The 71347-nt window shown below is 37.8% G+C and overlaps 5 protein-coding genes across 9 annotated transcripts; 3 read left to right on the forward strand and 2 right to left on the reverse strand.

Annotated features, from left to right (window-relative positions):
• The first annotated feature begins 573 nt into the window (after positions 1–573).
• Positions 574–8886, forward strand: ces3 (carboxylesterase 3). Its single transcript, XM_077568528.1, has 13 exons — positions 574–1080; positions 3429–3630; positions 3723–3861; positions 4535–4668; positions 4873–5026; positions 5191–5295; positions 5691–5792; positions 5869–6009; positions 6125–6205; positions 7025–7166; positions 7362–7511; positions 8026–8098; positions 8448–8886. Exons 1-13 carry the CDS (start codon positions 1014–1016, stop codon positions 8629–8631), a joined length of 1674 nt encoding a protein of 557 aa, XP_077424654.1. The 5' UTR covers positions 574–1013; the 3' UTR covers positions 8632–8886.
• Positions 8887–11372: 2486 nt separating this feature from the next.
• Positions 11373–28438, forward strand: kiaa0513 (KIAA0513 ortholog). Of its 2 annotated transcripts, XM_077568535.1 has the most exons (13): positions 11373–11639; positions 16957–17478; positions 17834–17933; positions 18362–18435; positions 18575–18645; positions 18838–19045; positions 19134–19171; positions 19304–19367; positions 21056–21133; positions 21311–21340; positions 23341–23421; positions 23891–23985; positions 25589–28438. In XM_077568535.1, the coding sequence occupies exons 2-13, from the start codon at positions 17105–17107 to the stop codon at positions 25636–25638; spliced, it is 1263 nt and encodes a 420-aa protein (XP_077424661.1). In that variant the 5' UTR covers positions 11373–11639; positions 16957–17104; the 3' UTR covers positions 25639–28438. The 2 variants fall into 2 exon arrangements, with proteins under 2 accessions (XP_077424661.1, XP_077424662.1); XM_077568536.1 differs by lacking the exon at positions 21311–21340 and having other exon boundaries at positions 11374–11639.
• A 10342-nt stretch (positions 28439–38780) lies between these two features.
• Positions 38781–40264, reverse strand: foxl1 (forkhead box L1). The gene has a single exon (XM_077568537.1). It carries the CDS (start codon positions 40134–40136, stop codon positions 39162–39164), a length of 975 nt encoding a protein of 324 aa, XP_077424663.1. The 5' UTR covers positions 40137–40264; the 3' UTR covers positions 38781–39161.
• A 7615-nt stretch (positions 40265–47879) lies between these two features.
• acd (ACD shelterin complex subunit and telomerase recruitment factor) lies at positions 47880–50200 on the reverse strand. Of its 2 annotated transcripts, none has more exons than XM_077568532.1 (2): positions 50090–50200; positions 47880–49663 (listed from the first exon to the last, which is right to left on the reverse strand). In XM_077568532.1, exon 2 carries the CDS (start codon positions 49583–49585, stop codon positions 48041–48043), a length of 1545 nt encoding a protein of 514 aa, XP_077424658.1. In that variant the 5' UTR covers positions 49586–49663; positions 50090–50200; the 3' UTR covers positions 47880–48040. The 2 variants fall into 2 exon arrangements, with proteins under 2 accessions (XP_077424658.1, XP_077424657.1); XM_077568531.1 differs by lacking the exon at positions 50090–50200 and adding an exon at positions 49910–50034.
• A 267-nt stretch (positions 50201–50467) lies between these two features.
• On the forward strand, positions 50468–70155 carry gan (gigaxonin). 3 transcript variants are annotated; one of them, XR_013294502.1, is made up of 14 exons: positions 50468–50579; positions 51718–51942; positions 52063–52177; positions 52305–52655; positions 54970–55038; positions 55189–55340; positions 56452–56573; positions 57473–57585; positions 59012–59161; positions 61807–61943; positions 63486–63620; positions 63711–63820; positions 63913–68826; positions 68916–70155. XR_013294502.1 is itself a non-coding variant. In XM_077568525.1 (14 exons), the coding sequence occupies exons 2-14, from the start codon at positions 51758–51760 to the stop codon at positions 68924–68926; spliced, it is 1800 nt and encodes a 599-aa protein (XP_077424651.1). In that variant the 5' UTR covers positions 50468–50579; positions 51718–51757; the 3' UTR covers positions 68927–70155. The 3 variants fall into 3 exon arrangements, 2 of the variants coding, with proteins under 2 accessions (XP_077424651.1, XP_077424650.1); XM_077568525.1 differs by having other exon boundaries at positions 63913–64062; XM_077568524.1 differs by having other exon boundaries at positions 63913–70155.
• The last annotated feature ends 1192 nt before the right edge of the window (positions 70156–71347 follow it).

Here is a 71347-nt window from a genome sequence, read left to right on the forward strand (position 1 = left end):
AAACAACTCACACAAAGTTTTTATATTTTCGAGGTACTAGGTTTGTCCTGCATTTCACTCCAAACCCAGGAAAAAATATACTAGACCTAAATTCCCAATCACTTTGTAGTGTAGGTCAATATAAGACCCAGTGTAAGCGCAACTAAAACATATCTGCCATCTAGTGTTTTTTTTATTAAATTACAGTCGACCCCTGCATATTCCCAATTCGGCACCTGCTGATTCACATTCGCAATTATTGTTTTTAAAACAGTTTTTTCATATTTAGGATTTTTTTTTCATGTAAAACGTTTATTGAATATCCATCCACGTTTATTAAAGAATTGTTTGGGTTTGTATTTAAAAACAAAAATCTATTTTTTTTTCCCTGCTTCCTTTTTTAATTAATTAAAGGGCCACTCAGAGTGTGGTTGCCAGTTGCCCAACTTTGCTCTCGGTCAGTGGTGGGTTTCCTGCAGGTTTTGGATGTTTCCCTTTTCCAACACAGCTGATATATGATCAGCTCATCAGCAAGCTCTGTATAAGCCTGATAACGATCCTGCTGATTGGAATCAGCTGCGTTGGAGCAGGGAAACATCTAAAACATAAAGGACCGAGTTTGCCCAACACTGCTCTCGGTGTTGCTGTAAAGCCAAAGGAATACTTGATTAGCACTGTTTGTCATGTCTCTGAAACAGTTTTTTTTTTTTTAGAGCTTTATGCTAATTACGAGATGAAAAAAATGTACAAACAGGCATTTGAAGGTCGCATTTTGCTTGTCTCGTCATCATAACAGACTAGTTTTATTTTACTTGGAGTGGTTAAGGGACGGGGTTTCATTTATGACTCTGCGGTCAGAGTACTGTTTGTTCATTGGAGGTCAAATCAATGGAGAATTTAAACCGGGCAGTGGTTGTAATGTTAATGGTTGACAAGCGTGTGTACGTGTATATGTAAGTTTAAAGGGTGAGACCGCACGACCAGGACGAAAACGGGGCAATCGTTCTAAAAGTTCCTGGTAGGGTACATTCGACATGAAAATAATACTGTTCATTGTCTATCTGCTTTGTCCTGTAGCAGTGAAAGCACAGGAAACACAAGGTAAGGTAATTTACATTACATCATCATCATATATCATCATTATTATCGTTAGTAGTAGTAGTAGTAGTATCTACACATGGTGCTTGTAAAGATACATGTGTGAAGCCTGCCTCTGGAGCCAAGAATATACTTTTCATTTATAGATACAATACATGTTGCAACATGCCAAGAGCAGTCCTGTAAGTCAATTTTCTCAGTGAAATGAAATCTGTAGCCATCTGTAAGTAAACACTGTTAGATTATTGTAAAAAAGAAAAAAAAAAGATTATTGTAAGGCATGGGATCATAAAAAGTTCAGGTGAGATATAGTTTAATAGGTAGCCTATGACATCGCATCGCTCTCTTTTTGTGCCCACTTCAAGTGTAGCACATGTCACGGTCTAAATCTACGCAGAGGTGGGATAGACTGGGTTTTGGTATTTTCGCAGACACAGCTTGGTGCACCACCAACTTGATTTGCTGCCAATTGAATTTGCACAAGTTTCACCAAAATTGCCCTAAACTCTATGTGCCAGTAGTTAGAGGTCAGGTGTCAGGTGTGCGGGCCGCATGTTAAAAGGAAACGTCCTCACTACGCCAGAACGGTGTCTATGAATATAGAGCCAAAAATGTTGAGCTCCTTCTCAGTTCATGCTAAGCTTACGTCACAAAGTGGGAGGTAGTCATCAGATCAGCAACAGTTAATTCTGCCTCGCATTCTAACCGTGTCAGCATACATTGTGTTCACTTGATAACGAGTTTGACCTTTTTATTTATGGAATGTAGCCTTTGTTTAATGCACATTTTCATGCAAAGTTTCAATGACACATTCAACTGGAAATTATATTATTATTAATTATTAGTATTACCTTGCTACTGTCTCTTCTGTATTGTTACAAGCTGAGAGCAACAGACAGTACATGTCTCTGGCATCAGGTTGAAATCTCTTATTTCCGAATTTGGTCAATTTAATAATTTTTCATAAATCCTTGCTATTGGTCAGTCCCTCCCCACCATTTTAATGGCTCAACAAAGATTCTGGGGGGGGGGGTTCTCCAATTTTTGTTGGTGTGTTCTGAAAAAAATATGGTTTTGGAGATACAAAGCTTCTTGACGCCACCTTTTTGCAATGACGTCATAATCCACATCAATTAATTAAACTAATCAAAATTAGTAGCACTTTTTTTTTTTTTTTAAACAAGAAAAAAAATATTTTCACTCTAAATCATTGATTCCCTAGTTGTGGTGCGAGTACCGTAGCACATGAAAGAAGCGCTAAAATTTAAACTGTGCAGATTGCTACGGTGGCTTGAACTTTTTTTTTTTTTGTCCAATACAGTACATTTAAGTACAGTTCACTTGTATTTAACTTTTAAATACAATATCCTTCAATTTAATCTAGTAGAACTGTTTGTTTTTAAACATTCAAGTACAATTTGTATTTATTTTTTGTGTTTCGTAGGCTACAGCTAAACTGAATCCTTCTTTTAAATAGAGTTTTTTTAATTTCTTATATTCAAGCACAGTGTTAAAGTTCAAGCTGTGCATAATGTTTATGTTACAGTGGTTTACTATACTAATCTAATCATACCGTTTAGGAATAAAACCCCTGCCTAGTTTTTGATGAAAATTTATACTTTGAGAATATAGTAGTTGTTTTCTCTTTTTTTTAAAAATATTATTATTATTATTATTATCATTATTTTTCTTGGCGTAAAAGTTTGACAACCGCTGCAGTGAATGATTACAGAGTTGATACGGCATTAAAATATTTTTTCAAAACTTCAAGGTTTTTGTCAGACTTGGTTAGTCTGAATTTATTTGTTTCATGTTCGAAAAGAGTTTTGCATGAATGACATGTCACTGCATTTGGTTAAAAGTTTGGCACCCTGCCAGGTACTATTGCCTTCAGAATAAAAGGCCAAGTCTGACCTCTAGTGGGAACACGAAAACTTATAAATCGTGAACTTTGTCTTTGGCTCAGCAATATCCCCTCTATGATAGTCCTATCAGCCCATGCATTAACCTATCTGCCAAATTTTCACTCTATCCGTCCTCCACTCATAACCAAGAGTCCAATATACTCTAGTACAGTAGAGTATGTTGCAGAATTTGAAGGTGCTGATTTTAACAGCTATTTCAGACTCATGTGCGAACCATCCCAGAATATGTAGAAAGACACAACTTTTTCTGTAAACGGCTAATTACACAGCAGATGGTGATGGCTTTACAGCTCGGATCGCTCTCTGATGTCTGATGATATGATGACAAAGTCAATGGATAGATGGATGAACTGATACATGGATGGGCAGACAGACAGTAATAATATAAATATTTAAAACAAGATTAACTGTCTTTTACATGTTTAGGGGGGAGCATTGACCCTGTGGTTTCACTGACACATGGCCAAATCAGAGGAGAAATTGTGTCTGTGAAAGGGACAGAGATCAAAGTAAGGCAGTTCCTAGGAACACCTTTTGCCCGTCCTCCAGTGGGACACCTCCGACTGGCTTCTCCCCAAGATGCCGAGCCTTGGGAGGGGGTCAGAGATGGCACCCGCCAGCCTCCTATGTAAGATTGAATGACGAATCATGAATGGACAAAGAGCATGATACGATTTCCATATTATAACTCCAATCTCCATGTCTTTTATTTGTTCCCAGGTGCATTCAGGACTCTGATATAATTGTGAATGCTTCCAGGGTGATGTCAGTAGAATACACTCCACCAGAAATTTCAGAGGACTGTCTGTATCTGAATGTATACACTCAAGCTGAGGCAAAAAGAGGTGACAAACTGCCGGTGGGTTTATGACATTCTATATACATTTCAGGTATTTTATCTGAATCTGATATACAACTGGAAACATTACAACTTTCATTAGAGTTCAGTAAATTCATTTTTCATGTGAGCAAAAGCATTATAAGGACATGTGTTATCTCTTTGCCCAGGTATATCCTATTAGAGTATTTATACCAACATTATTATTGAATCATAGTTGAACCATTATTAGCTGGTGGAAAATAGTAGCTAGCCCAACAACAACTATTAGTGACATCAGCAAACGAAAAAAAAAAAAAAAAAAAAGCAAACGACATCCTGAAGGCAGGAGTGAATGCATCGCAATCTAATAAAGATTAATAATAAAAAGGCGTCATTAAAAAAAAAAAAAAAGTGCTAAAGCTACAACAGAAGATGCTAAATACAAATTTGCAAGAATAATCACCCAAGCTCAAATATGTGTAAAAAGTACAGATATAATCATCACAAATTTACTGAGAGAGTTCAAGGGGCCGTGATTTAATTTTTAGTGCAACTTTAGTCATACCTTTATTGGATTACATTTTTCGCATGATCAAGGGACATTCAGCTGTCGACATTACATCGATATAGCAACACTTGTCTTATTTAAAAAAATAAAAAATAAATAAAAAAAATCACCAAAAAAATCAAGTGTCTTCTCTGTGATTGTCAGGTAATGGTGTGGCTCCATGGAGGAGGTCTGGTAATGGGCGCCGCCTCTCAGTATGATGGTACTCCATTGGCTGCTTATGAAAATATAGTGGTGGTTGTCATTCAGTATCGCCTCGGCATTCTGGGATTCCTGGGGTAAGACACCATATTGTTTACCACCTGTGGTCAAAAAAACCTACTTAATAATAACCATTACACACAGATGTTATATCTTTCTATAATTGTGTGTCACGACATAAAAGCAAAAATAACAGTCATTTTTATAAAAGAACATCGAGTTTGTTGGTTATTCCAAGATTTTATGGCGGTGAAATTAAAGGCAACACGGCATTCCAACAGCACTGGAGATGAACATCTTCGGGGGAACTGGGGTTTCTTGGATCAGCTGGCAGCTCTTAGGTGGGTGCAGGAAAATATTGAGGCTTTTGGTGGTGATCCTCAAGCGGTTACCATTGCTGGAGAATCTGCAGGTGCCATCAGTGCATCTATACTGGTAAAATAAATAAATCACTAAACTAACACAGAAAGTCCCTTTTTTTTTTTTTTTACTTTTTTCTTCTTTTTTTTTTTTTTTTTTACAAATACATCGTATACAATGGACATACATTGTTTTACATACCGTGTAAAAATTTAATCCAATATGCTGTACCTCCTCAGACTCTGTCTCCGTTGGCTAAAGGATTGTTCCAAAGGGCAGTTTTTCAAAGTGGAGTTGCAACAGTTGGTGCCTACACTAGCAGAAACTCAGCAGGTCTTGTCAAGGTATGTGTCCTAAAGCAGTTGATTGGGGAAGTCAGTCACTCAATACGTAAGATATTGGTTTGATTAGCATCAAATTGAATGTTTCAATCATGCTGCATACCAAATTCTGAATCGTATTAGAGGGAGACAAAGCAGAAGAGCAGTACTCAAAAACAAAAGGTATTTATTTTCAAAACAAAACAGAATAAAACAAAGAAATGGCTATCAAGACATGTGGAGTCAAAAATACAAAATTAACAGAAGGGCAGATAACAAACTGCATTGGACATGCTTAAAGAAAATGATTTTTTTAAAATGACATTTTACTTATAAAAAATAAAAATAGTATGTGAGTTTTGTGTGTGCACTGGGTCACATCTACTGTAGTTATATTTTTAATCTTTTTTTACAATCAGATTGTAGCCAACCTGACTGGATGTTACGACAGTACATCACAGGAACTGGTTCAGTGCTTGAGAGGAAAGACCAAAGACGAGTTAGTTGATGCAACTAAAAAGGTAAATGGAGCGCATGCAGTATGTAGAAGCAAAAGTTCTAGTAGAATGAACTGGATTTGTTGTTGTTGTTGTTCAGATGAAAATTTACCTGGGAGGTGTGGTTGATGGTGTCTTTCTGACTGACACCGCAGAGGAGCTTCTAAAAAGAAAAGAAGTTATTTCCGTTCCGGTTTTGATGGGAATAACCAACCATGAGTTTGGGTGGATCCTGCCTCAGGTAATTTAATTCTAAACATCATCATATTTCTGTCCTCAATAATAAATGTATTTATCCTAATACTGATGTCAAACAAATCAATTGAAGTTGTATGTATTGTTGATGTGGTTTGCAGAGTTTTGCGCTTCCTGGCTGGGAGAACGGTATGACCAGAGAGTCTGTGCTGGCAATGGTGCAAATGTTCAATCCGGAAGGGGTGAGCGCCATGAATTAGAAAAAAAGAAAGAAAGATAAAAAAGGGAGAAAGAGCAGCCTATATGGAGTCCCGTTCCGTTGCAAAGATTTGTTAGGCCGACTGTAATGTGTGCAATTGTCCAGTTCAGTCATGTTTGGATGCATTGCTTGGCCTTGGTGTGGTGAAGTTGCAGTTGCTGGTTGTAACTACGGTCTTAGTAGAGCAACTGTAGTTAGATACCAGAATGAAGGGAGGAGAATTCAACCTTTTCATCTAAGCAAATCTCCACGCATAGCTCGATTAGTCAAATAGGTCAAATTGAATATTACCTAAACACATTCTACCCCACCAAAGGGAACATTTCCAGAAATAGTTTTGCTTTTGCACAGGCGATAAAGTTGGTTAGTGTAGCGTTTAACTCTTTGACTGCCAGACGTTTTCAGAAAAGGGATGCCGTGGGTGCCAGCCGATTTTAAGCATTTTGACTGATCTTTCAAGGTCCATAAAAAATTATGTGTTTGGACTATGGAAACACACATACTACCAAAAAAAGATTGGACTCTCATCTTTCATCAGAAAAAAAAGTTTGTTTCTACCTTATACCGTTTTTCAGTAATCCACAATAGAAAATGGTTAGTTTCACCTCTGTTTTGAAACAAACGTCTTTTAACGTCTTTGGCACTCCTCCATAGGATTTTACTAAACGTTATTTAACGTTTTTGGCAGTCAAAGAGTTAAAATGAGATAATAACAATCCTTGTACTTTGGTATGAATGTAAAGCTATAATGATCTTTGTGCTTGACGATAAAGCTCTAATGTTTTATGTATTTGTGATTTAGGCCTCTTTAGCCAATGGTCTCATTGTGGACGAATACCTAAAAAATGCCCAAACTTCACATGACATTAGAGACAGATTCACTGAACTCATGGGAGACCTCTTGATGGTGCTACCAGTGGTCAAAGTGGCAGACTACCTCACAGGTCAGAAATACTTGCATGCATATTGTTAATATTATCACACAGTGCCACTTTAGTCTGTTTTCAACCCTATACATATAAGATAAAATTGAAGATCCCATTTTAGACATAGATAAGGCCATCACCAGTATTGACAGATTTGTTAAGCTGCATCCTGAGTGATCCGTCAGCCGTATCTTTATTGTCTTTCATGTTTAGATGCAGGCAATCCAGTTTACATGTATGAATTCGGATATCGTGCTGAGATACACAGAGACTCCAGGCCCATATTTGTGAAGGCAGATCATGGTGATGACGTCGGCTTTGTGTTTGGCGGATGTTTCTGGAGTAAAAATGTACAAATTATCGGTATGTACCTGTAATTCCTAAAATACTGAACAGGCTAAATAAAATGAAAAGTATCATGTAAGGGCATTTTGGTGCCATGGATGAATGAACATATTGTTATGAAGTGCCAAAGAGGCCAAAATAACATTTACCTCTCACATACAGTACAGCCAAAAAAAAACTCTCACAGTCTCTTACCTTTCTGGTGTGTTTGGGGGGGGGGGCTTTTTTGTTGAGGTAAAAATAAAAATCTGCAATTCCACCAACAAAACGTGGAAGGGAGATTTTTTGGGGGGAGAGTGTAAGAGGTGAATTTGTATGAGAAAAGTTTTTTGTTTATTTTTTTGCTGTGAGTTTTGTTTTGTTTTTTGCTCTGCGTTTTGTGTGCGTCAGTGAGTTATTTGATGTACTGCATGTAACAGGTTTTTGTGATGTGTGGGAAATATTGAGTTATTTGGGGCGCATGTGAGAGATAAATGTTGCTATTGGATGGTTGTCCATTTGTCTTATCTGATTCCATTTGATCCATTTTCAGGAAACATTACAAAAGAGGATGAACGACATTGTTTAACCATAATGAAATACTGGGCCAATTTTGTGCGCACTGGGTAAGTAAAAAGGAGAATTCCACCCATCGATTTATTGATATTTCTGCCGTTAGGCTCATGATAACTTTTATGGCGGGATTGTGTATCTATTACCACAGGAGCATCCCCCCAAAAATCGAGCCTAACCCTAACCCATAAAAATTGTCAGTTTCTTCATTTGAACCAACAAACAAATTATATGAGGTTATATAAGATCAAGGTCAGAATGACACCATAGTAACATTTGTTTTTGTTTTTTTTAATCACTTAGATCAATAATGTGGATGCTGCCCGTGTTGAAAAAAATAAAATTAATAAATAAAAATACAATGACCATTGCAATGACAGGCTTTGTCATGTTTCTCCTTAGTTCACCCAGTGGTCCAGGGCTGGTCGCTTGGCCTCAGTATGACAGGCAGAAGCAAGAGTACATGGAGTTCGATGTGAAACAAACTGTAAGACAGAAACTGAAGAAGGACAGAGTCCATTTTGCAACTGTCACTCTCCCTCAGAAAATGGAAATGTTAGCGGCAGCAGCCATATCTCGAAATTGAACCTGAAAAATGTCTCTTTTGTGTCCATTAGGCTACTACTGTTTCAAGGTTAGAGATTGTTTTCCACCTCTGTGCTACTAATGAGTGTCACACCCCCTTATGACCTTTGAGTAATGATTCAACTGTGTCCACATTACTGAATTTTGTATTTAAAAAAAAAATGCATGTTTATTCACTTGATGCATATTTTATAACAATGTATGTAATCAATTGGAATCATTCTTTGCTTTAAAAAAATACAACCGTTATGACCCATTTGAAGGTATACAGTAGTATAATTACTAGGCCTTTAGTGAGTTGTGTGTTTATGGAGTGGTGTTGAATGGCCTGTAGAGGGCAAAAGCGAGTGACTAGAGATTACGTCTGGAATGTGAATGTAGAGATTTGTTTCTAAATACTTTCTATATGCTCAGACAAAAGTGCTGTGCAACTGACTGAGAACAAATATTGAATTGTGGGGCTATAGCGTTAAACTGTTTTTCACCTTTTAATTTTTCCTGACTTATTGGGCATCGCCAAAACAGCATCCGGTAATGCATTTGGGCACACCAGAATTAGTCGCCCCTCCACAAACTTTTTCTTCACAATTATATGTAGTCATAAGAACATTTCCAGTCAAAGCATGTATCCATTTTTCAGGGGAGCGTGGCTGCATAGCGATTTAGAACAGAGACAATGGTTTGATTTTTCATGATTTCGAAGCCTCATTATAAATACTTGAATGTTTTTGGTTTTTTGAATCATTCCAATTTAAGAGCAATCTTCTCTGCGAAGTATCAAAATAGAAATATTTTTACTCTAAAGGGCATATATATATATATATATATATATATATATATATATATATATATATATATATATATATATACAGTGAGGAAAATAAGTATTTCACCCCCTGGTGATTTTGTGAGTTTGACCCTTTACAAAGAAAGGAACGGTCTATAATTTTCATGGTAGGTTCATCTTAACAGTGAGAGACAGAATATTAAAAAAAATCCCAGGAAATCACATTATATTAATTTTAAACATTTATTTGTCTTTTATTGAGGAAAATAAGTATTTCACCCCCTACCAACCAGCAAGAATTCTGGCTCCCACAGACCCAGGGACAAGATTGTAGACCTGCACAAGGCTGGAATGGGCTACAAGACCATTAGCAAGCAGCTGGGTGAAAAGGAGTCAACTGTTGGTGCGATAGTTAGAAAATGGAAGACACACCAATTGACCATCAATCTCCCTCGGTCTGGTGCTCCACGCAAGATCTCACCTCGTGGAGTGAACCGGATCATGAGAAAGGTGAGGAAACAACCCAGAACTACACGGCAGGAGCTTGTTGATGATATCAAGGCAGCTGGGACCACAGTCACCAAGATGACCATACGTAACACACTACGCCGTAATGGATTGAAATCCTGTAGTGCCCGCAAGGTCCCCCTGCTCAAGAAGGCACATGTACAGGCCCGTCTGAAGTTTGCCAATGAGCACCTGGATGATTCAGAGGAGGCTTGGGAGAAAGTGCTGTGGTCAGATGAGACTAAAATCGAGCTCTTTGGCATCAACTCGACTCGCCGTGTTTGGAGGGCGAAAAAAGCTGACTTTGACCCCAAGAACACCATCCCCACCGTCAAGCATGGTGGTGGAAACATTATGTTTTGGGGCTGTTTCTCTGCTAAGGGTACAGGACGACTTCACCGGATCGAGGGGAGGATGAATGGGGCCATGTACCGGGAAATCTTGGGTGAGAACCTCCTTCCCTCAGCCAGGATATTGAAAATGTGTCGTGGATGGGTGTTTCAGCATGACAATGACCCAAAACATACAGCAAAGGCAACAAAGGAGTGGCTCAAGAAGAAGCACATTAAGGTTATGGAGTGGCCTAGTCAGTCTCCAGACCTTAATCCTATAGAGAACTTGTGGAGGGAGCTGAAGCTTCGAGTTGCCAAGCAACAGCCTCGAAATCTTCAGGATTTGGAGAGGATCTGCAAAGAGGAGTGGGCCACAATCCCTCCTGGGATCTGCGCAAACTTGGTGACCAACTACAAGAAACGTCTGACCGCTGTGCTTGCCAACAAGGGTTTCTCCACCAAGTACTGAGTCATGTTTTGCTAGGGGGTGAAATACTTATTTTCCTCAATAAAAGACAAATAAATGTTTAAAATTAATATAATGTGATTTCCTGGGATTTTTTTAAATATTCTGTCTCTCACTGTTAAGATGAACCTACCATGAAAATTATAGACCGTTCCTTTCTTTGTAAAGGGTCAAACTCACAAAATCACCAGGGGGTGAAATACTTATTTTCCTCACTGTATATATATATATATGACTAAGAAGATCAACAACTTATATTGGCAGTCATTGTGTGTCACTGTGTGCCCTGCAATTGGCTGGCAACTAGTTCAGGGTGTACCCCGCCAACTGCCCGAAGCCAGCTGGAATAGGCTCCCGCGACCATTGTGAGGACAAAGCGGTTAAGAAAATGGATGGATGGATGAATATTGAAACAACAAAAATTCTACACACTATCTCTTTAAAAAGAGCCCGAGAGAGTGAGGTACCTCAAGCGAATTTGAGTATAAATTTCCTTCAAGGGCGTATTTCAGCATAAGAACCCAGATCTGTGACCTGGACCTTTACATGAATGAAAGTTTTGGGAGATTTCTGCCGACTGTTTTAGGTTTTCTTCAATTGTTTTTCTTTTTTTCTTCCATGTCTGATGACATTATTAGTAAAATAAATAAATAAATAAATAAAATAACATTTTAAAAGTGTTCCGCAAGTTTTCAACACAAGAGCTGGAGTTTACTTTCCGGAGTTTCATCCTTGATTCCATTCGGCGCCGGTGATTGGCTGCATTGCTGAAAACGTCATGTGGGTTCTCCTCGCGTCATTCCATTCTTGCGCATGCTCACCTGCACACAAGAAAAGAGCCACCAGCAGCACATAAGAAAACATTGGACAGAAGAGAGGAGCCAGCCCCCTTTTCCTGACAGCGAATATCCTTTCTTGTACGTACGCTTCAACTTTCTGTTTCGTATCAGATACGTATATTTACTGCATGTCTCAAGCTTTGTCAGTGTTTAATGTTTGAACGCGTGTTTTAAACGATTATCTGCTTATTTCAACGGTGTCAGAGCTCTGCGTTTCGTCCGCCACTGTCAGGGCTTTTTTGTTTGTTTGTTTTTTGGTAACCGTTATAGATGTTTTACCACAATTGTTTAGCCAGTGTTTGGCCTCTTTACGAAACTAAGTTATCGCCGTATTCCGTAGAAAAATGGCTACGCAGTAACTCTTATCACACTGCAGCGTTCAACCTTCCAGGAAACGCCAGGCAGCCTTTTGCTGTGTTTATTTAGTACTGCTTCCTTTATCAGCAGCTCTGCGTTCAGCTTGAGCTCTTAGGTTCCAAACAGGTCTGCCGTGATGATCAAGAATGATACCTTTTCTTTCTTTAACCTTGCCCACTAAAGGAGACTCATAAAGTACTCTTGTAAAAAAAATGCATTTTGTATTTAATGTATTTGTAAGCTGTTCGTGTTTGATATCTTAATACGCATCCAAATACTGTCGTACTGACAGATTTGGAATAAAAACATAGACCCATCATTTATTTCTGTCTGATAAGTCTTGTCACCATTATGATGGCCTGGTGGTCTTTTCAGAATTGAGCAACAGTGACACTAGCAAATAAATAAATATTAATGAATGTATATGGCCATACTATTGCTTTGGTCGGCCCCGTATTATTGACCCCCCCAGAGAAAGGCCACATTTTCACATTATCAAGTGTGCACAGAAGATAATTTGCACAAATGACAGCCTGTCTTTTAGACTTTTTTTATTTATAGCCACTGTCTCTACTGCAGTCTGCAGACATGGAAAATGAGTTATGTTATGTCATATTGTTGTGACTGATAGGCAGGATTGAGACGGTTACTTTAAAAAAAATGTATTCGATACAGCTAGCTGTTAAAAAAATGTAGTTAATAACATAATTCTAGTAGCTACCATAATATTAAAGAAATGTATCGTTATTACTTCTAATTGCTTTTTGATTACTCCCATACCAAATATATTGAAAAAGACAAATCCAAAGCACAAGATACTGTGAGATAGACAAGCTAACCATTTGTGCATTTTGCTACTGAGTTAAGTTTTGACAGCTCACACGATTCTTTGTGAATGTCATTTAAAATAAATGAATCATTTCTCCACTGAGTACGATACAAAACAGTCCAAATGTGTTCTCTTCAAGTTCATTTTAAACTGACCGCACAATGACCAGCTACCTCTCTCGTTTACTTGCTAGTAAAAAAAAAAAAAAAAAACTTGCATGGGAAAACCAACGGTGGTCCATCAAGCTATATTGTGACCAGATATATTCCACTTGACTTTATGAAAGCTCTGTCTCTCATCTCTGTCCATTAAAATTTAATCCTTAACAATAATCCTCATTCTTAATAAGTGTAACTGTAATCTAATTACATGTTTGTTTGTTTTCTGTACCTCTAGAGATTTTTGCATCCTTACTAGGTTAATGCTACTCCCCAATCCTGGAGTTATATTAGAAGTGAACATACTACACAATCACATATATGTGTCCTTTTTGACCTGTTAGTGGTCTTTTTAATCATTTGTGGCTCCGGTGTGAAGCTAAATAAAATCAGGCAAATTAGGCTTGCAAGCCACAACATTAGGTACACCTGTAGAATCTATTATGGTAAATCAATTAATTATCAGAATTGTATCAAAATTCCCAACTTTTTCAAAGATAATAATGTTTACACTAGCAAAGAGGTATTCGGTTAACAATATGATTGTTTGGATTTGTTTAATTAAAGCTTCACTGGTTCGAACATATCAGTCTACCATATTTCCCTTTCCCATACAGGTACCGTAAATGAAAAAGAAGCATGATGCAGTGTAGGTCAACACAACGTTACAACCATTATATTAAGAGTATGTTGTAAATAAACCAGACGCGGTTGCTCCATGAAATGGCAGATCAAGTAAAATATTATCCTCTCTTTATTGCTCTGTGGTGGTGCTCATTGGCCAACCTCATCTTCACCTTCCGTATCTTCTGTCAGCCACTTCTGCTTGCCACTTGTTTATTTTAGCATGTGATGTTGTTAAGTTGTCACACAGCCTGATTGCCGTGCTTGTTTGAGAGATGAGGAAAGCTGCTGTATATTTGATTAGTCCTGTGTAGGGTGTTTTGATTTTATTTGTTAATAGAACTATATAAATCATCAACTTGTAGGACTTGTAAAAAAATAATGGTATCCATTTTAACCTGAAAGCTATTTAAGGACAAGAATGTGAGTGTTTTCTCTTGACCTTTCAGTGAAGGAAGCCAAAGGGCACGAGAAATTATTGAAAATTATTTGTACACCTCGGGGTAGACAAATGCAAAATAGGAAAAATAGATATTGAATAAGTGAGACATCCCGAGGATATACTGAAGCAATAAACCTCTCAACCTACACACAACGGTCCAATGATTGTCCAAGGAGTCAAATCCCAAGTTGGCTATTTGTTTCATCTGTCAGAAAAGTCCAGAGATGCCAGAGAGCCCTCGGCTGGGAATTTGTCTAGCATTGCTCAGATGTGCCATGGCATCCATCCTTTTCTATACCCCTTATCCTGTTCAGTGTCAGCTCACAGGGATGCATAGGTTGTTCATATTCCTACAGGCTGAATTGAAATGAGATAGTATGTTTACCACAGCCTATAAGACATATCAGTAGATTGATGTTAGTTGACAGAAACATCAAAACCCATAATTTAAAATTGTAATTTAATTTTATATTCCAATAATGATATATATTCCTGTGGAGTATTCTTCCTTACAATTGTTTAAAATGTACTCTTATCTTGTCTCCATTTATTCATGAAACGGAAAACACAATAAAATGGATAAAAGACGTACAAATACTGTACAATAAAAGACAGGTATCCGGTGGAGAAAATACCATTCAAATATCTGGGAGTACAACCAATTTTTAAGGAATGTACACTATTGGTGTGTACATTGTAATGTAGTGCAATGTACAATAGTGTTGGTCGTTTACTGGGGGAAAAAATGATGATCAAGATTGATTAAGTGGTGTGCGATACTGAAAATGTGGGTATTCATCCAATACCAAGTAAATACAGGGCCAGTATCCTCGATACTGATATCGATACACTTTGAAAATTATGCTATATAATTTTGCTATATAATTTTTTTTTTTAATTAAGGTAGCTGTATCATGGAATTGCTTATTCACAATAAATTTTCAACCTTTAAGTGTTTTTGTGTTGTTTCCTTTTTAAACAAAGGACAAAATAAAAACAATTGTTATTGTTATTATTGTTGAATAGAAAATGCTTTATCAATGTTTTTTCCCCGCAGAAACATTACAACCATAACATAATATTTTTGTTAGTTTCCTAATCTTTAAACTACTACTTTAAAGTACAATATTGTATTTGTTCATGCAAACTACTACAAAGATGAGATTCTAAGTCATGTGACTCCACACGATCGAAACACGGAAGGGGAGGAGGGAGAGCGGGAGCAAGTCTGCCTGTGGCTTCTGTGACATGCCTGTTTGGCTAAACCGCAGCAGTGCATAAAAGAGATCAACTGAAACTAAACTACTAGATCGATATTATAGTGCCAGTATCGACCCGATATTGATACTGACTCATTTTAATATTATTAAAATCATGATTAATAAATATGATTATTCATTGTTTCCAAAGCTTATTATTTATTCAATAACCAAAACTCAACTTTAAATGTAATGTGAAAGAACAACCATAAAATAAATTAACAAGTACAAGGCTCGAAATAAGTGGAAGTAACTGATTAGCAAAACTGCTCCTCAAGGGAAAATGTTATTTCAAGCCTTGGGCACCTCTGATAGCAGAGCCAGACATACTTCGGCCAGTAATTTGATTTCAAGTCATCAGGTTTAATGTCCTAGTCGACTTAAAACACATTACAGACAATGTGACTGCAGGAAAAGGACAATTCTTCTGCTCTCAGTCAATTAAAGGGACAGCAACGTGAAAAATCAACTTTTTGGAGCTTTTACCCATGTTAAAATTACGGCTGTCAAAGTTAAGGCATTAACTAATTAATTAATCACAAAAAAATGATCGCATTAATCATGTATTAACTCAGATTAATCACACTAATAATTTTGACCACAAATGATTTTTTTTTGCTTGACAGCGGATAGCTACGTTAAAGTAGCACAGGTTGTGCTTGAGCAATAAACATAACTACATGCATTAAAGTAAAGCATTTAATAAATGTTTGTGTATGTCATTCAGAATATTTGTTCATGTCAAAATATTGGGATCATTTTTTTCCTGATTAGAATAAGACAAGGATGAGCGGGTGCAGTGGCTAAAAAGTTTTCAAGTTGTCCTCAACATTAAATGTCGAAAGAATTAACACAACGGGCGCTCTTCAAATTTGGCAGGCAATTTTTTTTTTGATAAAGAGCCTTTTTAATCAAGCGATTAATCGTGATTAATCAAAATTCTAAGATGTGATTAATTTGATTAAAAAAAAATAATAATAATAATGCTCTAGTAAAATGCTAATTCCTCACCGAGGTGTTTTCCTCCATTCGCCCCTCTTTGAGAAATTTTAGGTCATTCTGCTCTCCAAGCAGCAGCCCCTCCCAGCCTGAGAAAACAAGCTGTTGTCACTGTTTGACGTTATTAGAGGCGGGGTTTTACTGAACCTGGCGTTTTACTTCCGCGCTAGAAAAATTACTAGCAAACACCTAATATTTCATCAAAAATTACATCGCCATGGTGTCAAAGATAAGATTGAATCATTTTATGTCAATAGTTGACTGCGGAAGGGCTTAAAATACCGTGATGTAATCCTTTAATATTTAATGGTACTTTAGAACCTTGATTTAACAGACTTATAGGGGGAGGGGTCATTCATTAGTGCTGATTGCCCGTTAAATTGAAGTACTTTTTTTTTTTCATGACCTTAAAAATTACCCAAGTACAAAATTATTGTTTTGTACTGTTTTTGTGGCCTAAATATGCACTGCAAACGCGATAACTCCGTTACTATTAAAGAAGAGCTGAACAAAAACAAAGACTTTGGGGTGGGGGGCAAGGAAAGCCTGGTGGGCCGCCGGGCTAATAAAAGGCTGGGGGAAAGCCTGTAACTACTAATCCAAAACCTTGTTTTACTAGCAGTGAGTATGACTTTAAATCTGATTAACATTAGCACTCCGAAAGTAGCTTTTAGTTCAAAGCAAAGCACTCTTGTAATACAGTCGTAATGTTTTCTTATGTTCACAGATTTGTGATGTCCGTAACATAACTTACACATCAACACAATCAAGGCAAATGAAACCTCATGCAGCCTCACTTTCAGCAACATTTGTGTTCCTGCACAGCACTTAGCAGCTGAATCTGAAGCCTACGAGGCAGCATAGAATCCATTGCCATGGACAACCTCGTAGACTTTGATCTCCCATCTGAGGCTACAACTCTTACCGTGGTGAGCGACAACAAACAGGGCCATGCAGGCTTTCTGTCCCCAAAGCACCCGTCCTCCAAATTCCCTCAGCAGCCCTCATTGCCCGAGTCGATCGCACCCACCAAGTCCAGTTCACATCGCCGTCACGAAGATGAAGAAGAAAATGAAAGTGACGCAACAGAGTCTGCAGACAGTGAGAATGACATGGATCCGCCCTCGACTATGTGGGAAATGAGACGGTCTTCATCTTCTTCTGTTCTCAGTAGTGAGGAAACTGATACTGAGGCCTTAGAGAAAAGGGAGTTCATGAAGGCGTATGTGGAGAAAGTGTTTCATGGAAGGTAAGGTGCATGTTATTACCTCTGCCAAGCCTTAATCAGGCAAGGTTAAGACATTGAATTGTTTTGCTCTTCTGACTGAAGCTGCAGAGAGCAAGTTATTTTTGTTTATAGTGACTGTGGGGGAGAGACTTCCACATCCAGCAGATGGGGCTGTAACTTTGTGTATTACACATCTTAAGTTTGAGGCTCCTTCATTTGTACATTTTTGTGGATTTCTAAATCTCTTTTATAATAGTTTTTAGATATTTTGTGTCTCGTGTCATATTTTTGCATGGCATTTATCATCCATTGTATGCATGTAACTAAACTGCCGGCTTGTGTTTTCAATTTTGTCTTTCTTTGATTATTTTCTCAGGCAGGACTTGGACCAAGAAGAGAAAGCTCGTTTTGGAGAGCTGTGCACTGGCGAGAATGGCAAAGGCAGGGAATGGTTTGCTAAATATGTCAGTGCACAGGTAAACAGGAAGAAATGATCAGTCTAAAGCAATCTAGTTTGACTAAAACCAGGGGTAGGCAAGTTCTGTCCTAGAGAGCCGTAGTCCTGCATGTTTTTGGTGTCTCCTGCCTTCAACCCAGGTGTTTCAAATCATCAGCTCATAATTACGTTCAGCAGGAGCTTCTCACCTGTGTTCGAGGAGGGAGACATCAAAAACATGCAGGACTGCGGCTCCCTAGGACCAAACTTGCCCACCCCTGGTTTTAGTCTATATTTACCAGATTCCAAATCACAGATGTGTGACTTTTTTTTTTCCCTCAGTGTAATTGATTATTGTGTGTTCTTGACTCACAAATCCTCCCTCTCTATTGAAAATCATTATAGCTGAATACTGTATAGGAGATTCAGAAAATATTTTTGATTTTTAATTTTCTCTTCCCCACTCAGCGTTGCAACTCCAAATGTGTGAGTGAAGCTACCTTCTATCGACTTGTGCAGTCATTTGCAGTCATGCTATTTGAGTAAGTTAGAAAAAGTACGGCTATTAGTACTATTTTTAGTATTACACAATAGATAAAAGAATGAAATGCATGATTACTGCTGTTTGAATGAAGTGTAAGCATAAAAACTTAATTTTTTAATTTTTTTATTTTTTTGCAGATGTTACCAAATGGATGACTACAGCCCAGCCAAAAACCTCATGACTATGTGCTTTACGTACTACTATATTGGTAAATTAATTTTCCCCCCTCACACAAAAATTTAAATATTTGCAACCAACATAGTTGAACGACCAGAGACTTCTACTAATATTTAGAAAAATAACATTGCATGGAGTGGAATGTAATTTAATTATTTGTAATGTATAAATCAGGGTTAAGTGACCCCGAATTGCCTTTCTATTTAATTATTTCCCTGTAAAGGGAAGTCCCAGCCATCTCCTGCAGAGCTCCTTGATCGAGGTGGTCCTCCAGCTGGACTGGACTCATATTTAAACAAGGCCAACTCCTGGCTCTCTGATAAGAAGGACGCTGCCGAGCGCCTGCTGAAGAACTCCTCGAAAACTGACGTCAAAGGCTTTTTTGGTGGCCTGGAAAGCAAACTGAGAAGCTCAACAACTCAAAAGACAGCGTAAGCAAACATAACGTCTTGGTTTGGCTATTCTCAAACACTTAATGTTTACGATTTGATGCACCCATTCCCCTTGTATTCACTACAGGGGTGGTGAAAATCCAGATGAGACAAAACCCAAATCAGGTAAAGGGTATTGAATTTAGATTGTGTTTTGTTTGGTCAATGGAATTTTCTTATTGCATTTGCATGACTTCATACATGTTTAATTTTTTTTGATGACGCTTGACAACATTCAACATAATATTTTCGCCCTAGTGTCAGATGCTCCAGAGCTAAAGAAGGTTTACTTGTACACCCATCTGAAGCAGCAACCCATCTGGTATGTGTTGTCTTGTCCATTTGCACATATAGATAGGTATAGATTTTTTTTTTTAAAAGAAAAGAAATTGAACTTTACCTTCAGCATCTATTTTACAGTATACAGTATTATGTTCAGAACACACTTGCTTCCAACATTGCTCCTCATGAATCTGAGACTTGACTTCCCGACGGCCCCTCCCCTCCAACACTCTTGAAAAGACAGTATGTTGTGGCCTTCCTGGAAGAGTGGAAGATGGACCTCAATTTAAGAACCACTCGCCGTGAATTCTAACATAGCTAGCATTGCTAAAAACAAAAACACAGCCACCTAGCATGGACACACAAGCTGTAGAACAAACTCCACATAGTAATATCACGGTTAGCTATGTTACCAGTAATATCACACCGGCCTGTTGAGAGTTTTATTTAGCTATGTAAGTAGTTTCATTACTGTAGCCTTACCTTTCACAAAGGGATCACTGCATATACGACCGTTGTCCAACTCTGCTCTCTGGATTTCAAACGAAGGTTTTTAATCCAGGTCTGCCGTCATCTTTCGGTAATTATTATTTTATTTTTTTTATTTGCCTTTATGGGTTACTACATTCGGGACACAAAAGTAGCTTCTTCTTTTTTTATTTTTATCAATTAGCCTGGTTGGTACAGCCATAAAAAGCACCCCAAATAATTTCTCAGCTTTTTCCTATGGGCAAATTACTTCCTGTGGGTTTCATGTGACGTCACATGAAACCCACCTATAGTCCCACAGGTGTAACATTATCCTCGTTATTACTACGAAGGAGTTCACCGCCTGTTGGCACCTTGGTCGTTATCTGTTGCGTTATATGTTGTGTGAGCAGCAGGTGCAAATTCATCTATTTGTATTGTGTCAGTAATCTGGGAGGCGTTCCATGCGGATAGGAAGGAAATTGTGTGCCTCGCTCTGGAGAGGCTTCTCTTATGGTTCAGTCAATACATTAATGAATAGGGGTGTTAGAAAAAATGGAATCGATTCGATATGCGGCCGAATCGATTTTTAACCATCAATTTTTAATGGGAATATTCAATAAAACGTCTTACTTAGGGTTAGGATTCGCACATTAAGCATGGAAGAATGTTATATTAATGTAACATTAAGCCTTATTATTTTATTTCAGTGCTGTTCAGACATGAAACAGACGGCAACCTGTTTGTTAAATGCAGTGGCTCAGTTATAAACCTGAATTTTCAGATAAATAAATACATTTTCATACAAATCTTACAGTGTACATGTACAAGTTTACTGATTAGTATTTTCTAAATTTGAGTAAAAAAAATTGCAATAAACAATTTATAGATTCATATCGGGATTAATTGGTATCGAATCGAATCGTGACCTATGAACCGTGATACGAATCGAATCGCCAGGTACTAGGCAATTCACACACCCTATTAATGAACAATTTCTTCCGATTTTATTTTCGAGTAACAGATAAGTGGAAAAAAACATTTTATTCTGGAAATGTAATAGATTAAAGTGAAAGATGCCAGAAATAGAAAGTAAAATGCGGATATGTGAAATTCTACTTAATACACACTTCTGGGCAGTTCAAGTCTGGCGTGTTCTCTTTCAATTATGGTGCATTGCTTTTAAGTATTTAAGTTAAGCAGTTCTCTAGGAGTAGCAAAAAAAATATTCTCCATCTTTTTTTATTTGCTCCCTGACAGGCACACATTACGATTTTGGAACGCTGCATTCTTTGATGCAGTTGATTGTGAGCGTAAAAAGAGGTCACCAACAACAAGGTGAGTCTAAACATCATACGGGACTAATTGAGCAATTCATTTGATTGGTTTTTAAAATAGTAGAAAATGTTCTTTCCTGTGTGTCTGGGCAAAGTTTGCTCCTCTTTCTTCTATACGCTCTCTTTCTGCATGTGGACTTAACCCGTCCGTGTCTTCTTGTGCCTTGCTGCCGAGCAGGGGAATGCAAGATGGAGAGAAAGATAAGAGGTCTGTCTTACCTTTGTCTGCTGCTCTCAAAAAGGCAAATCCAAAAAAGAAGAGCGAGACTTTTTGAAATGTATCCGCAAAATCTGATGCTAGTGGTTGTCCTGTTTGTATGCGCATGGCTTCATGTGATTCAATAGGCTCTTTGTAATGCAACCATTTTTGGTTATGTTAAGCGCTGGTTGTTTGTTTTTAGTTCTTTGCTTTTGAGGTCTGGACTTGAGGCTACCCAAGTTGGACCATCAAAAAAAGGCGGGGCTTGCTCTGCCTCCGACAGTACAAAAGGATAATAGAAATGTACATGTTTAAAGTGTCCCAAAGACATATTTATGTTTTTTATGCTCGAGCATACAAAAGGCTCTGATGCAGCCTCTTAACTGCAGAGAACGGTTGGAGAAATGGTAGTTATTACAAAAACGGCCAGCAGGGGGCAGCAGCGCAAAAGAGATCAACCAGGGCCATGTTGAAAAAAAAAAAACAGATTTGTGCATGATGATGAAACTTAGCTATATTGTAATGCTAATTGCTGCAAAACGGAAACGGATAGATATATACTTTTTTTTCCTGATGAAAGAAGAGACTCTAATCTTTCTTTTGGTAGGTTCCATGATTTTATAGAAATGGAACACATTATTCTGTGGGCCTTGCAAAATCAAACAAAATCCAGTAAAACAGCCAGGAGCGAAGGGGATTGCTTCAATGAAAATGGCTGGGAGTGAATCAATTTTTTAATAACTATGTTCAAAGTTTTTTTTTATCTTAAAATGGCTTACCTTAAAACCAGAATCCTGCGTCGAATTGTAGCCAAAGGTACAATCCTGGTGGATTAATGTGATTTGTTAATCCTCGTGGAAACCAAAACCAAGTTGCCATGACTTCGACTTCTTGTTGTAAGGCATACTTAACCTACATTTTAATTTCATTTTGCCTTTTGTCGCTGTCAAATTGTATTTTTGTTTCAATTTTTTTCCTCAGCCTCTAATGTGCTCATCATACTTTATATTCATCTGTCTTTATTTGGTGTCTGTTGACATGTCATTGTGCTTTGTCTGATAATCTGTGTGATTTATGAAGCATGTCATGATTCTGCTGAACTAATATCTTGCTTCCTGCACATTTATTGAATGAAGCTTACTCGCAAATGACAACATGAATGTGCTGCCGAGACATTGTCTGGCAATACATTTTCTTGAACCAACAGAACAGATCCACTGCTTGCTTTTCACTTCTGCTTCACAAGCTCAATGCTTTTTATTTTAATTTAATTTTGTTTAGCAAGAAGCACAGTCTGCTGCTAATTTGCCATTTTACGTTCACAAAAACACAGCACAACACCAGAAATGTTGAAATATGTCTTGTTATATGTGTTTAATTAATGTTCGGAAATGTTGAAGCGGACTTTCATACTCCATTTCTCCACCTGTGGTGTCTATGGCAAGGACATGATGAACAATACTTACGAGTTTTCTTTCATGGTGTTTGATCCATGAATGACCAATAAGTTTCCCGTTTCACTTATCATTACTCTTTAAACAGTCCTCTCTACATGATGTTCACATTTTAACTTGATGAAACCAGCATTGCAAAAGATAAAGAGACTGGAAGACTCACAGAAAGGAAAATTATATTTATAAACGAAAGTCAATGTTGCATCAAGACAGCAAGTGGCAAAATGGCCGCCCCCTGAGATGGATATAAAATGACTGGATTTTGCTGCAATATTATTAAACAGAATACTGTATTTAGAGTAGCGGGGCTGCACAGAACATTTTTTTTTTTAATGGGGGGGGGGGGGGGTTGTCTTCCGCTTTAAACAATTTATTCATTCCTCACTACACTTATGTTTAATTTCTTTGCAACCAATAATTTGCTGTGTATTGTATACAACAAAAAAAACTGTCATTTTGAAAGTTGATATTGTTTGACATCTATTCTTGGCCTGTTCTTTTTTTTTTTCTTTTCTTTTTTTGGGGGAATTCAAAGCAAACTTTTTCTGTCAACAGGGAAAAGTGGTGTCACATGACTCAAGAGGAAAGAGACGACACCTCCAAAATGGATGAGAACATTGCCTTTGGCCAGCTGGGGTAAGAAGCTACCTTCTGTGTAGTCTTTGTCATCCAGCAAGGCAAATGTGGAAATTGCACCTTTTGGTACTGCGACAGAGCCTTGCTAATCCCGTTTGCATGGCCCAAACAGAAAAAAAAAAAAATCCATGCCACTTTCAACCATCAACGCACCTCCTTGTGCCGTTTGATGATGTACTTGTATTATCACGCGGCTCAGTCAACTAATTCCCATTCATTACTCCTTGCGTCAGCACCCAAATGGACAAACGGATTCAAGAATTCAATCAAATCTTAATTACATCTTCACTGATAATTGAGGGCAAGCCCTTCTTTTCAATGAACTTGAGCAAACGTTGGACAGGAGAAAACCAACAGTAGAGCAAACATAAAAAAAAAACTGTTACAGTACATCCAAAAGCAAAATAGTTTTGTCATCTAAAATGATCGTGTATGATATGATGTTTGTTTTTGTGTGCATGTTTTTCAGGACATTTACTCACAATATGCTGGCATTTGGCCTCAGTAAAAAACTGTGCAACGATTTTCTGAAAAAGCAGGCTGTCATTGGAAACCTGAATAAAGGTAATACATTCAAAACTCATTGTATTTATTAGCTTTTGGCGTTAGTTTAAGTGTGGCACGGACACTTTGCACGCTATTGAGTCCTGAGACATCTTGCACTCTAAAAACAGTTGGGTCAAAAATGGACAGATCCTCTACTCTGGTCAATTTGGCTCAAAAATTGGGTCATATTGTATCAAACAATCCAGAAAGTTGGGTCAGATTTTTTACTTGGGTCAATTTGACCCACCTTTGGGTGAGAAATGGGGTCATTTTCTATTTAGAAAAAACAAAGTTGGGTCAAATCGACCCATGTACAGAATCTCACACGTTTTTTGTTTTTGCAGCAAATAATAATAAAAGGTAATTTTGTATGAAACAACCGATGAAGTTGGGTCAGGTCCTCTACTTGGGTCAATTTGGGCCAACATTGGGTCAGAAATGGGGTCATTTTCTATAAAAAAACAAAACAAAACAAAGTTGGGTCAAATCGACCCAAGTACAGGATCTCACACAACTTTTGTTGTTGTTGTTTTTTCTATTTTTATTTTATTTTTTGCACAGCAAATAATAATAATAAAAGGTAATTTTGTATGAAACAACCCATGAAGTTGGGTCAGGTCCTCTACTTGGGTCAATTTGGGCCAACATTGGGTCAAAAATGGGGTCATTTTCTATTAAAAAAATAAAATAAAAAACAAAGTTGGGTCAAAGCGACCCAAGTACACGATCTCGCACAACTTTTGTTGGTTGTTTTTTTGTTTTGTTTTTTTCTATTTTTTTGTTTTGTTTTTTGCAGCAAATAATAACCAAAGGTAATTTTGTATAAACTGACCCACAAAGTTGGGTCAGGTTCTCAACTTGGGTCAATTTGTCCCAAAATTGGGTCAAAAATGGGGTCATATTGTATAAAACGAGACAGAAAGTTGAGTCAGATTGTCTACTTGAGTCAGTTTGACGCACCTTTGAGTCAAAAAAGGGGACATTTTCTATAAAGCAACGCAGAAAGTAAACTCTTTGACTGCCAAGCGTTTTCAGAAAAGGGATGCCGTGGGTGCCAGCCGATTTAAGCATTTTGACTGATCTTTCAAGGTCCACAGAAAATTATGTGTTTGGACTATGGAAACACACATACTACCAAATAAAAGATTGGACTCTCATTTTTCATCAGAAAAAAAAGTTTGTTTCTACCTTCTTCCGTTTTTCAGTAATCAACAATAGAAAATGGTTAGTTTCACCTCTGTTTTGAAAAAAAAACGTCTTTTAACGTCTTTGGCACTCCTCCATAGGATTTTACTAAACGTTATTTAACGTTTTGGGCAGTCAAAGAGTTAGTTGCAACAAAACCCAGAAACTTGGGTTTACAGGATGTCACACAACTTTTGGTTTTGTTTAATTGACTTTATTTTCACCAACTAACAAAAATAATAGGTCATTTTGTATAAAACAATCCAGAATGTTGGGTCAGCTCCTCTACTAAGTGGATTTTTTGATCCATAATTTGGTTACTTTTTGACACAACTGTTTTTAGAGTGTATAACTATTTTCTTTAAAGCATTATTTTTTTTTGGGGGGGGGGGGGTCTCCCTAGAATGCCAAAATGACCTAATTCAAATCTTTACAGAACAGTACAAGTTGCTAAGTGACCATATTGAGAAAATGGCAGCGGAGTGAGGGACAGACGACATTTTTGGATTTCAAAGTCTCCAGTCTTCGCTTGGCATGAGCCAAGCCTAATCAATGGCAAGTGGAATGGAAAACGCATCACTGTAGTGAACTGTATCATAGTTGTAGCAAAGCCTGTCCGTCCAATTTGGGTGTTGTGCTTCTCCGCTCACCCTTCATCAGCAATAATACAACATCATCAGCTGTTGCTGCTTCACAGTATAAGTATTTGTAACCTGGAAATCTGCCTCTGTGTTGCAACGATACGACCCAACTCACCGTAGGTTTAGTATGCTGTGCAATAACCTCGAGTAACTCTTTTTCATTTGAGTATCTGACTGAGTATCTTTTTTTTCCCTCATGGGCGCTCCATAACACTTTACATTGTCAGAGACTGCTTTAACAAAAAATAATGGATCGAGTAACATTTAAAAAAAAAAAAAAAGAAGAAGAAAAGTTTGAGACTGAATTTATATAGCAGAAAAAGACTGGTACGTTTAATTGCCCATTTGTTACATAATGTCTGACTCCATGTGTGTTACATATGGAGGGTGGTGGGGAATCGATCATCATTCAGAATTGTTTCAAACAAATATTTAATAGTATTACTCGATATTTTAGAAATAGATTGTTCTAGCGATTATCCCATCGATTAATCACATAAATTGTATTTTGTATTATTTTTTTTATTTTTTTTTATTTTTTTTATTTTTATTTTTTATTTTTTTTATTAGAGCTCAGTATTGTTCATTCAATTTGACATCATCATTGCTCTCCTTTTTTTTAAAAATAATAATAAATTAAAAATAAATAAATAAAAATGTTTTTTTTTTTTTTGTTGTTTTTTTTTTTTTGTATTTTGTATTAAAGTGTACAGCAAAACCATTTTCCCCTTTGAAATGGTCCCCTACTTTAACCAATTGCTCTTGTTTATATGGTAATGTTTAGTCATTTAAAAAATCATCTAAACATCACTTAAGCAATATTCTAAGATTCACTTAGCGGTTCGGTCATTAATTTTCCAAAGGAAAAGCAGATGTTTACAAATGTCTTCTTTTGATCAAACACAATCGGAGAATATTTACTGATTTTTGACAAGAATGGATACAAATGATTACGTGAGTATCCAAATATCTGTCAAGGAATTTGATGTATTGGTTGTCAATTACTGGAATTTGATGAATTGATTTTGACACCCTTAATCTTGAGAGAAAGATTTGTGTTGGATTATGTTGTCGGTCGCACTTACAACCGTGTAAGATTATAACATTTACCTGAAAATGTTACACTTGATCCTTGAAACTTTTTTGGGCCTAAAACCCCCTTAAAAAAATATATACTATATAATTCTCTCTTTACTTCCAGTCTTCGTGCTAAATAAAACCTTATGACAATTTTTTATCGTGGAAAAAATGATCCATTTGAAATATCCATATCTAATTACTTGTTTATAGTTTTTTTTTTTTGCCGTTTAATTGGACAAACAAGTCTCTAAGTGTTGATTTAGGAGGAGTGACTGACTAACTTTGTGTGTCGACCTCTCACCTCTGAACTACTGTAGCATTCGTCTTGCTTGTTATGCTTGTTACATTCGAGTGTTGCAAATCATTTCATGTCATTTAAATGAAGATTTTATGAAGTGCTAACGTTGTGTGAATTATGTGTCAACAATAATTGTCCTGGTTGTGATCCATGAGGAATGTTAAATGTCTACGAACCTGCAGTTGAACTGAAAACATCCCGCCTCTGTTATAAATGCTCTTTTTTGAATGTTTGTGTCTTTACAAGATGTTGCACATCCCGTACAGCTGAGCGTAACCGTCAGCTTCTTTGCCAGATTGCACTGTTTTATATTATTTCCAACTGTCACTTATTGTGCTCCAATGTTGGCCACTTTAATTAGAAGCTGGAATATTCATTAGGAAAACTGTTATTTCGTGTTTGTGGGATTTTTCTCTTGTGAGGTTGACCTCAGTATGTGGCAGCTTTATCATGCTTTTTTTTTTTTTAAACACCAATTTTGCTGTTTATTGCACGATGTGCGTTTGAAACATTTATCTGTATACTGTAGTCTTTATCTGTACAGTAGATAATACTCTGCCTTTATTTTTTATACCTGCTTGAAGAATCCATCCAGTTCCCCCTGAATAGTACAGTAATGCCTTTGTTCTGCTCATTGCGGTGCATCTATGCTTCGAACTGGTGTGTATCGTAAATCAAGTAAGCATGTTCAGGGCTGTTTAGCTCTTTGACTGCCAAAAACGTTAAATAACGTTTAGTAAAATCCTATGGAGGAGTGCCAAAGACGTTAAAAGACGTTTGTTTCAAAACTGAGGTGAAACTAACCATTTTCTATTGTTGATTACTGAAAAACGGAATAAGGTAGAAACAAACTTTTTTTTTCTGATGAAAGATGAGAGTCCAATCTTTCATTTGGTAGTATGTGTGTTTCCATAGTCCAAACACATAATTTTCTGTGGACCTTGAAAGATCAGTCAAAATGCTTAAATCGGCTGGCACCCACGGCATCCCTTTTCTGAAAACGTCTGGCAGTCAAAGAGTTAGAATGTTGAGGTCAGAGAAATGTGAACTTAGATATCAAAGTTGGTTTGAAATTCAAATAGTAACAATTGATGAGCAGGGCACTCTGTGAAGAACACAAGGTTAAAATTGACTGACCGTTGCAGCTCCTGAATTCTCCGGAATTTGTTCAGATGTGCATATTGTTTGGTTGCTAAATGTTTTTTTTTAATGTATGGACAAGTCAATGTTAAATCAAGATGCTGTAATAAATGTATTTTTATGGTGAGATTTTGTGAGATTTTCCTTGTTTTGCAAGGTTATCAGTTCAAGTCTGGAAAAAACACCACACGAAAATATAAATTAAGAACTTTTTTTTTTTGCCTGAACTCGGACATTGAAGACTTTTTCTCAAGGTTGGCTGGCAAGCAGTTCGGTCGTATGGTTAAGAATTAGGGGTGTGCCAAAAAATTGATTCTCATAAGAATCGCAATTCTCATTTAGTACGATTCAGAATCGATTTTAAATGTCCCAAAATCGATTTTATTTAAATTATTTTATACTGTCTTCCCTTTGTTTGTGTGTGCCTTTATTAGGAGCGCTGTTCATGTTGTACCTGATTTGGCCTCTTGGGGGCAGTGTGGTTCCACGCGGTCTGATACACTGTTAAATTGTAGCCACATTAGAGAGTAGAAGGAAAAAATCACGATCAAGTTATTCCAATAAAAGTTTTTGGTTTTGTTGCAGCGTGAAGCCGTTCTTTTGAGTGATCAACGTGCCGCGAGTAGAGCACTAATTAGCATTAGCGAGTCAGACTGGAGTAGATCATTACGATTCCTTGAACATCTATGAATTGAAGCAAAAATCGTTGTCAGTCAAATCATTGTGAATCAAAAAGCGTTCTTAATCGAAAATCGATTCTGAATCGAATCGCACACCCAAAAATCGAATCGTGATACATTAAAAGATTCCCACCCCTATTAAGAATCACAAATTCATACATTTCAGGTATGAACATAAGGCCACCCCTATTTGAGTCATGGTTTCACCCTGGCCATGCACCATAATGAAAAATTTGTAGCTGTGGCACTAAATGAAGGGACTACAATAATAAAGAAATCACACGATTTACCTTCAAAACAGTCACAAGTCAACTACTGAGCGCACCCAATTCCTTGCAACACTGATCGGCCAAGTAGCCAATAATGGCCAAGCAGGGAATATCATCACGAATCATATCGATGATATTGATCGAACCCAGGTTAAAAACGACACTTGAATATCTCATAAGAAGCATGCCAAAGGAGATTAAACAGGCAAGGGGATGCCGTAGCCACTCTCATCTACTGAGTTGTCTTCGTATCTTTTACTTTAGTTGAAACTATGAGTTACAATAACCTTGATAGATGATATGTTGAGAGACATTGAAACTAAGCTTATTGTCATTATGAAGCTGTGAGAGTTGTGTGGTGAGCAGTAAAAAAAAAAAAAAATCAAAAAACATGTCAGACTGAGCAAAGAAAAGCTGCTTGAGAAACACTGCACACCAAAGAGTTTCTTGTATACGGCTATGTGTCAATGCAAGTGAGGTGTTGATTAGGACCCTCTCGAGCTGCACAATGTGCTGGAGTGTTCCAGTGTTTGACTTGTAGTTGGATCTGCCTGCACTCAGTGCTGTGTAGAAATAAACAGCCGTCACACTGACTGCACCCTGATTGTCCGTCCTGTAACAAGCTCTGAAAGGCCAGTTTGCAATGTCACAAGCATGATCACCATCTAATTAATACCAGACCTTTACCACAAGGGACAAACGTTTGAGATGAATTCATTTATTGGCATATTTGCTCTCATCGGAACTGATGTCTGAATTAAAAATGGACATCCTGTTAATGCCTTCATCAATATCTTTGCATGTCTTCTGGAACTGCCATGTGAATGAAGCATACCTTCACTGTTCCTATTTGTATTATCATTAAAGGTCTAGGCAGCGTAAAAGATGCAACGTGGATCTGCATTTCAGTCCACAGCAACTTCTCCCGGGACTTTCTTGCAGGAAGCACCCTCCATTAAGAGCGGGTAGGGATGAAAAGCAATCTCCAACAACAACAGTCTATGTTTATGAAACTGGCGTAGAAGGCCAGAGCATCATTTCATGTGGCGAACACAAAAAGCCTTTCACCGATGGCGTCCCAAAGACTTATTTATACGTCTTTTATGGTGTGTGGGGGGGGGGGGTGGTTATGCTAGAGCATACAGAAGGCTTTGATGCAGCCTCTGAACTGCAGAGAACGGTTGAAACAATGGTATTAATTACAAAAACGGCCAGCAGGTGGCAGCAGAGTATAAGAGATCAACCAGGGCCATGTTGAAAACAAACTGATTTCCACACAGTTCTAAACAGATTTGTGAATAATGATGAAACTTAGCTATATTCTAATGCTAATTGCTGCAAAACGGAAAGAGATAGAAATATACTTTCTTTCCTGATGAAAGAAGCGACTCATTTTTTCTTCTTCTGGCAGCTTCCATGTTTTTATAACAATAGAACGCAATATTCTGTGGGACTTTCAAAATCAGTCAAAATCCAGTCAAACAGCCAGGAGCGAAGGGGGTTGCTTCAGTGAAAATGGCTGATGGCGTCCCAAAGACTTATTTATACGTCTTTTATGGGGGGGGGGGTTATGCTAGTGCATACAGAAGGCTTTGATGCAGCCTCTGAACTGCAGAGAACGGTTGAAGCAATGGTATTAATTACAAAAACGGCCAGCAGGTGGCAGCAGAGTACAAGAGATCAACCAGGGCCATGTTGAAAACAAACTGATTTCCACACAGTTCTAAACAGATTTGTGAATAATGATGAAACTTAGCTATATTCTAATGCTAATTGCTGCAAAATGGAAAGAGATAGAAATATACTTTCTTTCCTGATGAAAGAAGCGACTCATTTTTTTTCTTCTGGCAGCTTCCATGTTTTTATAACAATAGAACACAATATTCTGTGGGACTTTCAAAATCAGTCAAAATCCAGTCAAACAGCCAGGAGCGAAGGGGGTTGCTTCAGTGAAAATGGCTGATGGCGTCCCAAAGACTTATTTATACGTCTTTTATGGGGGGGTGTTATGCTAGAGCATACAGAAGGCTTTGATGCAGCCTCTGAACTGCAGAGAATGGTTGAAGCAATGGTATTAATTACAAAAACGGACAGCAGGTGGCAGCAGAGTATAAGAGATCAACCAGGGCCATGTTGAAAACAAACTGATTTCCACACAGTTCTAAACAGATTTGTGAATAATGATGAAACTTAGCTATATTCTAATGCTAATTGCTGCAAAACGGAAAGAGATAGAAATATACTTTCTTTCCTGATGAAAGAAGCGACTCATTTTTTTTTCTTCTGGCAGCTTCCATGTTTTTATAACAATAGAACGCAATATTCTGTGGGACTTTCAAAATCAGTCAAAATCCAGTCAAACAGCCAGGAGCGAAGGGGGTTGCTTCAGTGAAAATGGCTGGGAGTGAATGATGACCACAGTGGCAGAATCGTCATTCTAGGACCATAAAAATGAGACAAGATCTTGTCCGCTATTGTTGATCTCCAATTTGGTGCGTGGAGGGTGCGTGTGCTGTGGATGTGGTGAGACAGATGGACTTGACGGCTGCTTCTGGTTTTCACACATCAGTGCGACAAGTCTGTGGACTGCAGTCTCGTGATATAGCACAGTGGTTGATTTTTCCATCAAGGGCCGGGATTTGATTGGTTTGTTTTGGTTGATTCAAATTTGACTTACACGATAGGGACTTCTTTGTCTCAGTAGTTACAAGTCTAAGTAAACAAAGATGTTTAAAAATGGTCCCACTTTTGTTAACAAGAGCATGAAAACCTAGGGAAAAAAATCTTTTTACATTTAGAACAGATATCAAATTTGTGTGAGTTAACTAGTGAAGTCATGTGATTAATTACAATTACAAATTGTAATCGCCTGACGAGGTGATTATCAAAAATTAGGGGCGTCAGGCGATTACTTTTCTTTATCATAATTAATCGCATGACTTCAATAGTTAACTCACGATTCATCACAAATTTTATATCTGTTCTAAATGTGCAATAAAAAAAATTCTAGGTTTTCATACTCTTCTTAACAAAAGTAGAAAAAAATGCTAAACTAATAGAAATAGTTCAAATGACTTTTTTGACGTTTATAACCGTCAAGGGCAGTGAATGAGTTAATATCTACATGCTTCCCCCTGCTCAGATACCGCAAAATTGCGGGTCATGTTTATGATTCGCAATTTTACATTTCAGTGTCATCACATGACTGCAGTGCAGTCCCTTGCTTTCATGAAGTATTCTTCAAATCATTGAGTTGAAGGATCAGAATTCTCACTAGTCTCATCCAGACAAGACAGAAGTGACTGTTTTTCAAAAACGAAAGGTCAAAGGTCAGTGCTCACCTCGACTCGATGCCATTGAAAACCGTAAAGCAAGCCATATTGGCATCATTTTTGACACGGACCTGATTTCCTGAATTCTCGCGGTATTTGTGAGTTCACAAACTCTCGAGAATATTGTAGAGAATTCCCTTGAGTGAATCACAATTATCAATATGGCTATTGCCAGGTTACTGATTGTCAGCTGTCACTTAGCCCTTTCGGACCCATACTGTAGATGATTGCACTGGACATGACATATTTGGTGTAACCAATAAAAACGCATAATTTGGTCGATGTCAACACTTCTGGCGCATGATTGGATCCTAGCTAGCCAATCACAATCGCTGAAGTTGATTTGAATGATGTTCATGTTAAAAAATGTTACATATAAACTTGGTACATTTATTTCATTAATAGTGAATAGGTTACAAAATCATTAGTTTAATTAAATTAACTAATAGGAAAAATGAATGCATTCCAAAACAAAAATGACTACATCTTGTATTTTTCTATGACCTCCATGACTTTCTTACAACCCTGTTGAGGTGTACTCATTTATGATCCTAGACCAGGTCTATAGTGAGTTCCCAAAACTCAAACCAAACAAGGTGAAGCAGCATTTGTAGTGATTATGCTCCTCGCCTGTGTACCCGAAGTCTGTTCAAACTATCAGTTCATTTAAATGAGATCTGAAAATGTTTATTGTTTACGGCAGCATTCTCAGGAATGACGCTTTTAACTCATTCACTGCCATTGACGACTATAGACGTCAAAAATTCATGTGAACTATTTCTATTCGTTTACCATTTTTTTTTCATTTAATTTAATTTTTTTATGAAAACCTATATTTCTTTATTGTACATTCATAACAGATATACAATTATTATATTATTAATTACGATTAAACGCCCCTTATTTATTTTTTTTATTAGGCCCGCCAGGCGATAAAATGTTTTAATTGTAATTAATCACATGACTTCACTTGTTAACTAACGATTAATCACAAATTTTATATCTGTTCTAATTTTACAATATTTTTTTCTAGGTTTTCATACTCTTGTTAGCAAAAGTGGAAAAAAAATGTTCAACTAATAGAGATAGTTCAAATGAATTTTTGACGTCTATAGCCGTCAATGGCAGTGAATGAGTTAATAATCTCGTCCCTATTTTGAATGCATTTTGGTTAGTTTCACTTAAATTTTTTTCATTCTCTGGTTTTATCGCCTTTGTTTCTTAAATGCTATTTTACTGTCATTTAATGTTTTAATTCCCCATGTGTCTTTTTTCATTTCTTGATTTATTTTGCCTTTGCATAACACTTTGAATTGCCCGTGCTTGTTGGCATTGCGCTATCCAAATAAACTTGCCTTGCTTTCCATGACTTTTTCATAAAAGAGGAGTTTTCAATGTCGCTATCCCTGAAAAGACCACCAAGGGAGTTAGTTGATATTCACAAACATGGTGAAGAAGTAGGCCTACTGTACTTTGTAAATGTGTCTAAAATGCATGAGGTTATGACATATGCATCCATCCATTATCCGAACCGCTTATCCTCACGAGGGTCGCGGGCGTGCTGGAGCCTATCCTAGCTGTCTTCATACAGTTGTACGCAATTGTAGTGTTTTTGTATTGGTGATTATATAACGTTTTTTTTTTATCATTTACTGTATGCCTTTTAAAACAATGGCATGTATGCAAATTTTGTTAGCGTAAAGAGAGGAGGTCATCGGATGTCCACAACTCATAAATTGAAATGAATCAAACCAGGCTACACTGAATTGTATTGTCTTGGATTGTGACACGGCCGCTGTCATTTTTAAACAAAACGGAGACGTTCGGCATTTCTCTAACAATAACACATTCAGCAATTTGTACAAGAGCAGCTGTATGGAATAAATCTTAAGTATAGTTTGTTTTAGCTTAGTGCTCAAGATGCCGCAAGATGGTGTGCATGTTTACATACGTGTGTACAGAGGGGGTGGCGGCCCAAAGTGATTAAGCTCCGCCTCGTCGGTGGATTAAGCGTCAGGGTGGTCCCCGTCATGGGATGCTAATCCTGCTGCTGTGTAAAAAGTCCCTTTAGCAGTCCTCATACAAACACTCACATACACAAACATCCGTATTTATTAAACATTTACCCAAATAAACTTTCTACACCAAAATCAAATATTTTCAGGTTTCAGGATAAATATAATGTTCTCACACGTGTTTGTGGATTTCGTATTAGCAATAATCCCATTTTTTTGGATTCTAAAACTGGCTTTATTAGTGCAATTCAATTGACCAATGTAAATAATGACAGAATTTGATATTATTATATTTAAATAAAAACAGCTTTCTTATTATAATGGGCACATTTCCTTCTTAAAGAAGTGTTGGATTCAAGTTTGTGAAAACGCATTTAAAATGACAAAACACACAAATTTGCAACTCATCCAATATAAAATTATTCACAGAACATACATTACTCAATATATGATGAAGAAAATGGGACTCTCAGACTCCGACATTTGTCTCCAATGCTTACAAAACACTACAGACACTTATGTTCATGCTTTATGGTTATGTACTCCGGTTATGTATTTCTGGACTAAAGTCTTAGAAAAACTTTCCGCTATTTTGGACTGTAGGATACCTTTATCTCCAAACTTGTGTTTGCTAGGTGACCTAACAACAACTGATTTACCACATAAACAATTTCAATCTACACTTGTAGCCCTTACTATCGCTAAAAAAACAATTCTTGTTAACTGGAAAAATAAACAAACTCTGAATATCGACCAATGGTCTAACCTCCTCATAAATCACATTTTAATGGAAAAAATATCTGCCTCAAATAAAAACCAAATATCAAAATTTATAGAAACATGGTCTACGTATATAGAAATTTTTAATCTAATTCTAGTTACTTAATTCTGTCTGTTAGCGAGAGCCACTACATCGTGATAACTTACATTGATGTTTCTGCATTTGGCAATTTATTATTATATTATATTATTAGTATGGGATTTTTTTTAATGGGCTTTAGGTGAACTGATGAATACACACACACTCGCACGCACATACACATACTCACCCACATACAAAAAAAAATATATATATATATATATATGTGTGTATATGTATATATATGTATATATATTTAAAAAAAACTAATAATAAAAAAAAAAACATTTATTAATTTTTTTTAATTTATCTGGGTTTTTTTTTTAAAAAAAGGAGAGCAATGATGATGTCAAATCGAATGAACAATACTGAGCTCTCCTGGAAAAAAAAAAAAAAAAAAGTGTTCTGTGCTCTGTTATTGGATCATCCGCTCAACATGCTCCCACTCCCACAAGTACAATCACCGTGGATGAGCCATCAAAAGACATCGAAACATTATCATATTATTTCTCAACATAATCAATCTGCTCTAGAGGAGGTTGGTCAGAGTAGCGGTAAAATTGACATCACAAAGTGCTTGACTAGCAATTATTGTGGCTCAAGACAGCCCATCAGTCTTCATCACAGGCCACCCTCCTGCCTTTGCTTGTGTGTCTTCCTGTTTCTTTTGTATGAAAATGTATAATAAACAAATGGATTAGGAGGCTTGAACCAACATGTTTATAAGAAGCTGATATTCTATGATGAATAGGGTTGAGGGGGGGAAGTATGTGGATTCTGCAATTTCTTAAATGTCTGTATAAATTGGTCAAAGTAGTGTGATCTTTTTTTTTCTTCTTTTTTTTGGGGGGGAAAAAAAAAGTAGTGTGATCTTTATATAAATCACAATAAGATAATGATGATATTAAATTCCACACAAATAATTATGTTTTCTTTTTTTATCCAACATACCATGTAGGCCTATATGCGTTTTCATATTTTTTATTGAAATAATATCAGGTAAACATTTAGTAGTAAACTTTTGGATGTAACAAGGTCTCTCCTCATTTGGCATTACTCATTAAACACATTATCCTCTTATTTGTATCCATTTGTAACAACAGTAAAGACGTGCAATTGTTCTGTCGCTTTTACAAATTCCTACATATCTCTGAAAAGACACCTTCTATTTTACTGTCTGCTATTGTGTAATGCAAAAATGACTGCCACATCCTGGAACTTCTGGTCACAGATCCCTCTGGTGTATCGCAACAATAAAATGAGACTTTCTCCTGCAGTGGCATTGACAGTAAAGGCAGCCTGAGTGGACTTTGGGGGAGGAAGCAAAGAAAGGAAAGGAACTTTGAGGACACTGAGAGAAATTTGTGTTCTATATGCCCCCAATAATAACGTTACATAACTAAATAATCTGTAACGAGTAATGGCCACTCCTTGAAATAAAATGGATAAAAACAGGTGGATTATGCTGCTAAATTCATATTCCACAAACACAATATTAATCAGAATACTGTCTTTAGACTAATGGGGCATTATTGTAAAGAAGAAAAATAACTATATAAACTTCCCCTTTAAGCAATAGGAAATAAATACAACATATTAAAAAACTGTAAATAGCATCTAATTAAAATGTGAAATTTTATTTGCCAAACATAATGGTAAAGATACTTGGCACTAAAAGTGTGAAAAATGTCACTTAAGAGCATTTTTTTTTCTTCCAGACAATTATTTCCTCTTGAATGATAAAAACTGCTAATATTTCAAATTGCCATGTTTATTTTCAGTCTTGTTTACTCCCTGTCATGTTTTCCTTGTGTTTTCCCCTTGTCTTGTCATTTCCTGTTTTATTGTGAAAAGTCTGACTCCTCTCGTTTCTGGTCACAATGAAACAGGAAATGACAAGACAGGGGGAAAACACAAGGAAAACATGACAGGGAGTAAACAAGACTGAAAATAAACATGACACAAATATTCTATCCATAAAATGACATCATTTTCAAAAGTAAACCACTGGGGTGTGTAATAATCTGTCTTTTTTCGTTTTCTGTCAGAATGTAATTGTTTTGGACCGTATTGTTTGCTCTGTGATGAGAGTATTTAGGATTTGGATGACCACTTCTTAGAGACATGCCTTTACTGTCCTAAAAAATGTATTTAATGAATGCTAAACACCAAACAATCAAACACATACAGAGCACAAATAAATCAAAAGGTGTTGTGGCTGAAGATAACCCATTGCTAACATTTGTTTACTTATGTAATATCAAATAAGACTATATTTATTTATTTATTTATTTATTTTGTCAGGTCGATCATTTACAAAACAAGCACACGTCTTCCGTATAATGTTAGCATTTATTTCTTGATAAAAGACCTCAGCGAAAACAAAAACGTAGATGATTGAACGAATGATTTGTTGTGTTAGTTAGCAATCCCAAAGAGATGAAATAATTTAAACAAAAATATCAAGATCAAAGAGATGAGTACTGTGCTGACAAGATCTCACTTATTTTTCTACTCGCCTCTGTCTGTGCTTTCTTTATTCTTTCCCCTTCTGACATTTTTAGCATGTTTTATTTACCTCCAAAAAAGTATACACAGGAAATGTGAGTAATTGTGAGTTCCTTCTTCAAATGAGCGGAGATGTATTTATTTCAACAAACATTCCTGATTTGCAAAGCCCTGCTGGGCCGAGCTTTCTCAGGCCAGTGGGTGTCTGAGCTGTAAAACTATATTTAGACATGGCCACTCTCTGTTTGCAATGATGCTGTCAGCTGACTGCTCTGATTTCATGCAGGTGTCATACATCCAGTGGGAGTTAATGAAGAAAAAAAAAAAAGATTTGCCACATACTGAGCAGTTTCAATAAATTATACATTGTTGGAGGAAAAAAATCGGAGATTTTCCTCATACGTCATCGTTCATGTTTGACCTTATTTATCATAAATTTGATGAAAATCCAAGTTAAACTTTTATTCTGAGCCTCAAGCATATCGTGCCCTAATTTGTATTGCTGTCCAAACAAAAAAAAGTGACAAAGTTTAAGGAAACCTCAGACATTTAAACTCAGTGGGCTGCAAATTATTAAACTATTATAATTATAAACTACTTACTGGTCTTTTAAGGAAAAAAACGATTCAAATGACACCCCCCCCACCCCCCCAAAAAAAAAAGATTTTAAGTGGTCCTTTGTGTTCTTTTACAAATGTTCAACTCAAACAAAAATGCATTTATTTACCAAACTAATCTTTCTTTATTTTACATGTGAAATTCACAGCAGATGGAAATACAAGACAATGCATTGGTCTAAATCTTATTTGTAGGATTACAAAAAGGCAATATACAAAATGTTAGCATTAGCTATATATATGAAAAGCCTTTAAACATTGAACTGAGTGATATGAGTCTGCATTTTAAAATATAATGTAGACTCTAATTCAGTGATTCAGTGGCAGATTACAAAAGATTATCAGCTGCACTATAAGGAAAATATTCTGTTTCACTTCATAGGACCAAAATTATTTTAATCTTGGTTTAATATATAGTGACAGGGAGAACAAATGAAATGCTAAATTGTGATTTTTTTTTTTTGTTTAGTAGGTATGCCTTGAGATTTTTTTTTTATAAAAGGATAAACCTTACCCTATAATTTAAAAAAGGAAAATGTCGAATGAATAAAAATAGAAATTTGTAAGTCACTATTCAGGGTTATAACGCAGAATTGTGTCTGAACAAGGAAGTGAGAAATAAGAGCAGAATGGAAATCCCATTTGGTGTAAATGATGCTGTTGAGTGTCCGAAAACACGTTTGGACCGACACCAGTAGTACTTTGGCGCTGAAGGCTCAGGTCGCCTTCACTTTTTGAGAGGATGCTCTCGATGCTGAAAGCTTTACATTTGTCCCTGCTGGGAACATCTGCTTTCGGGCCGACGTGAGGGAAAAAAGTGGATTTTTTGTCACCGGGAATTTGCAAGTTGAGTTTGGGTGCGTCATGCGTCCGCGGTGAAATGGCCCTCTGGTCCTGCTTCCTCCTGGTGGGCTTCACGGCGTGGCACACTTTCTGGGAGGAGTTTTTCCGGTGAACTGATTTCGAGTCCGGTTGCGTCTCCGTTCTCTGAGCGTCCTGCCTCAACGTCATCTCCACCACCAAGGAAGATGAGGCTGAGCTGGGATGCTCCCTGGCGGAGGCTGACGATGAACCTTTGGTGCGCTCCTGGTGACGCTTCACCTTCCTCTTCCTCCGTCGGTAGTTGCCGTTCTCAAACATGTTCGTGCATTTGGTGTCCAGCGTCCAGTAGCTGCCTTTGCCGGGCCGACCCTTCTCCCTGGGCATCTTGATGAAGCAGTCGTTAAGGGAGAGGTTGTGGCGGATGGAGTTCTGCCATCCCTGCTTGTTATCGTGGTAAAAGGGGAAACGGTCCATGATGAACTGGTAGATGCCGCTCAACGTGGCTCGCTGCTCCGGCGTGCTCTTGATGGCCATGGCGATGAGCGCGATGTAACTGTAAGGGGGTTTCTGCGGAGGGTCCTGGCGGGCCGAAACCACGCTCAAAGCGGCGGGCACCACGCCACCGCTGTCTCCTCCGTACACGTAGATGAGCGGAGGTCCGGAGAAGTTCAGAGTGGAGGACGGCACGCCGAATGTCGCCAGGCATCCGCTGTAGAGCGTCATGGCGCAGGGATCGAGCAGCGGAGGAGAAATGCTCTTCTCTGACTCGCTCCCTCACTTCATGTCCGCCACTAAATAAATGTTAATCACTGTTGTACTTTTGCTTTGTTTATGTTGATTTTGCGGCGGGAAATAAATTGTCCACCAAACCATCGGTGCTGTTTCAGCCCACCCACATTAATTAAAATTTCATTGCGCCGTCCCCCCCACCACCATTTTGCCCACTCGGCTCCACGACCAATCAGGTGCCGCTTTATTCCCTCATCTGTTTATAGAATTAGTCGCTTGATAAGTCTGCCCACCCAAGTTGAATCAAGCTGTGTTTATTTGGGAAAAATTTCCGGCCACCCAATACATAAACGCACTGATGTGCTGTTTGAAACATCACGTCCACCCCTGACGCTGAGCCTTGCTCGCACAGAAAGAACAAGCAAACACCGCAGAACCCTTTGCTGGGACTTGCTGTGGGTTCGAACTTGTTTAAAAGGTGGGAAAAAACTGAAAACATTGCACATTTATCCATCCATCCATCCATCCATCCATCCATCCATCTCATCCATCAACAGTATATATCGATTGAGAATAGCCTAATGTGCAAATATGATTTGGTCGAAGGGGAATAATGTTAACTTTGATGACGTATAGACAACTTTATCAGATTGCCTATCAAATTTAAATATATTGCTCTATGCCTATTTTTGAAAATGTGTCTTGAGTATGAGCAAGCCAAGCCAATTCCTATAAATAACGTTTAGTAAAATCCTATGGAGGAGTGCCAAAGACGTTAAAAGACGTTTGTTTAAAAACAGAGGTGAAACTAACCATTTTCTATTGTTGATTACTCAAAAACAGAATAAGGTAGAAACAAACTTTTTTTTTCTGGTGAAAGATGAGAGTCCAATGTTTCATTTTGTAGTATGTGTGTTTCCATAGTCCAAACACATCATTTTCTGTGGACCTTGAAAGATCAGTCAAAATGCTTAAATCGGCTGGCACCCACGGCATCCCGTCTGAAAACGTCTGGCAGTCAAAGAGATAATGTTGCATGTATAATTTTCCCAAGACTGTCCTATTTACACATTTCTAATTTGCGTTTTTCTTTGTGCTATGCAGTGCTGTGTCACAATAAGATGGTTTGTCAACATATTACAGTGCAGTGTTTTCCCCAGTAGCCTGGCGGGCCACAAGGCTTTTCTGAAATATTTCTGAATTTCTGGAAAAAAAAAACTGAAAAAAATGTCAGTGCTCTACAGTTTTTCTCAATAGGTTTGACACATTTCTTGAAACTGGGGTGACATTTTCAAAATACCATGGACAAATCCCAAAACCACCTTACAATTGGTGCCAACTGCATGGCACTTCACAAAGCTTTCATCAAACTGCCAATGTCTTAGTACATGTCTCAATTGCCTCAGTGGATCTGTACAAATGGTTGTGTACATTTAGCACAATGTGCACACATTTAGCATTTTTTCCAAATGAATAGATCTTGCTGATGGAACTGGAGTTTTTTTCAGTCTAATTGCTGTCCTCTCCGAAACATGTCAGTGTGTAAGTCATAATATGCAAAATCATCAGTTCAATTGTCCAGCATATCACAGGGGGATGTTGTGGAGGATGGTTGAGACGTTCATGCAATTTTTCTCTCTCTCGCTGCATTGCAAGGGAAAATATCCACTGCAACGTGGATGAAAACTTTTGGCCTGTCAAGAAGGCAAAATTTGGTGGAGGACCCAGTTGCAGGCGAAGGTGATGTACAAAAAAGGACTTTAATTACTACAAAACTAAAGCGAACTCCAAATGGCAAGAGAAAACAAAACGTGGGGAGGACAACAAGGCAAAAACTGGTAGCGTGACGGGAGGGAAATGACAAAGAACCGACACAGACAGAGGGGAGACAGGAGACTAAATACACACACGATAATGACACTACAAGACACACCTGGGGCAAGACACAAGTGGCTGAGGGCACTGATTGGTTGACACGAGGAAGGGCAGGATTACACTTAAGACCAAGGAAGACACACAAGGAAAAACAGAACCCAAACATGACAGTACCCCTCCCTCAAGGGACGGCTCCCAGACGTCCCTAAAAGAAAAAAGTCCAACAACAGGGCGGGCGGAGGGGGGCACGGAGGCGAGAACCCATCAAAGCCAGTCCGGAGTAGTCCGGAGGGCGTCCCAGACGCAACACTGGAGCAGAAGGCGACCGCAGGACGTGCGCCGCCTGTCCACAATCATGGGCTTGAAGCCGCCATGGAAGAGGCGAAGAGACTTTGCCCGAGAGCGGCCGAGGCAAGGAGGCCAGGGGCTGCAGCGGCACAGGCGAAAAGGCTCGAGACTGAGGCGGCGGCGGATGGGGTTCGGGGACTTGAGGCGGCGGCGGACGTGGCTCGGGGACTTGAGGCGGCGGCGGACGTGGCTCGGGGACTTGAGGCGGCGGCGGACGTGGCTCGGGGACTTGAGGCGGCGGCGGACGTGGCTCGGGGACTTGAGGCGGCGGCGGACGTGGCTCGGGACTTGAGGCGGCGGCGGACGTGGCTCGGGGACTTGAGGCGGCGGCGGACGTGGCTCGGGGACTTGAGGCGGCGGCGGACGTGGCTCGGGGACTTGAGGCGGCGGCGGACGTGGCTCGGGGACTTGAGGCTGCGGCGGACGTGGCTCGGGGACTTGAGGCTGCGGCGGACGTGGCTCGGGGACTTGAGCCTGCGGCGGACGTGGCTCGGGGACTTGAGCCTGCGGCGGACGTGGCTCGGGGACTTGAGCCTGCGGCGGACGTGGCTCGGGGACTTGAGCCTGCGGCGGACGTGGCTCGGGGACTTGAGCCTGCGGCGGACGTGGTTCGGGGACTTGAGGCTGTGGCGGACGTGGATCGGGGACTTGAAGCTGCGGCAGACGTGGATCGGGGACATGAGGCTGCGGCAGAAGTGGTTCGGGGACTTGAAGCTGCGGCAGGTGTGGTTCGGGGACTTGAGGCTTGCTACCCAAAGCGCCACCAGCCGAAGCCAGGAGCCGCAGGGCTTCGTCCAACAAGGCTATTACTAGGATTCCGGAGGCAAGTATTTGTTCCTGGCATGACAGAGCTCCCGCTGGGTCCTTCTGTGGTCGGTTCATTCTGTCAAGAAGGCAAAGTTTGGTAGAGGACCCAGTCGCAGGGAAGGAGGCGAAGGTGATGTACAAAAAATGACTTTAATTACTACAAAACAAAAGCAAACTCCAAATGGCAAGAGATAACAAAACTTGGGGAGGACACCAAGGCAAAAACTGGTAGCATGACAGGAGGGAAATGACAATGAACCGACACGGACAGAGGGGAGACAGGAGACTAAATACACACACACTAATGACACAACAAGACACACCTGGGGCAAGACACAAGAGTATCCTGCATATGGTGTCTGGTGTCCAGACGGACGCGTACGGGGCGCGTATTGAAATCTTTCCACTCTGGAGCCCGGTTTTAAAAGTGATCGGTTTCAAGCTCCGAAACTGCGCCATCGTGTGGACGAACGGCCTTAACGGTGAGAAACTTGTGAGGATACATTGAAACTGGCTTTCGTGTGGACGTGGCCTCAGTCAGTAAATTGTAAATTGTATGAATTATACATATATATATATATATATATATATATATATATATGTATATGAGTGTGTGTGTGTGTGTGTATTGCAAATTTTATATCTGTACTAAATGTACAATAAAATGTACAATAAACTAAGTTTTCATACTCTTGTTAACATAAAAGTGGAAAAAATGTTAAACTAATAGAAATATGTCTGCATCTTTTAGTCATTGATGCAGTCATTTAATAATAATTCATAAAATTTAGTTAAAATTAAAAAGCTGTACTGTACTGTAAACAACGGTTGTAATATTAATTTGTGTTGACTGATGAAGTCATTTTTCTGCCACTAGATGGCATAGTTGCATTTTTAAGACTTTGGTGACAGCTCAGTGCATTTTTCTTTTCATATTAAGAGCTTTCTAACCTTTAACGTGAAGTAACTTGTGAAATTCTGCACATTTTTAAAATTGTAAAATACAACTTGACCCCAGTCTCCACAAAAATATGCATTATTATTAAATGTTTTACTGCTAAATTTTGACGTGGCTGCGTTAAGACTGGAATTCCGCCAGTACAAGTAAGGGGCAGTCATTAATCGTGCGTTAAAGGAACTCAAAATTAACGTGTTAATTTTGACCCCCCTAATATATATATATTAATGAATATTCTATTTCATAGTCCTTTTTTCTGGGCTTCAAGTTTAGAATCTCTAAATAGGACCTATTTCAAAAAGGGTTCATTCTTTAAATTTTGGAATACTCCATCTAAAGTAGCCTACTTTTCATGCCTTTAACCTGACTCTCTAATTGCTTTGGATTTTACAGTGTTGGCAAAGTTGACATCACATAATGACTGGAGAATACAGACCTACAACAACAATAATGATGCAGTAATGCCACAATATCAATAAGTACCAATAATAGACTATTCTGCACATTGACTAAATGGATTGTCATGTTTTTCATTCTCCTTTATGGCTGCAGTCAGGCACTAAGGGCTCAATTGCCTTACAAGGACAAAATGAAAAGTGTATCTTTTTTTTGTGTGAATGTGTGTATGAATCCTTATATTATGTATGTTCCTGTTTATAGGTCAAAAGAGTAATATAACAACTTTACAAGTGCTCACAGCTGGCTCCTGCTTACATTAGAGGCTGGGTGATTTCAGCAAATAAACCGACAAACTTAGTCTTTTCTCTGTTTGTGTCTCAGCAGACGATGATTCACTGTAGCATGGGAAATAAAACAAGACGTAGCATGTAGAGTGACTGCTGGAATGTTCACACTGCATAGTGCAGAAGATATTAGGAATTAGTGAAATAATGATGCACTGACTATATTAGGCCTACTAAATTATTTGTCGTGTCTTTCAAATGATTAGATTGTGAATGGGCTATAACATTTTTAACAATAAAAATATTCACTGATAAAATAATACATGTTCCAAATATGGGCTGCAGGGTGACCTTGGCTAGTGGTTCGTAATAATATCAAAATATTCCTATAACAGCAACACTGAACATGACATGATACACCAGGATTCAGGAATATTCCTAATGTGCCATTTATATACCATATGAACCAGATTAAAGACATCTTTTTGATTTTCATTTTCTTCCTTTTTTGTGTGTGTGTGTGGGGGGGAGGGCTTGTGTTTTGTTTTTTTAGACCCAGGGGTCTAGAAACGCCCCATGTGTACCCGGTCTCTCATTGATGACGAAATGTTTTCTGACTGAATGGTTTTTAGTGTATGTGTGCCCTGAAATTGGCTGGTGGCCGGTTAGTTGTAGGCCTATTCTGTGTACAGTATTGCCCAAAATTATTGAGATTAGCTACAAAATAAACACAACGGCGATATGAATATGAACATAAGAACACTATTCTTCATCCGTATCAACAAGATTAGTAGGCTAAGTGGGCAGGAAGGCAGGCAGGCAGAATGCCGTCATCTGTCCCCAGTGACGTTTGTCCATGCTTCATGCGTTGACCTTCTGATGTGGAGTATGTCGGAACAAAGGCGACATCTGCTGGACATTTTAAAGAATAATCCTGATGTCCCACTATATGAAATTTCTGTTTTTTTTTTTGTGAGATGTATTATAGTATACTAATTACATCGCTGAGGTTTTTTATTATTATCATTGAAAAATAAAACATTTCAGAACAAACTAATTTTGTTTATCAACTTAAAAGTATCAATTTACCCGAATGAAATACACACATGGATAACATTGTTGTGTTAATGAATGAAAAATACACTGGTGACAGAAATAGCTTGAAATGAAAATTAACTAATGAAGAATAGACATTGATTTTGAATTGTAGGTTAAAAAAAAAATCATGGCAGAAACAGGCCTGGAAAAAAAAGACTGAAAATAATTTGACCATAAGGACATGTGACAAGGTGTGTCCTCTGACTAGCATCACAGTTAGTTAGTCTTCAACTAACTTGCAATCAGCAATCAGTCGGTATTTAAATGGTGACATGTCGTCACTACGCTATTTGGTGACATCGTGTGTATCACTCTAAGAGATTTGTCGCAGTTGTTTGAGCCAAAGTGAACTTTCTGGGAGTCGACAATGAGAGCACATCACTGTTGATTTTTATTTATTTTTTTTAAAGTAAGACTGGAATTTGCCAAACTGCATGATGATAAGCCACAAAGCGTATGGGGGGATTTCCTATGTGCATACTAGACAAAAATATGGAGCTTTCCAACAAGGCACACCCTAAAGAAAAGATTACTGTCCCTCCTGTGAAACATGGAGAATGCTTTGTTACATTCCGGGGCGGCTTGCTACATCTAGCACAGGGTGTCTTGCATCTATGCAGTGTACAATGAAATCTCGAGACTGCCTGAATATCTAATGAGAGGTGGAAAAGTTGAATTGAAAGCTATAAAACCGTTTGATTGCAGACTAGGGATTTTCTCAAAAGGTTGGGCAACAAAACATTAAGGGAAATATCATTTTTGTCCAGTTTTTTTCCTCATTGATTTGTTTTTTAAATAGTTCTAAAATGCTAGCATATGTCTGGATTTTAATTTATTAACTCATTCACTGCCATTGTCGGCTATAGACGTCAAAAATTCATTTGAACTATTTCTATTAGTTTAATACTTTTTTCCACTTTTGTTAACAAGAGTATGAAAACCTATAAAACATTTTTTTTATTGTATATTTACAACAGAAATCAAATTTGTGAGTTAAATATTGAAGTCATGCAGTTAATTACCATCAAAAATTTAAATCGCCTGACACGATTTAAAAGAAAAAAGAAAAGATTATTAAAAATTAGGGACATCAGGCGATTACATTTTTTAATCGTAATTAATCACATGACTTCACTCGTTAACTCACTATTAATCCCAAATGTTATATCTGTTCTAAATGTACAATAAAAATAAATCTAGGTTTTCATGCTCTTGTTAACAAAAGTGGAAAAAAATGTTAAACTAATAGGAATAGTTCAAATGAATTTTTGACGTCTATAGCCGTCAATGGCAGTAAATGAGTTAATTTTCATTCTATTTCTATTTGTTATTATTCGTCAGATTCAATTCTGTGACCGGTGGGTGTTTTTCCGCATTTGTATCCTTTTATTTAGTGTTATAGTACATAAGTAGAAATGTTCATTACGTGTAAGCTTTAGGTGATTTTTTTGTTGCTGTGAATCTGCATGTGCTATCATTTACTGTAGCTTCCACAGTATCTATCAAATAGGTGTGCAAAATTCATTCATTCGCTAAACCGCACATCCTGACTAGTCATGGGAAAATGTAGCATCATGAACCATTTGTTATATATATATTTATATATATAGTTGTATATATTTTCACTCCTCTAGATGAGGCTATTAGTTTAAAGGCTAGTGCAATGCTGCGATTAAGTTTCCACTACATATTTAAATCAAGCGCACCATCTAGAGGAGTAAGAAAATATCGCAAGTAGTTCATGAAGCTACATTTTCCCATCACTGGTAGGGTTGCAGGCAAGCTGGAGCATACTCCAGCTGTGTTTGGCAGTACAGTACACCTTGATTTAGTTGCAAGTCAATCACAGGTTACAAACACACAAACATCCTGACATTCCTCACCTACGAAGAATTTAGTGTTCAATTGACCTACAATGCATATGTGAGCAAACTGGAGTACCCGGAGAAAACCCCACTCAGGCACAGGTAGCACAACTTAGCTTTTATTAGAAACTATGCAGGACAGATAAAAAAACAACAACAAACAAACATCATGAAGTAAAATATTTAACTTTCTTAAGAACCTGATTTCAAATGAAAATAACAATCAGCAATAACAAAGTGGCATTTAAATCAACCAGGGTCCTGTCAAGTCGGAGACAGATGCATTGTCCCTTTCGGAACAAGATATTTGACAGCCCACGGCAGTAGAGATTTTGTTACTTGAAACCGACTTAAGTCCTGAAGATTCTGCCCGGACACCACGTAAGTGTATGAGAACGGCTCCCCATCGGCATGAACAGTAAGAGGTTTTCTTCTTTTAGCAGCCAAAGTTTGAACGTGAATGTTGCCTTCAACATTGCCAGAAGCCATCACGGAGTCAAACAGCCACGATGGGGGGCTCCCGGCTAATTGTGCCTCGTCTTGCTCCACAGCTACTGTCGTTTGGGCTTCTTGCACACACGGCGGATCCCTTTTTCTCTTTGCCTTTCTATGTTGTCTCACGACAGTCCCTTGTTGCGTGTCCACATTCTCGATCATGGTCTGGGTGTCTTCAGGAGCAGCGTGACTACTTGATGTTGCTGTGTTACTGCTGCCGGATGAGAGTGGCTGTTTTTGGTACGGTGGTAAGGAGCCAAGGTCCCCTTTGATGTGTTCCTCAATGGCTTCCTGGGACATATCTGAGAAAGAAAAGCCATTAGGTGCAGGAAACAATTCCCACGGTTTCTCTAATGGTGTGATGTCCTTATTAGTCCAATCTACGCATTCGTTGTCATGATGCGTGATGTTTTCTCCACAGTTTTGGACTTTTCCCTCTTCCTGCGTAAACGTTGCAGTTTGCGAGTCCGCAGGATCGACAGTGCTCTCCGAAAGCCGCAAATTGAACTCCATGTCTCCCTCTGTTGTTAATATATCTGAATTTTCTTTTTGTTCATGCATAGCACATCTCTGTGGGATGAGGAGACACTTAATCGGAATGCTGAAATTCCCCATGCCGTCATCTAGAACTCGTTCAATGTCCCAGCCGGTGGGAGAGAACATGTCCGGTTGAGTCAAGGATGGGGGGCCAGTGGATGTGGAAGTCTGCAGATTTGCACCCCTTGCAATCGTCAGTTTCTGCCGCACATCCTCAAGCACGGTTTGTAAACTGTCATGCTGCCACTCCCCCAGCAGATCAGACAGATTGAAGTCATTGTGGTTTGTTTGCGTGTCCTGCGTTTCCTGGACCAAAAGCGTCTTCCATGTTTGATAGATTTTCTGCTGGACAGAGGGTGAAGTGGTGCAGCAGGGTGTGATGTTTTTTGTTGGGCCAGCTGCAATTGATTGCATAGCTCCAACTGACAAGAAGAACCTGCATTTGGTCGGTTCCGTGGCCATGTGAAACTGCAGGCGGTAGTTTCTGATGCAAACAGTGGTATTGAGCAGACTCGTGAAACATTCCCTTTCCTCTTGCTCCTGAAGATGCTCCCACGCGGATGAGGTAAGAATGGCGGGGATCTGCATAACACTATCAGATACAAAGATCAAACCTGTGGGGCCTTCTACGTTTCGGGCCTGAGACAGAGACATCTGACCCACAGAAGTAACATGAGCCTTAAGTCGCCCACTGTTACTTCTCCCCTCCTCACTGCTATAACTTTGAATGAGACCCTCAATCCACGGTGACAGTGCACCCCGAATAACGCGCGGCATGTTTGAAGATTTAGTTTTTTTCTTCCGCTGCTCTGTTCAGCAATCGTTGATGAGTTTCAGAAGTTCCGCCAGACTACCCTACGAAATAAACACAGTAAAACAGACAATTATCCTAACAATTAACAATCTATTACAGTACATGATGGACCGTAGGTAATAACGTCTCACTCTCTATTTGAATGAAATAAATAAATAACAAATAAAAAAAATGAATTGCGATCATGTACGTGGTTAATAAACCGCCAATGTAACTAAAATATCACTCCTTAATTTACCATAATAAAATGATATTATAATGTTTAGGTTGTATTTAGTTTTGTTTACTTTTTCGAATTCCACATGATCCTGCAAGTTCTGTGAGACGAGTGTACACAACCCGGAAGTATTTGTCACGATCACATGACACTAACAATGTGGCTCCGTTCCACTTTGTTTTCACTTCGTACTTTGCTTGTAAAAATATAAGCAAAGACACCGCTAACTGAAAGCGTATCATCTTCTTACCTATACAATTCCAATTATATTTGACCATTACAATCATTTTATCAGTCCCAAACACGCAAATTTGAAAATAAAACGAGTCACTAAAACGTTGAGTATCGTATTCGGACGCTACTCTCTGCAATGTATTTCCGCTACGTTGGTGGTGTGTTCAGGTACAGCGAAAAATCCGCATCTCTTAATATTTTTAAATTTCGAAGCCCAATTTATTTGAAGGTGTTCCGAAACGTTATAATAGTAAATGTATGAAATAAACGTTTCCGCTCGATCCATCTGTTTTCTGAACCGCTTATCCTCTGACCAATTCAATCCACTCAAGTTATGGTTTGTACGCAATTTCAATGTAACGATTTCCCTTGAGCATTAAATGCACCACAAGCCATGTCTTGTGTTTTCTCAAAACTGTGTGAAGTAGTGTGTGCCGACTAAAATGTAATTAGGTAATCGCACAGACTGCACCCATTAGAAAGAGTCACGCGTTTTTCCTCTCAAGGTGAGGCACATCTCTGTTATTACTTGCATTTGTATTCGTTCAAAAATGACATAGCAAGTTTTGGACAACTGTAAACATACAGCAAGAAATAGCTAGCGAAATAGTTCAAATTATCACACGGTTATTGACCTCTTCTGTTAACACTTCTGCGTGAATTATATTGCCAACTGTAACGTGTCATTTTTGGGTTTGCTAGTGCAATAAAATAACCCTTCTGCTCGCCGAGTCTGACCAGCAAATGAACCAAACTCCATTTAGGCACCTTGCTATTTGTTTATTACGATAAGGGGTTAAAGCCATATGACATTCGCCTTTGTAGTTAATATATTCTACTGACTCGCGACCTTAAGTATATTAACAGTATGGTATACAATTAATGGCTTTAAATTAAACATGTTTTTGTGAGTCATGTTCATGTTAGTGTTTCTACACAGGACAGATATATCTTTATGTGCTCACTACTCTCCCCTGTGGCGTGTTGTTGTAAAGGCGGATTGGATTATTTCATTTTATTTATTTAAGGCGACTGTAATGTTCAACAAGGTCTGTTTGTTTTTAGCTTGGCTACGCTTACCAAGATTTAAATATGAAAACAATTAGTTGTGGAGGTCTCTTCATGTCTTCATACAGTGTTGGACCCCCTCCCTCCGACACACACACAGTTTAAGACCATTCCCATGTGTCCATGTGCACTGTAAAAACACCCCAAGGATCAAGAATTATATTCCATTTTACACCATTGTTCTTGTTTTGCTAAAAAAATCATCCTTGGGCAACTCTGTAAGATAAATGCTAATCTGTTCTAACACTGCCACTGCAGCTCTGCTTATCTTTTGGCTATGATGACGATAGTGCTTTAGCCTCTATTTGAAAGGGTCTTTTTCGAGTGGTTATTATGTGTGAGCCGCTTACAACAGTGGGCTAATCGTGTTTTGCTCACTGCAGCCTTTTCAAAATCAGGCTTATATATGATTTACTTAGTGTTTTAATTTCACACTTGGTGTCTATGTCCCATTTTTATTTAAGCATCATTTCAGATTTGATTTGCCTTTCATTTTATCAGTTCAATCCTGTTTTTTTTCTTGTCATTAAGTTGTTCATAACAATAGTTGATCTGTATACTGTCATTTGAAAACAGGATTTAAGAAGCACGCAACCAGACTTTGCAAAGTCCAGACATGCCAGATTCTGCGCCGAGTGATCCTGGTTCGAGGGTATTTGACCCTCAGCATTCCCAGAACCTACTCAGAGTTCTTCGCACCTTCTGGCAAGAGCAAAGCTTCCATGATGCACTGCTGGTGGTGGACAATGAGGAGCTTCCTGTCCAGAAAAACATCCTGGCTGCAGCCAGCCCTTATATTCGGTAAGGCAACATGAGTGAGACATTGAAGCTTAATTCCTCTAATGGTAGCTCTCATAATAACACATTTTAAATGTGCCCATAAAGTACAAGGGGTTGCTCAAGTTAACAATTCTGTTCTAGGACCAAACTGAACTACAATCCTCCTAAAGAAGATGGGTCAATGTACCGGATTGAGCTACAGGGCGTTTCCATGTCCATCATGAAACAGATTCTGGACTACATCTTCAGTGGTGAAGTGAGTGCAGATGCTCTCAGAAGCATGTTAGAGTTCCACATTTTTTGTTTTGGTTCATATTACCTCACTCTATCTATTGTTTACATACTTGTTAATGTTTTAACATCTGCATGACCTTGACATACAGATCACTTTAAGTGAAGGGACCATCCAGGACATGGTGCAAGCATCTGACCTGCTCCTCATGACTGAGCTCAAGTTGCTGTGTTGCCAATTCCTTGAAAGTTGCATCACAGCAGAGAACTGCATCGGCATCCGTCTTTTCTCCCTCCATTACTGCCTGCACCACGTTCACTACGCCGCCACGGAGTATTTGCACACTCATTTCCGCGACGTGGCGCTCACAGAGGAGTTCAGGGAGTTGCCTCGCGAACGACTCTGCGAGGTGCTGTCTGAGGAGAAGCTTAACGTCGGTAATGAAAAGCATGTGCTGGAGGCTGTGGTGCGATGGTTTGCCTACGATCCAGAAGCTCGCAGGGTATGTGCTCGCCCATCATGTCGGACCTGGCTCGTCGGAACGCTTTTGAAAGGCTTGAGGTCAGGCTTCTGTGCAACTTGGTCCACACCAAGCTCTTCTTCATGCCTTAATGGAGTTTGCTTTCTACATTAAAGGCCATCCCCAAAAACGTTCCCCACATATTTGAAGGCATACAGGTCTTTGTATAGGATTACCTTTTAGGCAGAACTAGGAAGTCTAGTCCAACTACTGGTTGATTGATCTATTAATTAAGCTATTATGTTCTTAAAGTTGCTACCATAACTGGATTTGCGTGGACATTTCAAATCATTTATCCAATATAGCTGAGTTGACATTCATGGGACACATGCAACTAACTACCCACTTGCGCAAACTCCCAAGTTGCATGTACATTTTCTTTGCCGTCCTAGATCTCATTCAGGTTGTGGGTGAGCTATCTCTCAGCTGATTACTATAACTAATATTAGACACTGGACTGGCCACCAGCCAGTTGCACGGCACATACAGTATAGACAAACTACGGTTCATACTCTCATTTCCATGCATGGATAGTTTAGAGTTGTCAATTAGCCTAACATGAATGTTCGTGGAATGTGGGTGAAAGACAGATTACCCAGAGAAAAGCCATGCAAGCACAAGGAGAACATACAAACAGTAACACATAAGTCCACTGGATGCCAATATTTTCTTTATTTAGTGATTAACAACCTTCAAATGCGGCATATTTTAGAGCACAGATTCTCAGACATTTTAAACCAAGTCCCACCTAAAAAAATATATAATATATTTTTTAAAAATTACGTGTTTTCAACTACCACCACAATGACCCAAATTAAAATACAGTTGAATATAAAATATAGAAATACAAATTTTTACCCGGTAGTCCTAGAGAGTGCATTTACTGTGCTTAATTTAATTAATCATACTTCTTGATCAATTAATTAGGAGTTGGATTTGACCCACTTATTTTCCCTTGAATTCTTCATCTAACCAATACCTTATGGACCTTTCATTGGTTCAACTCTGTGATAGCAGTTTGTGGAAGACATGCCTGGAGGAATTTTGTGTGAAAAACAAAACCTGTCCAGAAAGAACCCTGACCTCAAGTCAATCGAACACATTGGGAAGATGGTTTGTCAAGACTTTTCTCAGGTGCAACATCATCACAGCTGATCTCACAAATGTTCATTTGGATGAAAAACAACTGTTGTACATTACAACATCTTGTCGAAAAACTTAGTCTGCTAAGTCTTTACACTATTTAAGATTAAAGATTTACGCGAGGTAAGTCAATGTGTTTTACATGATTAAAAGTGCATTTAACTCATTCACTGCCATTGACGGCTATAGACGTCAAAAATTAATTTGAACTATTTCTATTAGTTTAACATTTTGTTCCTCTTTTGCTCACAAGAGTATGAAAACACACATATATGTAATATAGTAAATTTAGAACAGATATAAAATTTGTGATTAATCGTTAGTTAACAAGTGAAGTCATGTGATTAATTACAATTAAACATTTTAATCGCCTGACAGGCCTAATTTAAAAGATACATAAATAAAAATAAAGGGCGTTTAATCGTAATTAATCGTATGATAATTTTATATCTGTTATAAATGCACAATAAAAAAATATAGGTTTTCATAACAAATTAAATGAAAAAATATTAAACTAATAGAAATAGTTCACTTGAATTTTTGACGTCTATAGTCGTCAATGGCAGTGAATGAGTTAAAAATAAAGAATGACAGACATTTAAAATCAAGAGTGAAATCTGTCATAGCAAAGTTTATGAAAACATACATATATGTAATATAGTATAGTAAATTTAGAACAGATATAAAATTTGTGATTAATCGTTAGTTAACAAGTGAAGTCATGTGATTAATTACAATTAAACATTTTAATCGCCTGACAGGCCTAATTTAAAAGATACATAAATAAAAATAAAGGGCGTTTAATCGTAATTAATCGTATGATAATTTTATATCTGTTATAAATGCACAATAAAAAAAATATAGGTTTTCATAACAAACTAAATGAAAAAATATTAAACTAATAGAAATAGTTCACTTGAATTTTTGACGTCTATAGTCGTCAATGGCAGTGAATGAGTTAAAAATAAAGAATGACAGACATTTAAAATCAAGAGTGAAATCTGTCATAGCAAAGTTTTCACTTCTTGTAGGTGCAGTGAGTGATCACATGGCTCAATTCTTACCAGCTATAAACAGTAAAGAAAACACTAGCACTGCATTGGCTTTTTTTTTTAAGGTTCAGCATCAGCCTAAACTCTTTGTTTATTTGCAGGTGCATATAAAGGAAGTGATGTCAGCAGTATGGTTGCAAGGCTTGGATGCGAGCTACCTGAGAGAACAGGTACTGAAACAGCCTATTCTTGTATGTTGCGTTGTATAATGCCCAGTCTCCAACATTCACTTGATTGTAGGTGTAGGTTTCCATGTCAAACAGATATTTCTTGCCAGGCCAGGTTTGAACTTGTATGCATGTGTCATCATATCCCTTTAGGCCTTGGGAGAGCCGCTGATGAGAGAGGTGATTAGAGAGCACTGTCAGCCAGTGCTCGGAGAGAATCAGCTGCAAGGTGAAGCTCTTCTTGCTGCATTCAAGCCTCGAGGTTACTCGGAGTGCATCGTTGTTGTCGGCGGAGAGGATCGTAGGTAAGATGGAAATAGATTCAATCATGACTCCATGGTGATCTCAAAACTTAATTTGAACAACCATCGTGCTAAAATAAGGCTTGTTGTTTTGCTTTTGTTTGGAAAGTGTGTATCTTTTTGTTGTAAATGACACTACAAAGTGACAAAACACCGTATTTTGAATGTTATTTTCATCATTACTATTAATAGCATTACTCTTTACTTTGGGAACGCAATGCATCCCTATGTCAAATATTGTAAAAATTGAAATAATTTGGTTGAAAGTACAGTACTACCGAAATAAGCTGCTTGCCAAACGACACCGACCGATGGGTCCGCGCAAGAGCACGTGCATGTTAAGTTGCTGTCGGTCGGGACTACTTATAAGGTCCTCTCCACATGCTTTTGCATCGAGTTAGGCTGCGTTTTCCAAAAGGCTTACCCAGTTTGTTTATCTTTACTTATCCAATATTTGACTCTATATGACTCATTAGAATGTGAAAAAAAGAATTTCAGCTCAATTATTCCATTCCATTCATTTAGTATGTCTTGACAGTGTCCTGTATTCAGCTCGCCTCGACAGATCAGCTTCCCTCGGTAGTACATCGGCACACCTGCACTTGGAGTAGTACATTTGGCAGTAATTTAGAATGAATGAGGATTTCAATTGCTTAGGCAAGACAAGCCAGCTTATACAATATTTCTATATTTATATAGCAAAGAAATACACTAGGTAATTCAATGTGTTTTACATGATTAAAAGTACATTAAAAAGCATTTAAAAATAAAGAATGAAATACATTTACAATCAAAGTACATAAGTTCACAAAAAGAAAAAATATATATTTTAAAATTGATTAAAAAAAAAAAATTCAAAATCCTCAGTCATGAACATGACAAAAAATGTCACTTTAAACCTTGACTTAAAAACATTCACACTTGGGACTGACTTCACTTCTGCTGGCAGTTTATTTCATTTGTGTGCAGCATCACAGCGAAGTGCTATTTCACCATATTTGCTTTGAATTTCTGTCAGTCTGCAGAACTCAGAGCTTAGCTTAGTGAGTGCTCTTTTAAAATGAGTGTGTAAAAGTAGAAGTTCGGTGAGTGCAAATGTGTTTGTTCCGTGCAGGACCAGGAAACCTACAGCTCTGACCCGCTGCATGTGTCCACTCTATGACACCAACCGACAAGCCTGGATTGAGCTGCAGCCTATGAGCATCGCCCGTGTGGGTCATGGGGTGGTTGCTGCTGGTATGTGACGGGGCAGTACAGCATGACAGTGTTGCAGAAATGATCTTTTAACTATGTTCATCATTGTTCCCCTCAATTGGGTTTAAAATAGTATGTTAAATGACTACAGTAATTTCTGGACTACAAGACGCTACTTTTTTCACTTGCATTCAACCCTGTGGCTAATACAAAGGTGCGCCTTATCCATCAGATCACAAGGGGGCGCACTATAAAGGAAGCGCAAGAGCGTCAGGCAGAGCAAAACAAACCAAGTGAGCCCAAATACAGTAGGGGAGACAATTTGTACCCTCATTATGGAAAATGAAAGTAGCGGGAACCCGGTGCAGTAACATTAAAAAGACCTGCGGCTTACAGTCGGGTGCAGCTTATATGTGTAGTAATCCCCAAATTTAGCTAGCGCGGCTTATAATCAGGTGCTCTTTGTAGTCCAGAAATTACTATAGTCCAAACCAGTGAGTCTCAACTGTTGAGTTAGGACCCCAAATTTTTTTTGTGTTTTTTCCTTTTAGAACAGAGGCTTACCAAGTTCCTACATAGAATATACAATTCTCACTTGCACTCTAGCCACTAGCTACTCTGTAAACAAATATAGTGCAAATCAGCCACTAGCTAGGAGACGTCAAAACTAACAATATGGCTTTGGCTTGGTGGTACGTCAAACTCATTTGAAAGGATTTTTTTTTAAACTGTAACTTAATGTACATATATTTTCAGAAGCTTAAGCACTTGGAACAAAAAAAAAAAAATCATTTTCTTAGCTTTTATAAAAGTGGGTCATGACTTTGTAACAATAGGAAGATGCGGGTCCTAGGGTGACAACAGTTGGGAACCACTGGTCTAAACTGCGCAAACAAGTTACAGTACCTTCTAATAATGTTTTTTTTTTCCTGGTGTTTTAGAGGGATTTCTGTTTGTGATTGGTGGGACGGACGAGAACAATATAGTCTTAGACACTGGTGAGAAGTATGACCCAGATTCTAACACATGGAGCCCCATACCCACAATGTTTCAGGTATATATATATATATATTCATATTGACCCATTTCTACATCTCTTTTCCAATTGCTCACCTTTTTTCTTTTCTGTCAATTAGAGATAGAATGGTACGAACTGTTCATGTCTTGATTATCTTGACCAAAATGATCACAGCGATAAAAGTAATTTCAACAACAACAAAAACCAGCTAGAGTGCATGACTGCACCTCAAGCATTGGAACCGGTTTTTATTTTAGCTGCGTCACAAAACATGTGCCATCACCTGCTAGGTCACAAGAATGTAAACAGAAAGTAGATTTGCTGTGGTAAGTGACTGTCATTTGTTGCCAATTTAAAAAAATTGCCCGGCAATCTAGCACAGTGATTCTCATACTGGGATTTGGGAAGTAGCAATACATGTCAACTGTCCACAATAGGTAAATATTGAAGTTTATTCAACTGAATTTGATTAAGTCTGTTTCTATTAAACAAGTAATAAATATTTAGGCTGAAACATAACAAAAAATAAATCTCTTGGTATTTTATGGTGCTCATGGTAGTTATGAAAAAAAGAAAATATGATGCTAGTATGCTTAAGTTACTACAACAGTCTAATGTGTTTATTATATGCAAACATATGTCACGATAATGACTTTTTTTGGTGTGGTGCGATCATATCAGTATATAACCCTTCCCTTTGCGATGTTAGCCGCTGATGCTATTGCTAATCTTGTTGCGGTATTTGAACCTATGAGGGATGGGGTATAATAAAATCATACACATTTTAAATAATAACTAATTAAAATCATGTACAATAAACAGTTTGGCAAATGAGAGATAGATAAATACAAAACATTAGACTCAACTTGTGTAAGGGTTTATCGGTAGACCGTAAAATTTTATGTTTTGTTTATACAACATGTTATCTGATGGAATCACAAATGGCACACCACCAGTCGGCATGGAGACATTTTGAGGCTGAAGATTTTTATGATCGTCACCACTCGCCAGAGCTCAGAGGTTGAAGAGCACACATTGAACTCGCCCTTCACTTTCATCTCAATTACACACCTGTAAAGTGTCATTTATGATGTTGCTGTGGTGACAATATCTACCTTTAGACAGACTTATAAACACCTGTCAGAGTGCACAGGGCCACCTCTGTGGCAAATCCAGCTAGAGTAGATAGATGCATCCAGGACTAATTTTTTTTAATGGTGACAAGCACACAAGATGGAAAAAAAAATATATTAGCCACTTTGTGTTCGCACTGGTGTATTGTTCTCCATTTTCAAAACATGATAGCCTGAGCACTTACGTTTGCTTACTTTCAAATATCTACATTGTTTAATAATTTGTACCAGGCATCTTTTACAGCCGTTTTTTCCAAAATACAATAGAATTGTTTGGTAGAGGATTTGCAGGACAACACTTAAATATGTCATGACACTGATTTGTGCAGACTCGCCAGAACTTCGGCGTGGTGGAGCTGGATGGTCTTGTATATATTCTTGGTGGGGAGAACGCAGAAAGTGAACTGACCACTGTAGAAGTGTTCGACCCTCACGTCAATACCTGGAAGATGCAGAGCAGTATGACCATGATCCGCAAGGTAACACACCTTACAATCTTTACAATGACGTGTTTAAGCGGGTAAATGTTACTGAGTAGCTAATAAAAGTTGCCTGTCACATTTATGTACAGTGTATTAGTGGCAAGACATGTAGGATGACAGCCGGGGCTAGCAAGGATCTGAACTTCACTCCCAATTTTAATTTTAGCACCTTGCAGTTAGTACATTAATAAAACAATAGACCTTAATAATAGAATACTTCATTCTTATAAAATATTTGCCACGAGTATAAATAATGCAGGGCAGCATGGAATAATGGTTAGCACGTTTGCCTCACGGTCAAGAGGTTGTGGGTTTGAAACGTAGCTCAAACCCTTATGTGTGGCGTTGTGCATGTTCTCCCCATTGCTGGCGTGTGTTTTTCTCTGAAACCTTATCACTCCAGCTTTCTCCCACATTCCAATAAAACGCGCCAAGCAATTGAATGAAAACCAGTTGAGGGTCGGCGTCCCTCGCCTAAAATCTGCAGGGATCCAGCTTACTCACGACCTTCATGAGGACAAGCCTTATCGAAAATGGACGGATGAATAATACACGTTTCTGCTTGAAGATTGCAATTCATCCCTCCATCCATACAATTTCTGTCGCACTTAATTTTATTAGGGTTAAGGGCTGGGCAATGTAGCACGTCCGCCTCCCAGTGCAGAGGACGTGAGATCGAGTCCGGGCTTCGGCCTTCCTGGGTGGAGTTTGCATGTTCTCCCCGTGCTTGTGTGGGTTTTCACCGGATACTCCGGTTTCCTCCCACATTCCAAAGACATGCATGGCAGGTTAATTGAACACTCCAAATTGTCCATAGGTGTGATTGTGAGAATGGTTGTTCGTCTCTGTGTGCCCTGTGATTGGCTGGCAACCAGTTCAGGGTGTACCCCGCCTACTGCCCGAAGCCAGCTGGAATAGGCTCCAGCACCCCCGCGACCCTTGTGAGGAAAAGCGGTCAAGAAAATGGATGGATGGATGGGCTGGGCAATGTATTGTTATACATCGTTAGCAGAAGAAAATGGAGGGATGCGTGACTATATCGTTATGGTATCGATCTGGAAAATTTTAACTTTCAGTCAACTATGTGGACTTATCATGCTCACACTCCATTTCAGGCTTACCAAACACATACCTCCTTTCTAGTTTTTTTCATTAATTCACAGCTAACTGACGGAGGACACACAAAGGCTTGTGACGATATTGACTTATTGTTTGGGGACAGAGGTGGAAATTGCACTTTGATTTGAATGGCACAATTAGCACTCATGCTAATGAAGCAAAGTCAACAAATGAGCATTGAGCTGTCAAGATTAGCATTGGTGTTAAATCAGCAATCTCTGGATTCAAACTTGCCATCTTTTTGTGATTAAAAACAAAACTAAGCTAAATCATTAAAAAAAATATATATATATATACCGTCAATGTAACCTATAATCTGTACAGTCGAAATCTTTTTGAGAGGGGAAATAAAAATAAACTGAGATGATGTGATTGATAAGTGTGCACTTCACATCCTTTTATAACTGGGAAAGTAGCAGTTAGGAATTAATCAATCACATCAAAACTCATGTTAAAAGGGGAATCTGTTTTGTTTATTTTTTGTTTGTTTAGTTTTTTGGCACCATTCAGCCTTAATGGTGTCTTCACAGATGTACAAACCTACCCAACACACACCCATAGCATCACAGATACCGGCTTGGCGCTGATAACAATCCGGATGGTCCTTTTCCTCTTTGGCTTAGAGGACACAACACAACATCCATGATTTCCAAAAACAATTTGACATGTGGACTCGTTAAACCACAGCAGACTCTTCCACTTTGAGTCGGTCCATCTCAGATAAGCTCAGGTCCAGAGAAACCGGCGACATTTGTGGGTGTTGTTGAAATATGGAATTGACTTTGCATAGTTAAGTTTTAACTTGCATTTGTAGATGTGGTTGCGACCCTGTTATTCTGATGTGTTACTCAAGCCCATGTGATAATATCATTACCATTACATCAAGGGTGTCCAACATTTTTGCAAAGAGGGCCAGATTTTGTGAGGTGAAATTGTGGGGGCCCGATGGCATGATTGGCATTTTTACATTTAAAACTATTTATTTAACTCCACAAGCTGTGGCAAGTCTAGCGCCCTGTGAAGGTGAATTATCATATTGCACATTTGTTAACTGCCGACTCGGGCTGTCACTAACGAATTGTTTTTTACTTTTATTGGATGTGTTTCATCCAGAATAAAGAAAACACATATTTAAAGTGTGCTATATTTTCCAAATGGCTTCCTATGACATTCAGTAGTCCCAGGAAAATTCCATGTTCCATATTTTTCAGCCAGCCTCAGACTTCACAATGAGTCATGGTTGCTTAAAAATTCCCAGGTTACACAGGACTCATGTGGTAGAAGTCTTTACAGGAGAAGGCACGTCGATAAAAGGTGCGGCAGCTAGCCCGCGTCAAAAAAATAAATAAATAAAAAAGATGCAGATGGGAAAATATGGCTTGTGTGCTGTGTTGAAACTGTCAGCTCTTCAGGCAGTTTCTTTGACCTTGTGACTTTATTTTTGCTCTGATATGGCACCAGCAACCTGACACAACTGTGACCAAACAATGAATATGCAAATCTCCCCCCCCCCCTTCCCAAAGGTGGGTTGCTATGCTGCCATGAATAAGAAGATCTATGCCATGGGTGGCGGCTCCTACGGGAAACTTTTCGACTCCGTTGAAAGCTTTGACCCCAAAACCCAGCAGTGGACCGGCCTCTGTCCGCTCAAGGAGAGAAGGTAATCATAATTGTTTCAAGTGTTTTTAATTTCAAAAGAATACACTCTTTAACTTCGGCTGTTTGATCTTCTATGTTCTAGTATTGCGCAACAGGAAATGAAACGCAGCTTTGCGGTCATTATTACAGCACCAACAGTGTCAGTTTTAGTTTCAGTTGGACTTGTTTTCAATATCTGCTAAATCATATGAGAATGTTGCACAGAATGATGAAACAATAGATGTTGAGGTTGTTGAGTCACTCACAGAGTACATAATTAAAGAATAGAATCTCTAACTCTTTGACTGCCAAAAACGTTAAATAACGTTTAGTAAAATCCTATGGAGGAGTGCCAAAGACGTTAAAAGACGTTTTTTTCAAAACAGAGGTGAAACTAACCATTTTCTATTGTTGATTACTGAAGAACGGAATAAGGTAGAAACAAACTTTTTTTTCTGATGAAAGATGAGAGTCCAATCTTTCATTCGGTAGTATGTGTGTTTCCATAGTCCAAACACATAATTTTCTGTGGACCTTGAAAGATCAGTCAAAAATGCTTAAATCGGCTGGCACCCACGGCATCCCTTTTCTGAAAACGTCTGGCAGTCAAAGAGTTAAAAATAAATGTCATGCTGCACTACAGCTTAAACTGACCTATTTCTACTAGCACACTTCATTATTTTTTTGTCACAATTATATTTCGGAAATATTTTTGAAATATGCCCATTTGAGAGGCCCTGTTGAATATAAGTAGCCAACCCTCATCCCGTCACACATACTTCTGGGGCAATAAGCGAGTATGGATTTTACAATATGAAAACTAGGGGCGGAGCTAGATATATTTAATTTTTTTTTTTTTATTCAAAGCAAAGACAAAAAGAAAACATCGTCGTTTCTATATGAAAAACACTTCATTTTTGTCATTTATTAAAATTTGGGGATATCTGCATTCAGTTTCATTCCAAAAACATAAAAATGTTTTTAAAAAAAATTAAAAGACAAAAATGGACATTAAGTGTTTTTTCACATAGAAGTGACTACATTTTACCTTGTGGAGGCAGCACCAAGCCGCCAAATTGCATTTGTCAAATACAGTGTAGATTGTGAATATGGATTTTACAATATGAAAACTAGGGGCGGAGCTAGATATATTTAATTTTTTTTTTATTCAAAGCAAAGACAAAAAGAAAACATCGTCGTTTCTATATGAAAAACACTTCATTTTTGTCATTTATTAAAATTTGGGGACATCTGCATTCAGTTTCATTCCAAAAACATAAAAATGTTTTTAAAAAAAATTAAAAGACAAAAATGGACATTAAGTGTTTTTCACATAGAAGTGACTACATTTTACCTTGTGGAGGCAGCACCAAGCCGCCAAATTGCATTTGTCAAATACAGTGTAGATTGTGAATGCAGCGCATCAATGCAGACTCATCGCCAACCACAAAAATGCCCCCCCCACCCCCACCCCCGCCCATCATGTTGATAACTCATTAAACTCAAAGAGGTCTCCTTACCCTTTGGCGGGCTAAACCAAATGAACGAAAATCTTTCCAATTAGGTTTGGCTCCGTGGCTTGTGGCATCGGCAAGGAGCTCTACGTCTTTGGTGGCGTGAGAAGTCAAGAGAACGACAACGCCGAGCAACGTCATATGATGACCTGCAAGTCTGAATTCTATCATGATGAAATGAGAAGGTTTGTATATATGTGTATGTGTGGGGGGGGAGGAACTAAACTACTAGAACAGCTGTATTTGCTATGATGTAATGATGCGGTTTTATGCAGGTGGATGTTCCTGGATGACCAAAACCTGTGTATCCAGACAAGCTCTTCATTCGTCTACAGTGCCGTTCCCATCGGAGGCAGCATCTATGTCGTTGGAGACCTGGACACCGGTCAGAGAAACGCAACCACCATGAGCAAGATGTTGTAAGCAACATTGATATGAATCATCTGAGTGAGTCGTTTACCTGTTGTGGGCGCACAGGTACCAGTTTCGACTACATCCGCGAGTTCCGCCGTAGCACGGGGACCTGGCATCGGACCAAGCCCATGCTGGCCAGCGACCTCTCCAAAACGACCTGCGCCGCGCTTCGGATCGCCAACTGTCGTCTCTTCCGCCTTCAGTTGAGCCAAGGCATGTTTCGAATCCGAGTCTGAAGCCAGGAAGAGCAAACCATCTCTTTCACTTTTTGCACATTTGTCATGACCACCCACTTATGACATAGTATCAGGGTTTAGGGAATTTATGAACAGTATTTAAATGGCAAACTATGCTTTTTTTAGGGAGACTTTTTATTTTATTTTTTACAAAGTATATATGCTGCATAATTTGGGGGAACATTTTCTTTTTTTAGGCTGCTATTTTATTAAGATATTTGGTTTATTGATTTGATGAAATAATTTATATTTTTATCAGATTTATTTTAACTATTGCTCTGCTGCTTCAGGAGGGATTTGAAGCAACACTGGAAGAAATAGCAGCATAGGGCACTTAACTCATTCACTGCCATTGACGGCTATAGACGTCAAAAATTCATTTGAACTATTTCTATTAGTTTAACATTTTTCCCACTTTTGTTAACAGGAGTATGAAAAGCTAGATTTGTTTTATTGTATTAGAACACATATAAAATTTGAGAATTGTGAGTTAACTAGTGAAGTCATGCGATTAAATACAATTAAAAATGGTAATCGCCTGACGCCCCTAATTTTTAATAATCTTTTCTTTTTATTGTTTTAAATAAACATTATTAAAAAAAAGTAATAATAATAATTACAATAATTTGATTTTTATTTATAAAAAAAAGAATATTAAAAATTAGGGGTGTCAGGTGATTAAAATTTAAATAAATAAAAAACTCACGATTAATCACACATTTTATATCTGTTCTATATGTACAAAAAAAAATTCTAGGTTTTCATACACTTGTTAAAAAAAGTGGAAAAAATGTTAAACTAATAGAAATAGTTCAAATGAATTTATGACGTCTATAGCCGTTAATGGCAGTGAATGAGTTAAAGGGAAGTCAAGTCAAATTTTTATCAGATTTATTTTAACTATTGCTCTGCTGCTTCAGGAGGGATTTGAAGCAACACTGGAAGAAATAGCAGCATAGGGCACTTAACTCTTTTTTTTTATTGTATTAGAACACATATAAAATTTGGGAATTGTGAGTTAACTAGTGAAGTCATGCGATTAATTACAATTAAAAATGGTAATCGCCTGACGCCCCTAATTTTTAATAATCTTTTCTTTTTATTTTTTTAAATAAACATTATTAAAAAAAAGTAATAATAATAATTACAATAATTTGATTTTTATTTATAAAAAAAAAGAATATTAAAAATTAGGGGTGTCAGGTGATTAAAATTTAAATAAATAAAAAACTCACGATTAATCACACATTTTATATCTGTTCTATATGTACAAAAAAAAATTATAGGTTTTCATGCACTTGTTAAAAAAAGTGGAAAAACTAATAGAAATAGTTCAAATGAATTTATGACGTCTATAGCCGTTAATGGCAGTGAATGAGTTAAAGGGAAGTCAAGTCAAATTTTTATCAGATTTATTTTAACTATTGCTCTGCTGCTTCAGGAGGGATTTGAAGCAACACTGGAAGAAATAGCAGCATAGAGCACTTAACTCTTTTTTTTTTTTTATTGTATTAGAACACATATAAAATTTGGGAATTGTGAGTTAACTAGTGAAGTCATGCGATTAATTACAATTAAAAATGGTAATCGCCTGACGCCCCTAATTTTTAATAATCTTTTCTTTTTATTTTTTTAAATAAACATTATTAAAAAAAGTAATAATAATAATTACAATAATTTGATTTTTATTTATTAAAAAAAAAAGAATATTAAAAATTAGGGGTGTCAGGTGATTAAAATTTAAATAAATAAAAAACTCACGATTAATCACACATTTTATATCTGTTCTATATGTACAAAAAAAATTCTAGGTTTTCATACACTTGTTAAAAAAAGTGGAAAAAATGTTAAACTAATAGAAATAGTTCAAATGAATTTATGACGTCTATAGCCGTTAATGGCAGTGAATGAGTTAAAGGGAAGTCAAGTCAAATTTTTATCAGATTTATTTTAACTATTGCTCTGCTGCTTCAGGAGGGATTTGAAGCAACACTGGAAGAAATAGCAGCATAGAGCACTTAACTCTTTTTTTTTTTTATTGTATTAGAACACATATAAAATTTGGGAATTGTGAGTTAACTAGTGAAGTCATGCGATTAATTACAATTAAAAATGGTAATCGCCTGACGCCCCTAATTTTTAATAATCTTTTCTTTTTATTTTTTTAAATAAACATTATTAAAAAAAGTAATAATAATAATTACAATAATTTGATTTTTATTTATTAAAAAAAAAAGAATATTAAAAATTAGGGGTGTCAGGTGATTAAAATTTAAATAAATAAAAAACTCACGATTAATCACACATTTTATATCTGTTCTATATGTACAAAAAAAAATTCTAGGTTTTCATACACTTGTTAAAAAAAGTGGAAAAAATGTTAAACTAATAGAAATAGTTCAAATGAATTTATGACGTCTATAGCCGTTAATGGCAGTGAATGAGTTAAAGGGAAGTCAAGTCAAATTTTTATCAGATTTATTTTAACTATTGCTCTGCTGCTTCAGGAGGGATTTGAAGCAACACTGGAAGAAATAGCAGCATAGGGCACTTAACTCTTTTTTTTTTATTGTATTAGAACACATATAAAATTTGGGAATTCTGAGTTAACTAGTGAAGTCATGCGATTAATTACAATTAAAAATGGTAATCGCCTGACGCCCCTAATTTTTAATAATCTTTTCTTTTTATTTTTTTAAATAAACATTATTAAAAAAGTAATAATAATAATTACAATAATTTGATTTTTATTTATAAAAAAAAAGAATATTAAAAATTAGGGGTGTCAGGTGATTAAAATTTAAATAAATAAAAAACTCACGATTAATCACACATTTTATATCTGTTCTATATGTACAAAAAAAAATTATAGGTTTTCATGCACTTGTTAAAAAAAGTGGAAAAAATGTTAAACTAATAGAAATAGTTCAAATGAATTTATGACGTCTATAGCCGTTAATGGCAGTGAATGAGTTAAAGGGAAGTCAACCCAAAAACATTTTCGTGACAATAACATGTTCTATGCAGCCCCGCTTGTCTAAATATGGTATTCTGGTTTATATTGCGTTAGTGGAATATGAGTTAAGCAGCAAAGTCCAGCAGCTTTTATCAATATCAGAAGGCGACCATTTTGCCACTTGCCGTCGAGTGAAATTGACATCACAGTTGGGTAACAACCAATCACAGCGCAGCTTCTGAAAACAGATGAGCTGTGATTGGTCATTGCCTGAGCTCTGAGCAACTGTGATGTCATCTTTTAAATTGACAGCAAGTGGCAAAATGGCCGCCCCCAGAGATGATTAAAACGGCTGGATTTTGCTTCATAACTCATATTCCACAAATGTAATATTAATCAGAATGTTATGTTTAGAGTTACCCTGCCTTCACGTGCTATGGGAAAGATGGACCTTACCACTCAGAAACTCCTAATTACGACCGAGTTCTGTTCATGTGATTTTGTTTTTATAGCAAAATTGTGTATGCTACATAAATGTGTAGATTCTAAAAACAACCTACTGTGCTAGCTGACGTTAACGCCCTTATAAGTGTTAATATTTCTTGCCATTCACAAATTATTTCGCCATGTTGAAACTTGAATAGTTCTCTCAACTCGGAAACTTGGGCATCAAAATAAATTCCCAGTTGTCCAGTAGAAACTACACTATGAGGGGGCGTTCACGCGATGTGGCATTTACCATAATTTCGATACCACGTGAAGGCAGCTTTAGACTAGTGTGGTCACATATAACACATTATTGTGAAGAAAAGTTTTTACGGTTGACTTGCCTTAAGGGGAAATTATGTGACGTGCATTTTTTTTTTTTTACTGGTCTAATTGACCATTTAACTCTTTGACTGCCAAAAACATTAAATAACGTTTAGTAAAATCCTATGGAGGAGTGCCAAAGACGTTTAAATACGTTTTTTTTTTTTTTTTCAAAACAGAGGTGAAACTAACCATTTTCTATTGTTGATTACTGAAAAACAGAATAAGGTAGAAACAAACTTTTTTTTCCTGATGAAAGATGAGAGTCCAATCTTTCATTTGGTAGTATGTGTCTTTCCATAGTCCAAACACATAATTTTCTGCGGACCTTGAAAGATCAGTCAAAAATGCTTAAATCGGCTGGCACCCACGGCATCCCTTTTCTGAAAACGTCTGGCAGTCAAAGAGTTATTCAATCATTTGTAAATTGGCAAATGGAAGACCGGGGGGGGGGGAGACAAAATAGCTTGCAAAGACTTTTAGCAAGATTGTCACTATCCTTATTACAGTAACAATGTTTTACATTTGTTCAGTTTGTGTGCTACTATCATGTGACTAACCATCTTTTTAAAAACATTACATTGTTAAAAGCCAAATGGAAATGACGAAATACAACTTGTTTACCGAGTGAAAATCTTTTATGTGCTTTCAATTGGCATAATCTCATACTTGAGTATGTTGGGAAAAATTATGTTCTGGGTAGCACTGCGGGCTATTTGTTACCATGTCTTCCTCACACTTGAAAGGTTCTGTGTTCAAATTGTTCTGCATATTCTCACCATGCTTGTGTGTGTTTTTTTTGGGTAGCTTCTTCCCATAGATGTTAAACCCATGCTTAGACGGTTAATTGAAGACTCTATATTGTCCATAGGCATGAATGTGAGTGTGGATGCTTGTCTGTGCGCCGGCAACCCAAATGAGGACAAGAAGTATAGAAGATGGATGAAAAAGGCTGTGGCTTCATTAAACGGCAGCGTATGAGCATCAGCAACAAATGCACAAATTACTGTGTGGCACCTTCACTGCTGTCTTATACTTTTTTTTTCATTTTTTATTTTATCCAGATTTCGACTGAGTGTATACACAAGAGTACATCTCTTGGATGGATCCAAAATAGACTTTGCCAGAAGTGAATGTTGAGTTGTGGATATTTTGGCTGCCTTGTTGATCTCTGCAGTAGATACAGCTTTGGCATCCATTGATCCAGTTTTTTTTTTTTTTTAACTTCCAGCTTGTTACTTTCTGACCTCAAGTCAGGGTTACTCGTGTAAAAGTAGACTCGCTCTCAGTGAGAGTTCAGTTCACACTGCAATGCAAAGATGATATCTTTTTAAAGGAATTTAACTCCTGCTCTGAGAGACATTTGTTGTTTAGGACGTGAAATGCTTGGGTTGCGTCATTGAAAATCATTTGAGCATGTAAGAGGGGGAGGGGGAGAGGTTCCAAGAGACCTAAATTGGCAGTTGCCTTCAATATTACATGCAGCTAATTTTCTAGTTAGCATCACGTTAGCAGCATTATAATGAGGAGAGTGTGGGTACTGCTTCATGTTGTATTCATATACCTGTAGCTCCTCTCTGGTTTCACTTGAACATTTTACTTTTTCTTTTTTTTTTTATAGTGCCAGATTTGCACTCCTGATTACCTAACTCACTAACCCTATATACAAATTTGGATTACCACTACTGTGAAAGTTGTGTGTTAAACTGACTAATTCATTCCAGACTAAATGTTCCTGCAGTGCCATAATTTGAAGCAGTTAACTCCCTTTAGGGACATCATACGCGTTTTCTCTACATCTGCAGTGTTACGCTCTTGAGAACACACTAAAGAGGAACTTCCGAAGTTTTTAGTGCAGCAAATCTGTATTCTTATTTTCATTCCATCATGTGTGCGCTTCCAGTGAATCTGTCAGCAAGTCCTTAAATCCACTCCTCAATGTTGATGGTTTCTTCTGTTAATGATTCATTTCCTCTATTAATGTTGTACACGGCGTGACGTGCGTTCGAATTATGACTGGCGAACAGGGGACACTCGGCAATAGGCTGTTAATGTCCTATCACACCTGCTGTGTTTTAATCAGTCACTGGAACGGAACTACAGTAACTTACTGCACTGTTTTCTAATATTGGCACATTATTGTGGCACAATGATCTAATCTGGTAATGATCTCTTAACCTGAGTTGTGTTATGGAATGGGGAAAACATTTGGCTGTTTGGCATGTACAATATGAGCGATTGTGTTTTGCAATATATGGCGAAGTGTTTAGGTCAAAGGAATTAAAGCACCAAAATGATTAACTACATTTGTAATCCCTCCAATTTTTGAGTCTTTTTTCATGACTTTGGATCTATGGATCATTGTTTGCCTTATCATGCAAAATGACACATACAGTACACGTCAGATTATGTAATTTGGTGGTTTTAAAATGCAAATTGCTTGCGCTCACCTGGCAGATGGTGGCTTGCTTCCTCAAATGCTAGCGAGGAAATTAACCTCATCTCAAATATGTCTGCTTTTTTTTTTTCTCTTCCTTTCTTCCACATTGTGGGGTGACTTTTGAAAAGTAGTTACCATGTTAAAAATCTGAATGTGTGTGTACCGTACCTCTTGTGCACAAATGGGTGTACAGCCAGCATTTCAGCAGAAACATAATCTGATACGAGAAGATGGAATGTGGGGGCAGAGTACAGTAATGGAGAATTTAACAAAAGAATTACATGAAAAAATCCAAGTCACTTGTTACTGTGAGCTGACACCCTTGAGGAAGTATCGACTGTCAAGTCTAGCCTGGCGCTATAAATGATGCTGCCAGTCAACCATGTGACTGTCAAATCAGTGATCCTACAAAAAGAAGAATCTTCCACTGCCAATAATGGGAAAATTAATGGTTTCATCCGGCTAAAGTTAAGTCTCACACCATTTACTCTTAAGTGTTCAGGTTTCACCTGTGAACCAGGGAAGTGTCTTACAAGTTAAATAATTTGTGAGGCTATCAATCAGACCAATATATGAAGGAAAAGAAGAAAATGCAAAGGGCAGTAGCTCAGAGAGTGCAGTAGTAGTTGAAGAATTACTATTTTGGTATTAATAATGACTTTTTATTTGCCATTACTGTGCTTATAGTGTACTTCTGTCCCTAGCTAACAACCAGTCAGAGCCAGCACCGTTTTGCATGCTACAGTTAATGGTCCATTCATTCAAATCATATAATCTCTTCATTCTTCACATTTCTAAATAATGACTAAATTGTATTCCTGCTTGTATTATGAATATCTTAAGCAAGGTTATGGATATGAGTGAATTTTATTTTATGAAACCATGACTGTGGATTGTATGATACATACTAACTTCTCAGCCATGTTATTTGTTGAATGGGTGGATATAATTGACATTGACTGCAATAACCAAGCATTTTATTCTAAAAACAGATTCTTATGACGTTTTTATTCAAACATGACTCGTGATCATTCCTAGATAGCACGTAGCTCTGCC

This window comes from Vanacampus margaritifer, chromosome 6 (genome assembly GCF_051991255.1).
Source record: "Vanacampus margaritifer isolate UIUO_Vmar chromosome 6, RoL_Vmar_1.0, whole genome shotgun sequence".
Classification (NCBI taxonomy): domain Eukaryota; kingdom Metazoa; phylum Chordata; class Actinopteri; order Syngnathiformes; family Syngnathidae; genus Vanacampus; species Vanacampus margaritifer.

What these genes read in the sequence shown, in the direction of transcription:
- kiaa0513 (XM_077568535.1), top strand. Translation starts at nt 17,105, where the DNA reads ATGGACAACCTCGTAGACTTTGATCTCCCATCTGAGGCTACAACTCTT. An exon ending in CTTTACGTACTACTATATTG is followed by an intron (nt 18,646 to 18,837) that starts GTAAATTAATTT and finishes TTCCCTGTAAAG; the next exon opens with GGAAGTCCCAGCCATCTCCT. An exon ending in TGAGACAAAACCCAAATCAG is followed by an intron (nt 19,172 to 19,303) that starts GTAAAGGGTATT and finishes TTTTCGCCCTAG; the next exon opens with TGTCAGATGCTCCAGAGCTA.
- ces3 (XM_077568528.1), top strand. Translation starts at nt 1,014, where the DNA reads ATGAAAATAATACTGTTCATTGTCTATCTGCTTTGTCCTGTAGCAGTG. An exon ending in CCATCAGTGCATCTATACTG is followed by an intron (nt 5,027 to 5,190) that starts GTAAAATAAATA and finishes GTACCTCCTCAG; the next exon opens with ACTCTGTCTCCGTTGGCTAA. An exon ending in TTGGGTGGATCCTGCCTCAG is followed by an intron (nt 6,010 to 6,124) that starts GTAATTTAATTC and finishes TGTGGTTTGCAG; the next exon opens with AGTTTTGCGCTTCCTGGCTG.
- acd (XM_077568532.1), bottom strand. Translation starts at nt 49,585, where the DNA reads ATGCCGCGCGTTATTCGGGGTGCACTGTCACCGTGGATTGAGGGTCTC.
- foxl1 (XM_077568537.1), bottom strand. Translation starts at nt 40,136, where the DNA reads ATGACGCTCTACAGCGGATGCCTGGCGACATTCGGCGTGCCGTCCTCC.
- gan (XM_077568524.1), top strand. Translation starts at nt 51,758, where the DNA reads ATGCCAGATTCTGCGCCGAGTGATCCTGGTTCGAGGGTATTTGACCCT. An exon ending in GCAGCCAGCCCTTATATTCG is followed by an intron (nt 51,943 to 52,062) that starts GTAAGGCAACAT and finishes ATTCTGTTCTAG; the next exon opens with GACCAAACTGAACTACAATC. An exon ending in ACTACATCTTCAGTGGTGAA is followed by an intron (nt 52,178 to 52,304) that starts GTGAGTGCAGAT and finishes CTTGACATACAG; the next exon opens with ATCACTTTAAGTGAAGGGAC.